The 72,089-nt window shown below is 44.0% G+C and overlaps 2 protein-coding genes across 3 annotated transcripts; both read right to left on the bottom strand.

Moving 5' to 3' along the window:
• Positions 1–22,839: 22,839 nt before the first annotated feature.
• LOC128104384 (ferritin light chain 1-like) lies at positions 22,840–23,497 on the bottom strand. The gene has a single exon (XM_052729275.1). It carries the CDS (start codon positions 23,389–23,391, stop codon positions 22,840–22,842), a length of 552 nt encoding a protein of 183 aa, XP_052585235.1. The 5' UTR covers positions 23,392–23,497.
• A 19,433-nt stretch (positions 23,498–42,930) lies between these two features.
• Positions 42,931–50,797, bottom strand: Cmtr2 (cap methyltransferase 2). 2 transcript variants are annotated; one of them, XM_052728855.1, is made up of 3 exons: positions 50,666–50,780; positions 50,357–50,516; positions 42,931–46,405 (listed from the first exon to the last, which is right to left on the bottom strand). In XM_052728855.1, exon 3 carries the CDS (start codon positions 46,384–46,386, stop codon positions 44,083–44,085), a length of 2,304 nt encoding a protein of 767 aa, XP_052584815.1. In that variant the 5' UTR covers positions 46,387–46,405; positions 50,357–50,516; positions 50,666–50,780; the 3' UTR covers positions 42,931–44,082. The 2 variants fall into 2 exon arrangements, with proteins under 2 accessions (XP_052584815.1, XP_052584814.1); XM_052728854.1 differs by lacking the exon at positions 50,357–50,516 and having other exon boundaries at positions 50,666–50,797.
• Positions 50,798–72,089: the final 21,292 nt, after the last annotated feature.

The following is a 72,089-nucleotide window of genomic DNA, read 5'->3' on the forward strand; positions in this document are numbered from 1 at the left end:
TCTCATCACAGCAATGATAACCCTTACTAAGATAGTATGTATGCATGTGGGTGTAATATACGTGTCTCTGGTGTATGAGCACACTGAGAGGGGTGTGTGCACCTAAGCTCACAGGTATGTGGACCACAAAACAATGTCATGTATCTTCTCTGTTGCTCTCTATTTTATTTCCTTGAGACAGGGTCTCTCGAGGAACCTGGAGCTAGACTGGCAGCCAGTAAGCAGAGCCACCGCTGGGGTTCCAGGCATGCACGACTACATCCAGCTTTTTACACGGGTGCTGGCATCTGAACTCAAGTCCTTACTCTTGCACAGCAAGAGCTCTTATGCGGTGAGCCAACTCCTCCTATATTTGTGTCATATATACATATATAAAGATTCTTTTCACCATCAAGGACTAACTGCCTCTTTCAAGACATTATCACCTCACATTGGGAATTTAAGTTTTAAAGAGATAAAGTGGATAGAATTTCTGCCCTCGCGAAGCTTGGATTCTAAGGTGAGCATCTGTATAATAAATAAAAAGGACAGAGAATAAATCTCTATGAAGTGGTAGCCTAGGGAAGGGGTCCAAAGCCTCTCTGAAGACACCAACGGTGAGGTCTGAATGGCAAACCAGGGGCCACCTGTACATTGATGAAGGCAAGCCTCACATCAGGGAGCCTTTTGTGAGGAGATTATTTGCTGTGGGATGTTCTGTATGTTAAATGTGTTGCTGTGATTGTTTAATAAATAAAACATTGATTGGCCAGTAGTCAGGCAGGAAGTATAGGCGGGACAAGGAGAGAGGAGAATGCTGGGAAGTGGAAGGCTGAGTCAGAGAGACACTGCCAGTCACCACCATGAGAAGATGCTAAGATACCGGTAAGCCACGAGCCATGTGGCAACTTATAGATTAATAGAAATGGGTTGATTTAAGGTATAAGAACAGTTAACAAGAAGCCTGCCATGGCCATACAGTTTGTAAGCAATATAAGTCTCTGTGTGTTTACTTGGTTGGTTTCTGAGCAGCTGCGGGACTGGTAGGTGAGAGAGATTTGTCCTGACTGTGGGCCAGGCAGGAAAACTTCAGCTACAATCATTTGCTGAACAAAATGGAGCAGAGGTAGGACATAAAGGAAGAGCCCCGCCAGCACAGGGGACATGCCACCAGAAGGCCATTTTCATGCATAGTGTATGAAAGAACACTTGGTAAACAGTAGATGACTACATATTATGAACAAGATGCTTCCTTCCTGCTCATGGGTACTATGAGTAGAAAATGACTAAGCTCTGGCCTTGGGGAAACATCTCAAGAGGCTAAATTCTGGAGCAAGTTAATACAACCGAAGATAACGGGCATCTACATAGACCTAGCAGAAAAAGAAATGTTCAAAGTGAATGATCTGTGGAATTTTCTCAAGCAATAACTAGATGTGTTTGTGCTGGGAGCTTTGTTGCTCATGGATCCTCAAACTCACAGGGTTGTTCTTTCAACTTCACAGTTGAACTGAGGTTCAGAAAGCATGAGTGACCTGCCCCAAACCACATTGCTTGTCCAGTAGCCCAATTGAGCACCTGCCTGACTATGGCTAAGATTTTAGCCGAGATGATATAAACCCAGCCCTCCCCCCACCCCACCCAACCACCCACCTTCAGAGCTCTGTCTTCCAGCCTCATCTGTCTGTCAATGAGATGGGTTCATTCAATTTGCAGAACTGGATGTCAAGCTTCAGACCGACGATTGTGGTGATATATTGTGTACCCTAATAAAATATGCCTGAAGATCAGAGAACAGAACAAGCCACTAGATTAAAACATAGAGGCCAGGCAGTGGTGGCACACACCTTTAATCCCAGCACTTGAGATCTCATGCCTTTGCTTGGGAAGCACACACACTTTTAATCCCAGGAAGTGATGGCTGGGCAGAGACAGGTATGTAAGGTGTGAGGAGACAGGAACTGGAGGCCTTTTCAGGCTGAAAAGTACTAGAGGTAAGAGATGGCTTGTTCCTTTGTCTCTCTGATCTTTCAGCATTTACCCCAATATTCTGGCTCCAGGTTTTTATTTAAAAGACCTTTAGAAATCCGTGCAACAAACGATGAGAAGAATAGTTATAAGCTTTTACAGGGTCCAAGAATAAATATCATGCATACCACATTTAACTACCTGTTGCTTTACTTGTAACCAGAAAACATGTCATACTGCATGGCCTGAGGATTATTAGTATGTCATAACACATGTCTAGGTTGTAAGAGAATGCAAACTCAGGTTTTAGGTGCATTTAAAATATGATTCTAGGGTCTTCCAACAGCACATCCCAGTGATTAGCTGTCGAGGGGAGAGACAGGAAGAAGCACCTGTTGTGAGCTACCAGGCACTAGTGAGCACTCAAAAGCCATCGAATGGCTGATGAGATAGAATCTAAGCAGCAATGGACACCCGCACCCAAGGTCAGGGACTGATTCATGATATGATGCCATCATATGAATATGTACTAGAAGCATATGAGAGATCAAAAATTAAGAAAAGGATGGAGGGCCAGCAAGATGGCTCAAGAGATAGAAGAACTTGCCACCGAGCATGACAACCCGAGTTTAATCCTCAAGACTCATACGCTTGAAGAACCGACTCCTGCAAGTTGTCCTCTGACCTCCATACAGCCCTGCCCCCTGCCCCCACAAATGCATAAGCAGATGTCTTAGCTAGGGTTTCTATTGCTGTGATAAAACAACACCATGGCCAAAAGCAACTTGGGGAACAAAGGGTTTATTTTATCTTACATTTCCAGATATTAATCCATCATGAAGAGAAGTCAGGGCAGGAACCAGAAGCAAGACTGAAGCAAAGGCCATGGAGAACTGCTACTTACTGGCTTGCTCCTTGTGGTTTGCTTGCTCAGCCTTCTTGCTTGCTTGCTCTCTCTCTTTCTTAAAGTTATTAGGCTCTTTATTTTTTATTGGAAATAAATTCCATACAATATATTCAGATCACAGTTTTTACTTCCTCATCTCCCCACAGATCCCACCTTGACCAAATTGCAGCCTTATTTAGTGGGGTATCTCAGAGTGGAATTGGGGCAATGCTATTGGAAGTCTGGCCTCCTCCACAGTCCCTTAGCTACAAATACTGCCTGTCTAGGAACCCTGATGGCCATAAGATATCTCTCACTGCCTGACTGGTGGAGTTGCTTATAACTAATTGAACACAGCTATGTCCTGCATGGTGGTATGCACTGGGTCTGCCTTTTAAGCCACAGAAATTAGGGCTTCCCTCATTAACAGGAAAAAAATGAGTTAAGAAAAGTCACTAGGGAGAGAGTGGTCAATCACCGAAGTGAGGGCTGGGGGCATTGTTCAGTAGTACAGCACTTGCTGGGGGCGTTGTTCAGTAGTACAGCGCTTGCTGGGGGCATTGTTCAATAGTACAGCGCTTGCCTAGCATGTACAAGACCTTGGGTTCAGTCCCAAATCCTGAATTTTTAAAAGAACTGAGATTAAAAGATGAACAAAGCATTCCAGAGAAAGGATAATGCACGACTCTCCTAATGACTGAATTAAGTGGACCCAACCTGTTCTGAAGGGACAAAATCATTGGTGAGGGGCAGGCTCTGCGCTCTGCCCTCACATGGTGTATTTCTCTGCAGATAAGATGCTGTGGGACCTGATCCCTTTTCAGCCTAGAAAAGGGGAGGAATCATAGTACTTGCTACAGTGCTTTATGGCTCCCCAAAGGAGGTTTCAGTAAGTTTAAAGTCTCTCTGGAACAACCAGGAGAAAGGCCTGAGTTGTCAGAAGTATCATCATTCCCTCATTCAGCTGAAGTTATTTGAGTACCAATCACTTTAAAGGGTCTTGAAAGCACAAAGAGTAGGAAGACATAGGGCCATGATGTAACAGAATAAGTCCTAGTATTTGAAACTCAGGGCTGATACTCACAAACCTAATCATTCTGAGTACATCTTGTGTCCTCTTTGGCCATCAGTACTGAAGTCTACAAAACACATCCAATCACACCTGCCTCCCCCATTCCAAAATTTTCATAGCTCATGGAGGTCATGGGCATGAAAGTGCTTCTTCACAAACTACAAAACTCTCGCTGGCAATCTTGACTCAGACTGGTGTGTCGTCGGGTCGTTACTCAGGTGTAGTGACAAGGTGCAGGAGCCAAGTCGTTAAGAGGAAGGAGGACAGAGGCCGGGGCGGGTGCCGAGTCTGTGGTCTTCCGTACCTCACTGGGCTGAACATCGACAGGAAAACAGAAAGTCAAAGTTAAAGACATCCTCATTGTCCTCAGTCTGCCATTAAACTAACTTTGAGGTTTGGGGGAGTCCTCAGGCCCCTGGGCTCATTAGAAAAGCAGATGGACACATCAGAGGGGTTAATAGAAGCCAGGAATGACCCAAACAGGACTTAGTCCTCCCACCGCCAATACTCTAGAGATGGCTATGACTTTGAGCGCAGAAGGATCGACTTTTGAAAGGGCAAGAACAGTGAGGGGAAATCTAAAATGATGTTAGGACTTGAGGAAATGGCTCTCCTTTATGGGGATATAGGAGAGGAGAAATGAAGTTAAAATAAAGTGGCAGTAACATTGCAAAGCTATGTGCTAAGTCAAGTATTATCTGCCTGGCCTAGTCAAGGCAGTCATGGCATTGAGAATAGGCAAAAAAGAAACATTTCAATTGTTTTCTTCAGTGTTCAATTAATGAGGGTAAAACTGGGCAGAGGAACGCTGTGTCTGACATGGGTGGACAGGGCAGGGTGTGTATATTGTGTGTGCATATGTGTACACCTTTGCACGTGTATATTTCCTGATAGCCACAATGAAGATGAAGACGTAAGCTCAAAGCCAGGCAGAACGACACAACAGTTCATCTGTGTTCTTCAGAGTTCTCATAGTCTTGCCCTGCCAGGCGTCTGCCTCAGCTCTTCACAAGCAAGCTTCACTCTACTGCTGGCAATTCTCACCACCAGACTCCTCCAGTGCCACGTGAGAATGAACCGCTCGACACCAGCGGGGATGAGGGATTCCTAGGCCAGTGCCAGTCCATTTGGTGGTAGCTCCTGCTTTATCCGTTGTTCTGAGGATGTTTCCCATCCTGGACTAACACTTCTTGTTCCACGCTCAGAAAACAGTTTGTAACATGGGAGCTCAAGAAATGAAAGTGTTTCTAAGTCCCTTGTAATTATTTCTACACAGTCCCCATTTTCCCTACAACTAGCAAAGTGTCACTGAGTCGCTAGTGACCCTGTATTCATAAACATGCAAAGATGGTGATTAGCTAATCCAGAGACATGTCTAAACACTTGCCCAGGTGCATACCTGGACCCATGGCTCCTGTTCTCTCTGTTATTATTCTCCACATCCATAGCCTTCTCCCCATCTAGTATTGGAGAGCACATGATAAAGGGGGTCTCTGGTTCCTGCATCCCTCAGCAAGCTACCTGAAAGCTTCTCACAAATTTCTCATGTACCTTTAAACTTTAATAATGAAGGCTGGATTTGTGTGAACAAGTGGCAGATGGAATCTGAAAGGCAATTTATTTTTGTTCATTAAAATGTAGCACGGCCCTCTCAGACCTCCAAGCACAAGGGGTGCTTTACCCATCTAATGAAACAGACAGCCGGCTATCCCAGGCAAGGAAGAATTCAACGTTACATTTAAATGCCATCCCTGGAGTGTGACTGGGGCTTTCTGTGTTATGAAAGTTTAAAGAAAGTGAGGTTTGGCTGGCAGGTCTTTGAAAGTGTGATCAAAATGAGAAAATGAATGGAGAAGTCGCCACCTGGATGAGGAAGAACCTGTGAGAAGCCCTTAGCCAGAGGAGGCAGGAAGCTGCACCAGGTTTCCTGATCCACGGAAACAGTGAGATAAAAGATGCTCTGTTCAGCCACTGAAAAGACAAGCACCCACACAGACTTCCAGACACTCTCCTGGTACCATCTTTTCCCCTGTCATCTTCTCTAATTTGATGCTGCAAGTTGGCAGGCACCAAACTAGGGCATGGGTAGTTCTTTTCCCCCACCAAAAGCCATGACCTGCAGAGACAGAGAGAGAGATTCATCTCTAGGACGGTCTGCACATGAGCATGCACCATTTTATTGACTCTACCAGAGAAAGTTTGTTCTACGAAAATGCCAATTAATGCTTGAGATAAATAGACTCCCATAAGCCACTTAACAGGAAACTAATATTGACCATAGCAAACAAGAGCATTTGGAACCAGTGCCTGAAGAGCCTTGAATCCCACACTAAGGACCTGGAACATTGCTCTGTAAGTAATGGGAACCATCCCAGAATTTCTGAAGACAGGGTTGATATTAAGAAAAAAAAATTACTTGAGGGTTTTTGGGAGAATGGAGAGGGGGCAGGGAGAATCAAGGAGACTAATTGGGAATCTATGATAATTGTTTGTGGGAAAAATAACATAGGAATCTAGGATTATCTAGAAGTAGGATGGATAAGAAAAAGGAGAAAATACCAAATTCTAGGGGCTGAGACATCTTAGAAATGGACAGCTGGTTAGATAGAAGAAAAAGAAAGTAAGTGAGATTTCTTGACATTGATTGAGACCAGGAACATGGAGGCAACATAAATTGGAGGATGTGACTGTTTAAAAGTCTGTTTATTCTGATGATCTGATGAAAATGGTGCTTTGACTCTGTGATCTCCTGCTACCAGCCCATAACCTCAGTCTAATCATGAGAAAGATGTCAGACAAATTCCAAGAGATGGTATCCCACATTCTACTTGACTAGTGTGCCTCACAACATTCAAGGCCAACATGGAAAATTTGCAATATCATGACAGCAGAAAGGAGGCTAGGGAGATGAAACCACTAAAGAATCCTGGAATATTCCTGGAAAGAAGACATGAGGAAAAGACTACAGAAGTCTGGACCAATAATGAACTGAATGTGAGAATAATAACCCACCGATAGAGGTTCACTAACGGTAACAACTCTGCCAGACACAAGCAAGAGGCTGACAGCAGGAAGGATGGGCCTCGCTGCACTGTCTGCCCCACTGCTGTTGTAAAAGGCAGCTTATTGTTTTACAAGTTGGCTTCGGAAACCAGGTGGTGGTGCACGTCTTTAATCTCAGCACTCCGGAGGCAGTGGCAGGCGGATCTCTGAGTTCGAGGCCAGCCTGGTCTACAGCAAGTTCCAGGACAGCAAGGACTAAACAGACAGACCCTGTCTTGGGGAAAAAAAAAAAAAAAAAAGCTGGCTTCTGAAAGCATTTGCTATTTATTAACCCATCAATGGAGTCAGGAGCCAGGAGAACAGACAGGCTCTTGTTCCCCACCCACAGTTCCTTCCAATCACTGGAACTCTGCCCCCTTTCCAACACCTGCCTGGAGGAGAAGGCTGAGCTGGGGCAGAGCATGTTACCATAGCATCTAGAGTTTCTGTACTGATGTTGGAATGACAAGAAGCACCTTTGGGTGAGACAGTGAATAATGGGACAACAGAGGGAAATGCGGGCCTGAGAAGAGAGTGGCTGTGTGTGTGTGTGTGTCCTCACCTTCCACTCTGATCCTGAGGCGGTCTCTCTTGCATTTGCTGCTGCGTTCAGCAGTCTAGCTGGCCCACAAGCTTCAGGGCAATTCTCCTGTTCCAACTCCCATTGCCCAGAGGAGGGTTAGGGTTACAGATACATGCTATCATATCCAGCCTTTTTTATGTGGCCTCCAGGAACCGAACTCAGATTGTGAGACTTGGACCCACTGAGCCATCTCCCTGACCCAAGCATGATTTTTCCACGGATGTGTTAGGGTTGAAAAGAACCTCAGTCACACCTTGAAGCTCTGTGCTTTTGGATTCATTCTCCAAACACCTGGAGAAGCAGGTATCAACAGATATCAGGGATGGAGGGGGATATCATAGCTCCTGCCCATGAGGAATCACAGTCTACTCTAGAGACAGGATGGAAAATATTTACAATACACTATAATACCCAGGATTCCATGGGCTAGAAGGAAGGAAAATATTCTAGGAGTACTGTGCAGGGCATAGTGAACTTCATCTAGAGAAGTGGTCAGAGGCTGTTAAGTAGGAAAGCGATGCTCGAAGCACAAGAGTCAGCATTTGCAAGGGCCTGGCAATGTTCAGCACTGTTCCGTGTTTGGGGAAGGACTCACAGCTTGGGAGCTGTGAAAAGGTCCATCAGGGAGAAGGGCTGGTACTGGTGGGGGGCTATTGTAATGACTCACACTGGAGACGACAAAGCTCTGTAATCCTGACAGAATATTAACAATGTCCCAATTCTCCTACCTTCTTGTATCTCCACCAATACCCCCAGGCCAAAGACAACTGAATCCCCACAATTGTTTGTCCCTCTCAATACAGGAAGCAGCAGCAGCCAGAGGGGGGGGGGGGGAGAGAGAGAGAGAGAGAGCTATCCCTCTCTTTCTCTAGTCCCTTCAGCAGATAGAAGGGGCCATGCTCACAGCTGGCCTGGAAGCTGTCTGGCAACTCTGGTACAGAAGCTGAAAAGCTACAGACTTTTGACTTACAGACTTTGGGGGTTTTGTTTCCAAAAAGGATGCCACCGTGACTGAGTGCATGCAGCCTTCCCCTCCTTCGACAACAGTGAGGAGAACTTACAGCAGGTAGCTTGCTCAGAAGCCAACTGACCATGTGAAATGTCGGTGGTTTAGTCTCAAGTTCTGATTGTTGTTGGCAAGGGCCATAGCTCAAAGGATGCAAAGTCTGTGACCAGGAACGTTCTGTAGCTTTGATGCTCTGACTAGAGGTGAGAAGTAAGGAGGTGGAGGGGGACAGACAGACTCCGGGCACCAGACTTGACTTTGAGTCATGGCTCCCACCACACATTAGCTGTTTGACTTTGAACAAATCCCTCTTCATTTTAGTTCTCCATTTATAAAAATGGCTCTAGGGACAGTTTCTGCAGGAATGGGCCATTGTGAAAATCAAACATTACACTCTGGGTAATGTGTCAATGCATAGAGCTTGGCATATGGAATCAAAGTTAGCTGATAGGCTCCTCCTGCAGGAGAAGCCTGCACTAGCTCCACCATGCATCCCTGGAGATGTCACGCTGAGAGATCACACATCCCAAGTGCCTGCTGCTCCTAAGGCCAGAAGCTGAGAGCAAGGACACCTAGGGGTAAGGGTGAGAACTCAACTGTCAGGGTTTGAATCTCAGCTATGGGACTTCCTACTTTCCTTGCCTTGGTCAAGTAACAACTCTTTGGGTCCAGTTTATTCCTTTGTAAAATGAAGGCAATAACAGAAACCACACTGTAGACCTCCTGGGAGGAGTCAGGGAGACTGATCCATAATGTAACATGAATAGGGTTCACTTTTATGCTGTGCACTAGTCAACATTATAGATATAATGTGCTCTGCTCGTCCATTCTTCTGTTGGTAGCAGTTTGAATTGCTTCCAGTTGGGGGCTATGAAAAGTTCTGGTAGCTTCTGGTGAATCTACATACACAATTTTTTCAAGAAGGGATACAAGACATTTTTCAAGAAGGGATACAAGACAAACTTTCTAGACGCTTTTAACTTTTTAAGCTCCTTTGGCCTGCCTGGTATCTTCCACATATACCTTTTCACCTCTTCCCTTGGCCAGTGGGCCCCATTCCTTCTAAGCCCAGACATGCTAAATGAGAGGACCGGGAAAGCAAGGGAAACTTCCAACCTCCACTGCAGAGAGCCTTCCACCTGCTCCGCTGTGTCACTTCCAAGAGACTCACGCTGCTGAGACTCTCGGCCACCCCTGGCCCCATCCTTTTGACCCCAGCTCCCCTCTTCCTTCCTGATGAATGGCTTTGACAACTTTCTCATTACTATGGCCGCTGGTCCAAATCTGACTTGAATCTTTAATGCTTTCTGTTAGGAAAGATGCATGCCTTGGTTTTTAAGATGCTCACACAATTCCCTTTGCAAAGCCTGTATCCTGAGGGGTTTGTTAATGCATCAAACCACAGACCTCTGAGGAAAATTCCATGATGTCCCCAAAACGAGAAAGCAGTTAAGCTCTTAGCAACCCCCATTCCTCTCCAGTTTAGCTCCTAATGGTGAACTCCAAGAGAATAGAAGAAAAAGCCATCGTGTAATTGATGGTAGACTTACATCTTCAGGTTCTTAGGAAAAAGAGAAAATGAAGGCAGCTTAAAAATTTCTAAACCAGGCCAAACATTTTCATGTATGTTTATATAAAAGCCTCTATTATGTAATGTGAGAGAAATAATTTATTCTCTAAGTAGTTTGGTTAAGAACTTTCAGATGAGACCCGCCGCCACTGAGTCATTTTCTTGGAATACTCACATGGACCCAAGTGTGAGACCTTCCCACCAGGAACTGTGGGAGGCAGAAATAGTCTGATGTGACCAGTGAAATCAAGTCATGCCCTCGATCTCATCAAGCCTTATCACTCTATCTAGGCTACTCCATTATGTAAAACCATGGTTTTTCAAGCCTTGAGAGATTCCATTTTATCTGGAGCTTCTGACTCCACTTTGAGAGAACCCTGGGTGGACCCACAAACTGTAGCATCTTCCAGGTACCACTCATCCAGCAAAAGTAATAAGTGACTTATTCCTAGGAGTTGAAAGGGAACCACTCTATAAATTTACTGGGGAGAATTGAGACTGCAGAAAAGGTCCCAGGGGTGTATTAAAATCGTATCAGGGAAGCCAGGCTCAGGAATGAACCATACACATCAGACCAAGGACAGGGCGTAACTCCCACACCTAACATCATGGTGGGGATTACCCCACAGCAATCTGAACCATACACATCAGACCAAGGAAAGGGCGTAACTCCCACACCTGGGTCCCAGAAAGGGACAGACGACACCTAACATCATGGTGGAATTACCCCACAGCAATCTGTCATCCCACACCTGATACAGGGGTCAAGGACCAACAAGCAGAGGATTTCCTGATTATCCCTGGGCCTTCGCTCCCACCCCAGTGCCCTGCTGCTGAGACAGCGTACTCAACTGCCTGTCCACGCACTGCTTTGTCCGCTGGACCTGAACCTCCCTTTTCCTCCTCTCAGACCCTGGTTCAGCCTTTCGCCTCACAGCTGGACTCCACAGCTTCCCGCTGGGCCACTGACTGACAACCACAGCAGTAACTCCCCCCTGGTGCTGGTCTGGTTCATCTGATCATCTGACCAACACAGACTTTCTCGACTGCTTCTCAAACCCTGCTGCAGCCAATTTAACTTGTCTTCTTCTGTAACCACATACATGGACATGGATGTACAGACAGATTTGCTGTGTGATGTGAGATGAGTCTATTTAATAATTTAAGGTTTAAATAAAATAACCTGCATTTGCCTCAGCCAGAGTAGGTGGAATTATCTAGAAAGCTGCTCCTCTTGAGAGCGCTGAACCTTGTGAAGTTACTATTATGCAGTAAATCCTGACTTGTGGAGAGACACAAACCTGGTCAACTGTTTCTGGCATAGCACAATGGTACAAATGTACAGAAACAGGGTTAAGGAGATGGCTCAGCAGGCAAAGGTGCTTGTCACCCAAGCCTGAAAACCTGAGTTCTAGTCCCAGAATCCACCACAGGGGAAAGAGAAACTGAACCAACTCCTGAAAGTTGTCTTCTGACCTCCGCATGTGCCCCCTGACACACACACTATCATCTGTCTGTCTGTCTGTCTGTCTACCTATCTATCTATTCATCTCTCTCTAACTCTATCTCCCTCCCTCCCATAAGAGTAAATACAATTAATTAGTTTAAAAGACACAAAAACAGATGTTCTGATGGTTACAGAGGCTGGAGAGGGACACGATGAGTATGCACATGTGCTAAAAACTCAACATCTGGTGGAAGGCTGCTCACTAGAATCCATGGCCCTTCAGTCTTCCGAACGGTTGCTCACTTCACTAAAAACATAGTGCAAATACGTCGGTTGCAGAAATCCAGGAAGGAATAAAGCTGGGTACACAGGGCAGCATGGGATGAAACTGAGAAAGCCTAAATAAAGAAGCCATAAGACAGAGGGCATAAAAACCAAGCTGTTCGTCGGAATTAGGAAAAAAAAAATGTGATGAGGGCTCTGGATTCAGATAGGTTCTGAGTGATCACCCTGTCAGTTAGCAGGACTTGTCCAAATGTCACTGAAAATCTCACATGCCAGGAAACCACTTTCTCCGAGGCAAACTGAGTCAAGTTGTACAATGAAGGATCTGAATTAGGTTTACCTAAATTTTCTAGGTGCATGAAGACTTCAGATGATGACACAGTTAAAATGAAAACAGCATACATCCTGTTCAACACTGGGGTCCTGAGAACTTCCTACATACAATATATAAACACAGACACACACCTTCCAGAAATACCTGCTAAGGTTCCAAGAGCTTTGTGAAAGGTTCAACAGACAGACCTCCTGGCTGAGACAACACCTCGGCTTGAGAGCTCGCTTGCTTTTGTGTGTTGTAAGAACCGAAGTGCTGCCAGTTAAACAGCTTAAACTTCCAAACTCAATGGCCTTCGCACTGGAAAGCCACCGCTCGGATCGTGACCCCTGAAAGCATGAGCATAAGCAGCAGACCAAAGGCTCTTCTTTGGGATCCTGCTACCCCCAGACCCTCATTTGCATACAGCTTGGGAGAACTGTCTAGGGAAGATGTGGGTCAAGAGTCTAGATCTATAGATCTCAGCTACAATTTAAATGTATTCAATAAATTTAACTCAGATCCTTAATTTTTGTTGTTGTTTGTTTTGGTTTGGTTTGGTTTTCTGAGACAAGGTTTCTCTGTGAAACAGTCCTGGCTGTCCTGGAACTCACTCTGTAGACCAGGCTGAACTTGAACTCACAGAGATCCACCTGTCTCTGCCTCCCGAGTGCTGGAGTTAATGGTGTGTGCCACCACCGCCCGGCGAGATCTTTAATTTTTACAGTGTTAAAAACCAGAGGAAATAAATCCTAATAGAATGTGATCTCAGTCTGTAGAGATAGCTAAGCTGGTAAAGTGTTTGCCACGCAAGTGTGAAGAGTTTGAGCTCCAGCACCTGTGTTTAAAAAAAAAAAAAGGAACACTGTAGTACATATGTGTAACTCTCCACTGCTGGGGGAGGCAGAGACAAGTAACCCTGGGCTTTCTGGCTAGCCAGCCTAATCAGAGAGCCCCAGGTTTTAGTGAGACACTGCCTCAAAAACAAGCAAACCAACATACAAAACAAAAACTAATGTTAAGCTATAAAGATGGCTCAGTGGACCCTGGCATTTCCCACCGGCCTGACAACTCTTGGAACCCACATAGTAGAGAGAGACCGACTCAAAGCAGTCCTCTGACTGTCACACACTCTGTGGGGTATGCTCTCTCTCTCTCTCTCTCTCTCTCTCTCTCTCTCTCTCTCTCTCTCTCTCTCTCACTCTCTCTCTCACACACACAAAAAATAATAATAATAATAATGATAATAATAATAAAATAAAAACAAATATTTTTAAATGCTTACAAAGGGAGCAAGGGAATTTCTGAGGTCTTTCATGCTGCTCCTGAGGAACACCACTCAAGGTTGACCTCTGGCCTCCACGTGTACATATACATGAACACACACACACACACACACACACACACACACACACACACACACGCACACACTTTTTTTTTTTCTACAGTGACATGCTGAGAGAGAGATCAAGAATTCAGTGCGGGGCGTTTTAAGGAGTTACTGGTTGCTATACTAGGTTGAAGCCGCCTGGCGTCTTTCCTCCCCAGTGTTTGCTCGATCACACCAATAAGCAGAAGGGCTGATTCTCCTGCACGAGGAGGCAGTAGGTTTAGGATAAAGAACTACAGGCTTGGAGACAAAAGACAGAACAGGGCTCAGCTCTGCCACTTCCACGCTGTGTTATTTTAGAGACATCCCTTGGTGTCAGTGAGCCTCAGTAAACTGAAAATAACATGACTTCTGGTTCTTAGTCCAGCTGGGCTATGCTCTAGTTTGCTTTCTGCTGCTGTGGGAAACACCACGACCAGAAGTAATGTAGGGGAGGAAAGGGTTGATTTGGCTTACACTTCCCAGTCACAGTTCATCTCTGAGGGAAGTCAGGGTAGAGCTGAGCAGGGCCCTGAAGCAGAAACCCTGAAGGCTGACTAGCTAGCTCGCTCTCTGGCTCACTCTCTACTAGCTTTCTTATGCTGTCCAGGGATGACACCACCCACATGGGTTGAGCGCCGCCCCCTCCCCCACTCCCCACATCCATCAGCAATCAAGATTAATTCCTTACAAACGTGGCCTTGACCAGTCTAATCTGGGAAATCTTTCAACTTTCTCAAATTTCTTGTCAAATTGACAGCTGGCAATGACTAGAACTGGCTATTATAAAAAAACTACCATGGACTGAGTGAAGACATTCATCTTCCCCAGTCTGGAGGCAGGGAGATCCAAGAGCAAAGTCCCCACAGGTTGTGTCTGGTGGGGACCTTCTTCCTGGTTCATAGATGTCTGTCTTCTTGCTTTGTCTTCACGAGGCAAGGAGGACAAGGGATCCATCTGGAGTCCCTTTCATAAGGATATTGAATGCTTACCTAATACATACCAAATCACTTCCTAACATCCCTAATTACCTTCCCCAAGGCCTCATATCTGATTCTCTCAACATGAAGACAATCAACATTTAGTTCATGGCGCTCCATTACACAATACCTGTGAGTGTTAAATGAGTGGAATAAGAACACTCTATAAACTACTTTAGACACATCACTGCCATTTATCTCCTTATAACCGCAGAAAGAGTAATTAGATATGACGTGTAGAACTGCATCCATCAATGTGCAAAATTTATCCACCATGCATCTCAATGCAGTGGTTCCAATGTTCCTGCAGATGCAGTTACTCAAGTGGAATGATGGATGGGTTATATATTTGTAATGCAAACAACAGGAAAGGATTTTGTCTTAGTCGCTGTTCTGTTACTGTGAAGAGACACCACGAACCACGACCAAGGCAACTCTTATAGGAGAGAGCACTCTACTGGGAGCTCGTTTACAGTTTCAGAGGGTTAGTTCATGACCATCATGGCAGAATAGATGAGACCTTTTACATTCTGACCCATAGGCAGAGAGAGAGAGAGAGAGAGAGAGAGAGAGAGAGAGAGAGAGAGATTGGGTCTGGTGTGGGCTTTTGAAACCTCAAAACCCACTCTCAGCAACATACTACATCCAACAGGCCACACCTCTTAATCCTTCTAATACTTCTAAAACTTCTAAAACAGCATCACCCCCTGTAACTAAGCTTTTAAATATATGAGCTTATGGGGGGTGGGGGGCATTCTCATTCAAACCTTCACATTTATTCCTTGGCCCCCATAAGCTTATAGCCATATCATAATGCAGATATGAATTTAGTCTATAGTTTTTCACAGTCTCAACTGTAAGGATTCTGTCCTTAATTATGTCACCAGCCTGCGATGGCATCCCAGCCTAAAAAGTGGGCGCCCCTCTGTGCATTCCTTTTCTCCTTTCCACACTCTCTCCTTCCGTACCCCCGCTCCGCGCGGTCTTTCTCTCTCCCTCTTCTCTCTCTCTCTCTCTCTCTCTCTCTCTCTCTCTCTCTCTCTCTCTCTCTCTCCTTCTCTCTCTCTCCCTTTCTCCCTCTCTCCTTCTCTCTCCCAATAAAGCTCTAGAAAGGTAACCATGACTTGTGATTCTTCCGATCAGCACTCTCCTCCACCGACATGGCCACCGCGGGTGGCAGCCAGCCACAAGCACTGCCACATAACCAACATCAACACTGTTTAAAAATCCAAAGCCTCTTCTGAGAGTCATGGCAATCTCTTAATTGTAACCTCCTGTAAAACCAAAATAAAAAAGCAGATCACATACTTCAAACATACGATGCACAGGATATACATTACCACTCCAAAAAGGAGGAAAGGGAGCAGAGTGAGGAAATATTGGACTAAAGCAAGACCTAAGACATGCAGGGCAAAAATTCAAATTCTGTATTTTCCTGTACGACGGCAAAGCATCCTTCAGCTCTCCAGCTCCTTTTAGCCTTGTTTGTTGACTGCAACACACTTCTCTCTCTCGGGCTGGTACCAGTCTGCAGCTCTCCTGGGCAGTTATCACACCACTCTGGCATCTTCAGCATCCTGGGGTCTCCGATGTAATTCAGGCTTGATTTTCACAGCTTCATGGAAAGGCGTCTCTGGGCCTCGTGAAGGGACTACCCTGCCACACATCTAGCCTCGGGGGCTTTCCCTACCCTAACTGAGGAGGAAGATTCTTTAAGCTCTTTCCTGTACATTCTTGACTGTGAATTCAGAACCACATGGCCAAAGCTGCCAAGTTCTTCTGCTTGCTGGGCTCTTCCTTGACTTGTATTTGCATAATCTTTCTGTTGCTGAGGGTTTCCTTTGTTGTTTATGCTTTCCTTGAGTTCCTTGCCACACATTGGAAGCTTAGCTGGGTGGGGTCTTGCCTTGAGGTCACCACTCCCTTTATTCCACTTAGCATCAGGCTTTTCTTTAAGCTTTTTATCTCCTTGAGCACAGGACTTGGCTCCAATGTTACATTTCCTGGTGCTCCTTTTCTCCTCAAACTGTACATTTTGTATTCCTTTTTTGCCCTGCTTGCTCTTTTTCACTGTAGACCTGCACTAGAGTAATTACTAATAACCACATGACAGTCAATATTAGGCTGTCCTCAAATCTCTGCCAACAACATTAATCCAAAACTCTTCTATTTAGCCTCCAGCAATTTTTTAGGACAAGGGCGGAAAGCAGCTAAAATACCACAAGAATGGCCTCTAGCCACTTCCTAACATTTTACCCTCTGAGACCTCTTGGGCTTGGACTGTGTAATCTACACTGCCCTCAGCAACACTGCCTTCCGTGTTCTTACTGCTTAAAGAGTTCAACAGCTTTTCTAGACTAAAGTCCCAAAGTCTTCTGTATTCCCCCCAAACAACAGCATGGTCGGGCCCATCACAGCAACATTCCACTCCTGGTACCAACTTCTGTCTTAGTCACTGTTCTATTGCTGTGAAGATACCATGACCAAGGCAACTTTTATAAGAAAGCATTTAATTCTGGGCTTGTTTATAGTTTCATAGGGTTAGTCCATTATCGTCATGGCAGGAAAAAAGACAGGTTCAGAACTAGAGCAGTAGTGTGAAACCAAAACAGAAAAATACACCTTCCAGATATATTAAGAGTTCTGTTTGCAGTGAAGAAGAAGTTCCTGTTTGTCCTAGGTTTATCTGAACCATCTGCAGCAGATGAGCTTGATCACATGTTGGCAGGAGGTACCTGGGCAGGAAGTATGTCAGGATATAAGCTTGCCCCTGATTGGATGTAGGCAGGAGGTATGCAGGCAGGAAGTACGTCAGGATATATGCTTGCCTCTGATTGAACCTCATGGAAATACAGTGAGTGGCCTCATGGTTTTGCCTTTTTAAGGCCCTGTAAAACAGGACTCGTGACCATTTTCTGGGAACCCAGAGATGGACATGGCCAGAGCCCATCCACTTGGCCAGTATTTAATTAAAGCTTGCTTCAAATTTGGCTTTAAATTCTGGTAGTGGTCTTATTCTCAACCAGTGGGATTAACAGTAGCTAAGAGCTTTATATCCCGACCCACAGGCAGCAAGCAGAGAGAGCCACACACTGGGCCTGGTGTGAGCTTTTGAAACCTCAAAGTCCATCCAGTGACATACTTCCTTCAACAAGGCCATGCCTGAAAGGATGATAAATGGCGCTGGTGGCAGCGCTGGTTACCGCACAGAAAGGTCACGGTCACGACAGAACCCAGTGTTAGCTTTCAGAGCTTTATTAGGAGGGAAAAAGGGGGTGAAAAAGAAAGATGGTGGGGTGGGGGAAGAGGGGAGCAGAGCAGAAAGCAGAGAGCAGAGAGAGAGGGTGAGGTCTGCATCCGGCTTTTAAGGTGCAAATTGTGTGACCACGCCGCATGTACGTAGTCACCAACGCCCTCTGATGACGTAAGATGCAAGACCCCGAGCTGCGCATGTGCAGGAGTGAGGGCAGGATCCTAACAATGCCTACTCCAATACGGCCACACCTCCTAATCCTTCTAATTTTTCTTAAACAGTGCCACTCCCTGGTGACTAAGCATTTAAATATATGAGCTTACAGAAGTCCCTCTCATTCAAACCACCACAAATGTGTGCCTGTGATAGATTAAGTAAACAGTGTTGCCCTCATACTATGGAACACCAGGTACTAAATGTATTAGGAAGCTTTATGTATGCTGATGTCTTGTTTCTCAGGATATTAAAGTAATAAGTGGGTCATTTATTGTAATTATAATTTATTGTAACATTGTAAAGTAATAGGTGAGGCATGAGAGGGCTCAGCAGGCAGAGGCACTAGCTGCCAAGCCTGGAACTCACATGGTGGAGGGAGAAAAGTGAATCCTGAAAGTTGTCCTGTGTGTGTGTGTGTGTGTGTGTGTGTGTGTGTGTGTGTATGCGCACACATGCATAGTGTGTCTGTGTCTGTGTGTATTGCTGACAGTATATATGTGTATATTTCCATTTTACATGTGCTATGTATTCTTATTACATATTTTGATACCTTCATAGCAAAAAAACTAAAAGGATCTATACCACACTGTTGAGAGTAGTCGATAGGGACACTCTGTGTAGGGACACTCAGGATCCACTCACTCCTGGGGATTACAACTGGTATTGGGACAAATGATGTCCCTTCCTCCTTTCGACTGGCATTCTTGGAAGTTTTTATAACAAAGAAAGGGTGGTTTTGTTTGTTTGTTTGTTTGTTATCACGACAAAAGATATTTTAAAGACAATGCTACACTAATCCCTGGGGCCTGAGGTCCAGGTAGAAGGTGTTCAAGTCCAAAACAGTATCTGCTGGGGTCCAACTTCATTTCGGCTATGCAAGCCACAGTGGCCTCCCCATCAACCCGTGGGGTCACAGAGTAGCAGCAGTCCGGTGGTTGGGGGGTGGGGGGACACAGACAAGACACAGAGGACCAGATGACACAGGCCTGGAAAGGAGCGCTTGAGGAAGGAAAAAGAAAATGCAAATGTGTCCTGAAAGCAGATGGTGTCTGGGAGAGAACGCCTGTTTGGCAACAAGGAGGGAAGGAAATCGCAGGGGAAGGAGGGAAGCAGCAGAAAGAAACAGCCAAAGAAGGTGGTAATTAAGTGCGAAGCTGGAGGCTTCCGAGGGGTTTTTCAGCTTTGGCGAAAGTCTGGCCCCTGGACAGTTCGGAGGCAGTGCTCAGGCACTGTTTTTCACTGCGTTTCTTTATGGAAAGGAATCACTCCAGCTCGAGCTCTGTATCTGATCCTGACACCAGATCATTAGCAATGTTGGAAGAACCTGCAGCTTTCAAATCATTTCTTCAGAGAGAAAGATTGCCTGGGGCGAGCCCTCCCGCTCCCTGGAGTTCTGGTATGCTCCCAGCATTGGTAGGGTAGGCAGGACAACCATCATGTTAATACCCCGAGAACGATCAAGACACATTTCATTCCCAGGCCCTCCATAGCATTAACCACGGCGATAGCATCTGGAATGTCCAATAACAAAGAGATTAATTGATGGATTATTTTGCACTAAATTGCTTGCTGTCGCAGCTGCTCTGGGCATTAATGAGCACCAGAAAGCTATGGCTGCTCCAGCAGTGAACAGCTGTAGAGGCTGTAGGCCAGCTCCCTATCCGGTGAGAGACAGCTGTCCCTATGTCTACACTGACCCCTCTAGCCATTCGAGCAACAGTTTAGGAAGGCAAGATTTCGTATGCGGTCCTACTTAACATTTAGATGTCACATACAATGTCACAAAAATGCATTATGATTTCTCAATACCAGCACTCAAACTGAAGGTAGGGAGACAAATCCCCCCCGCCCCCGCCCCCAGACACAATCAAAACCTTCCCAGAGCTCATAAAACAAAACCTGTGGTACAAGTCTATTTTAACAGGGAGCTTTGGGGCTAAATGGTCTCTAAACATTGCATACCAGAGATGGACAGTCTAGACACTTACATACAAAGCTCGAGTCTAGTCTCCAAAAGCAAACACACACCTGGGGCTGGAGAGACGCTTAGCTGACGAGAGCACTTGCCACTCCTGAACAGGACCCAGGTTTGGTTCCCAGCACCCACACCAGGCAACTTGCAACCAAGTACCTGTAATTCCAGCTCTGGGGAATTTAATGCTCTCTTCTGGCTTCTATAGGAACCTACACACACACACACACACACACACACACACACACACACACACACACACACACACACACGATACACACAGAAAGACACTCATACACACACATAAATAAAATAAATTATGTGTGTGTGTGTGTGTGTGCGCGCGCGCGCGCGCGCGCGCATGCATTTGTGGAATAGTAAATTAGTCTTCCCATCTATAGAGTTCATTTGTATGTTAGTTTCCTCTCTATGAAAGGATTTGCCAATATAAGTACCATGTCTTTATCCCACATAACAAATTTAGTAAGTCTTTAAAGTCGTCTAATTCTCAGCTTATATCAAATTCCCCCAATGGATTTATTCAAACCAGAACATAACAAGGTCAATATAATACATTACACACACACACACACACACACACACACACACACACACACACACACACACACCACACTTTCGTTTTCTCTAGTTCTGTACACCAAGATCACAAAGGATTGAGTGAAGTAAAACCCCAATAACAATACCTGGCCTTGGATTCTAACTCCTACTCTCTTCCAAAAGGAAACAGATCCTTGGAGAAATCATAATGCATTTTTGTGGCTGGCTCAAAGTTTGAGGTAAGAAAAAGTCCCAGATATGTTTGGAATACATTAAGCCAAAAAAGCAAGAAAGTCTTCAAAGATGAACTATGCCAAACAGACCCAGAAGCCAGACTGATTGATAGGGCACTAGGGATTCTAATTAATCTAAGATATTTGAGGATCAAAATAAATAATGATAGTAATAGGTGGTAAATAATTCATTGAATAAAATGAGAATCCATGAGTCTGGTCCATGGATTAAATAAATGAATCAAATGAATGTTTGATAAAGAACAAGACATTTAAATATTCTCAAAGTATATGCTCATAAAATACCTACTAATTAGGAAGAGAATGACTTCACCGTTGGGTCCGGGGTCACGCAATAATGGGGGATATCACCGCGGGACACCAAAGCTTATCAGCTAGCTGAGACCACAGCCAATTTTCGGGCTTCTGAGGCTGAGGCTGGAGGGGGGTTATGAGCCTCTTTTCATAATAAGGGGTAAGCATGAGGTATAGACAAAGGGATTTTTACAATTCTGAAGTTAAACTTTTAGAGACAAATTGTTTTAGGTTTTTACAGTTTTCCATGAACAAGGTTTTAGGGGGTTTTGGCTAAACAACATTTGTATAACCCTGCAGCCCTCCTTGACTCAGTTAACTGATGTTTGCTCAAAACTGCAACTTCCCCTGACATAGCTGGGCTCCCATGGCGGGGAATACCAAACAATGCAAGGCACGTTGTCACATAGAACTCATTAAAAGTTAACTTTGCTTTCACTAGTGAGTGGTAGGGGTTATCGAAGAATAGCTAACCCCAGGGCTGCCAAGGGCAATCTTTAGTAAAAGAAAACTAACATTTGGGTTGTTGACAGAGCTGCCCATTGTAAAACATGGACGGGCTCATTTAGAGGTTAATCCTTTTTGCCAGCCAAGCTGATGGCTGCCAGTTTCCATTCCTTAAGTTTATTCCTATATTATTATCTTCTTCCTACATTTCTATCTTATTCCTATATTTCTGGACCCTACATTCACAATGGAGAAGCCTGACAGACACTACCTTACCAAGTGACCGCAGTGAACATCATTAGCAACAGAGCACATCAGAATGATCTGCCCTTGACAAGACACTAACGGGAGAACACAGCTTGAATCTATGATGTTCTAATCATGAGAAAACATCAAGGGGCTGAGGAGAGGGCTCAGTGAGAAAGAGTACTTGTTAGTAAGCATGTGGACCTGAGTTGAAATCCCTAGCACCCATAAGGGGTTATAGCTCTAGTGCTGTGGTGGGATCACTGAGAATTGCTAGCAGGTCTAGCTCCAGGTTCAGTAACAGACTGTCTCAAGGGAATAAAGGGGACAGTGATAGAGCAACACTGCTGTGGATATCATTCTGTATAAACAAAACACTGATTGGCCAGTGGCCAGGCAGGAAGTATAGGCGGGACAAGGAGGAGAAGAATTCTGGGAAGTGGAAGGCTGAGGGAGACACTGCCAGCCGCCACCATGACAAACAGCATGTGAAGATGCCGGTAAGCCACGGGCCACATGGCAAGGTATAGATTTGTAGAAATGGATTAATTTAAGATATAAGAACAGTTAGCAAGAAGCCTGCCATGGCCATACAGTTTGTAAGCAATATAAGTCTCTGTGTTTACTTGGTTGGGTCTGAGGGGTTGTGGGACTGGCAGGTGAGAGAGATTTGTCCTGACTGTGGGCCAGGTAGGAAAACTCTAGCTACAGCAAGACACTTAGTATCCTCTTCTGGCCTCCATGCGCACCTGCACTTATATACAAGCATACAGTACATACCCCTCCCCCACATCAAACAAACCCAGAGTCAATTATTGTCTATGAAACAGGTGACCAGTGGCCATCAACCATGCCAAAGCCAGAGCCAGAGATTAAAAACAAAACAAAAAAAGATGAAAGAAATTTAACAATGAAATGCAACTTGTGGTGTTTTTGTTGTTGTTGTTGTTTGCTATTTCAAAATGCTTTATTTTCACTTGGTCCCAAGACTTGGGAGGGGCTCCAGAGCAGTTAACAAAGCTGCCTAGAGGTTTGGGTGAAGGTCCTGAGGCTGGCTGGTGCAGAACAGAGGAGGGAGCCCCTTGGAAGGTGATGCCTTCTAGTCATGCTTGAGAATGAGCCTCTCAAAGAGGTACTTGCCCAGAGATGGCGAGGGCACACCAGTCTGTGCTGGCTGTGGCCCAGCCACCCTGCGGAGGTTGGTCAGGTGGTTACCCATCTTCTTGATGAGCTTGACCTTCTCATCCAGGAAGTGGTTTTCCAGGAAGTCACAGAGGTGAGGATCTGTGTGAGCAGAAGCCAGGGCATGAAGATCCAAGAGGGCCTGGTCCAGGCTCTTCTCCAGGACCAAGGCAGCTTCCAAGGCCTCCTGGGATTTACCCCACTCATCTTGGGACGGCTTCTGCACATCCTGGAATAGTGCACGGCCCCTGCGTTCATTCTGCATCTTGAGCAGCCGCTCGGCGCCCTCGCGCTTCTCCTCGGCCAATTCGCGGAAGAAGTGACCTTCACCCTCCAGAGCCACGTCATCCCGGTCAAAATAGTAGCCCAAAGAAAGGCAGGTGTAGGAGGCCCGCAGGTGCAAGTTGACCAGGCGGTTCACTGCAGCCTCCACTTCGGTGGAATACTTCTGACGGACCTGGGAGCTCATGGCTGATACGCAGTGGAGCTAACCGGGGAGAGACGGTGCTGGTTGGTCCTGGGAGCCGAAGGTGGCGAGGAGATGGTCCCAGAGGCTGCAACTGGAGACACTGGGGGGCCGCTGGACGCTAACAAAGGGAGGCCCCGGGTCTGCTCCGTCCAAACCCTGTTGAAGCAAGACACAGACACGGGATCTCTGGGCGCTGCAACTTGTGGTTTTTAACAGGCTCCGGCTGGTTCATCAGTGTTAGTTTTCTGAGTTTGATCACATGTTATGGTTACTTAAGATAGTGTCTTTGTTTGTAGGGAATTCACACCAAAGTATTCAAGTATGCTGGGACCTCAGGCTGGCGACACAGCTTTCCATGCCTCCAGGTGACATGGTTCTCCACGCCTCAAGGAAATGTGCTTTCCTGTAGTTTACTACACTCGACAGACACTTTCAGGAATTTCAAGTTGTTTTAAAATGTTTTTGGTCTTTGTTTTAGAGTGGGGGAGTATGAAGGTGTGTGGATAGGGAGGGAGGTGAGAAGATCTGGGAGGCATTGAGGGAGAATATGATTAAAATACATGTAAAAAACATTTTAAATAAAAATTGTCAATGAGGAGAAAAGGTATATAATGAACAGAATAACTTCCTCATAGGCATTTCCCCTAAATATGGTTCATAAAAGGAAAGAAAAAAGCTGCTTGGTTCAGAGCCTTTATCAATTTTTTGAGTAATGCATGGGTGCGAGAGAAACACCCATGATAATTTTTAAATATTAGTATGAACTCAGATCTTTTCATGTTTGATGTGTGTAAGGATTCTGTATATGCGCAGCTTGGGAGTCTCGTCTGGCACCTTATTACGTCATCAGCAGATGACTGCCTCCCAGCCTAAAAGCCGGATGTGCACCCCCAGGCTCTCTCGGTCTCTGTCTCTGTCTCTGTCTCTCTCTGTCTCTCTCTGTCTCTCTCTGTCTCTCTCTGTCTCTGTCTCTCTGTCTCTCTGTCTCTCTGTCTCTCTGTCTCTGTCTCTCTCTCTCTCTCTCTCTGCGCCTCTCTACTCACCTCTCTTTCTGTTTCCTCTCTGCCAGGCCTGGCTTCTCCTGTCCTATCCCCTCTTCTCTCTAATAAAGCCCATTCTAACTCTGGTAACCGTGGCTCGTGACTCTTTCCGCTCAGGACCTTTCTGCTGCCAACCAAACCAGCGCCCCTGCTGCCCCACGGTAACCAGCACCGATCCAGCGCCAGCCACACCAGCGCCGTATACCCTTTCAATGTGCTTCAATCAATTTCTGTTAACTATTCTGATTCCCAAATTGTTTCTGTATCCATCTGACAAAACTCTGGTAGGCAACAGCCCTTCCTCCCTCAGTCCATCCCTCCCTCCTTCCTTCCTTCCTGCCTTCCTTCTTCCTTCCTGATTCTCTCTTTCTTCCCCCTCCCTACTTCCTTCTCTTTCTTTCTTTGTATAATAAAAGGCTTTAAGTTCATTGTTTATATTTGCTGCCTCAAGCCTCGAATAAAGTTTTAGAACTTGAAAAACTCCTGATCACTTGATTCTTTCTGAAAAATAAGAACAAAATCTTAAATGCCGTGTTTTTCAACTCCCTTGCGAAAGTTTGTTCCTTCTCCTCCGTCCCCAGCTATGGACTTCTCAGAAGAATGGATAAACAGAACAGAATAGGCTCCAGGTCCTGCTGTTGGCTTACAACCACCTGCTTCCTAGAGTGGAGACAAGACAGATGCCAGGGGATGACCTAGTCAGAACCCAAGCACACTGATTAGATTTGATGTCTACGTTCCTCACGGCAGGCACTGCGGGCCAGATCTCAGCTGGCTGGATTTACCTGCTTATTACATTTCTCAAGTAGAAACATGTACACAGTCAGTGGATCAGTTTCCAGAATCCTCTCATCTTGAAGCGGAGCTGGCTATATGTTGAATTGTTCATTTCAGCCTCTCAAATTTCAAGTTTGATCTTAATTCTTTTGATGTAAGAGTGTTACTACTTGAATATGTAGCAGTCCTGTAGGTTCATGTTTTGAATGCTGGATCCAAATCTGGTGCTGCTAATTCAGGAGTTTGTGGAACTGAGGTAGGAACTTAGTAGGGGAAGTAGATCCCTGAGGGTAGGTCCTTGAGGGAATATGATCCCCCCACCTGCCTTGCTTCCTGGCCACAGTGAGGCCCCTCTTTCACATGCCCCAGGCACCATCAAGTTCTGTCTAAAGACAGGGGGCTGAACAACCACACCCTGAACCCCCAACACTGCAACCCAAAACTCCCCTTAAGTTGATGATGCCAGTTATTTTGATTATAATGACAAAACCCTGACACAGACAACTAGTCTACAAACCACTCAATGTAGGGAGAATTGACACATTCATACACTACTCTTTTTATTGAGTACCTTCAGGGCAAACACTAGCCCTTACACTAATGATACAGCAGTGGACACAACAGGAGAACTCCTGACTTTGTGGAGTTCACTTTCTAATTGGAGAGCAGTGACCTCAACACGGCAAGTGAGTGGATCATAAAATACAAGAAAAAACAAACAGAAAAGAGCAGTGTAACTGTCATTTATTTTCATTCAAAGGTCTCTCTGGGCTGACCCCACCTAGAGAGTAACATTTGAGCAAACGCCTGAAGGAAGTGAGTAGTAACCCTGTGGTTTTTCTTGGGGCAGTGTGGTAGTTTGAATGGATTTGGCCCCCATGAACTCATAAGGAGTGGCACTATTAGGAGGTGGAGTAGATATGGCCTTGTTGGAGGAAGTGTGTCACTGTGGGGGTGGACTTTGAGGTCTCATCTATGCTCAAGCCACGCTCAGTGTTTCAGTTCACTTCCTGTAGCCTGCAAGTCAAGATGTAGGACACTTGACTCCTTCTCCAGCACCGTGTCTGCCTGAATGCCACCATGTCACACTATGATGATAATGGACTGAACCTCTAAAAGTGTAAAGTACCCCCATTACATGTTTTTCCTTTATAAGAGCTGCTGTGGCCATGGTGTCTCTTCACAGCAATGGGAACCCTAAGGCAGGCAAGGTGAGAGAGATTTCCAGGCAGAATGAAACAGCTGGCGTAAAGATCTTGAGATGCAAATGTGCCTTGAATATCTGTGAAGTAGTAAGGTAGCTACTATGGCTGATGGAAATGAGCAAGGTGAAAGATCAAATGTGTAATGGGGTGTGATATGAAAGTAGGAGACGGGATACTGGGAGTGAAAGAGGGAGAAGCAGTGATGGGAAGCAGGAGGAGCGGGAAGGGTCAACTAAGACTAAGCATGTATGAAAACGCCATAAGTAACTTGCTACTTTGTGAACGAATTAAAACAACAAAATCATAATGTGAGGGAGTGGGAGAGGAGCTCCTAGGCTTTCATTCGGAACCAATACGGGAAATAATCACCTCTGGCTTTGTTCAGAAAAATTACCTTAGCCAGCCTTTAATTCACTGGGTTCTCACTGGGCACTGTGTTTAGTCCAGAATGAAGGGGATTGCCTATAGGCTCAGAGAGACCCATCAGGAAACTACTGCAATAATCTAGACAGGAGATCGTGGCCACCTATAGGCTCAGAGAGACCCATCAGGAAACTACTACAATAATCCAGACAGGAGATGGTGGCAGTGAAGGAGCTGTAAAACCATAATGTGGTAGATATCTTCCAAAATTAGGACTTGATGAAGTTGAAAAAAGAGAGGGGACTGCCCCCTCCCCCATATATTGAGGAGTCAAGGGTAATCAGTCCCTAGAGTTTGGGCCAGAGCATCGAGAGGGTGGAGATTCCATTACCTCTGGAGGGGAATGTGAGAGAAGCAGGTTTGGGGAAAGATGCTCAGGAGCTCAGCCTTGGACAAAGCAGGTTGGAGATGTCTGTTAAATATCCAAATGGAGATGCCAAGTGCATGGCTGAATGCCCAGTTCTGGAGTTCAGGAGAACCGGAAGGGAGGAGATAGATATTTAGATATTGCAATGATAGTGACTGTGACATGCATGATAACGTTCTTCAAAGATGTCTGTGCCCCAGTCTTCAGCACCTGTGGAGATACTGTCTCAAGCGGCAAAAGGGACTTTGCAGATGTGACTGAGGGTCTGGGCCCTGAGACGGAGATATTATCCAGTCTGGTCATATGGGCCCTTAAAACCGAAGGCCTTTTCTCACTATGATTAAGAGAAGAGAGAGAAGACTCTGCAGACAAGGGGATGGGACTACCTACTAGGGAATAGAGGGAACTTCCAGAAGGTGGAAAAGGCAACGAGACAGAGTCTCACTCAGAACCCCCCAAAAGGAATGCTGCCCTTAGGCACAACCGGTTCCAGCCCCATGACACCTGTGCCATACTCCCAACCTACAGGAATGTGAGACCACAAGTCAGTATTGTCTCAAGTCACTGTTTGTAGTCATTTGTTACAGTAACGATAGAAAACAGAGAGCAGACCGTTGGCTCAGCAGTTAAAAGCATTTACTGCTCTTGCAGAGGACCCAGGTTCAGATCCCATCACCCCCACGGCAGCTCACAACCAGCATAAGTCCAGTTCCAGAGTGTCTGTCCGATGCTCTCTTCTGGCCTTTGCAGGCACATAAGCAAAACACATATACACATAAAATAAGAATAAATCTTTGGAAATGAATGTTGGTATATCATCAGTATGTAGAAAATACCTAGTATCTTTTTTTTTTAAGTCTAGTGATTGCTGACAGAAGAGATCTTGGGGAATTTGTGGAATTCTAATATTAAGTCAGCGACTTAGTTGGAGTTTCTATTGCTGCAACAAAACTCTTTGACCAGAAAGAAAGTTGGGGGGAGGTGGGGGGCTGGAGAGATGGCTCAGCAGTTAAGAGCACTGACTCCTATTCCAGAGGACCTGAGTTCAATTCCAAGCACCCACATGGCAGCTCAGGACTGTCTGTGACTCCAGTTCCAGTTCCATAAGAAAAATTTTTTAAAAAAGCAAGTTGGGGAGGAAAGGGTTTATTTGGCTTACACTTCCATATCACTGTTCATCATTGAAGGAGATCAGGACAGGAACTCAAACAGGGCAGGAACCTGGAGGCAGGAACTGATGCCGAGGCCATGGAGGGATGCTGCTTACTGGCTTGCTTACCCTGGCTTACTCAGCCTGCTTTCTTATAGAACTTAGGATGGCACCACCCACCATGACCTGGGACCTCTCCCATCAATCACTAAGTAAGAAAATGCCTTACAGCCAGATCTTATGGAGGCATTTTCTCAATTGAGGTTCCCTCCTTTCAGGTAACTCTAGCTTGTGTTAAGTTGATACAAGACCCGTCAGCACAGTCAGGGAAATGAGGCTGACCCACCGAGATGACTGAGAAGTAGACGGAACAAACCAGGAGACAGGAGCTTTTTTCAGACAAGTGAAGAACCTGTGTCACATGTAGCTTTGGGGTCAAGTAGGATGAAGACCAAATCAGGAAACAAGGCAGACAGAACCGGGAGGGAACCCACCACTCAGGCCTCAACAATTGAGAGGCCTTAAATGATGGAGCCCCACAATGTACGGGCTGTTCCATCCATAGGGACCCTGGTCACCAACAAATGTGACACATGGAACATCCCAGAATGTTTGTAATCGGATGGGCTCTGTTTCTCCCCTGAGGTGGGAGGGTGTGAGAATCAGGAGGGGAGGAGGAAGAGGAAAGAGAGACAGAAACTTCCAGCTTTGTCCAAATACCCGTGATCACCTCCTTTTACCATTCAACTCGACATCTCTGTGTGAGGCTCTAACTTGTTAAATTACACATGCCCTAAGCCCAAGAAAATTAAACAGCATTTCAAGACTAGGAAATGCCTTTGTATTCCTTAGTGAAGGCATGACCTCATCAATATTAAACTACATGACCTTGTGGTACCTGACATTTCTTGACTGCAATAGCTTCAGGAAACCTTTGCTATGCCTCCTGTGATGGCTATTCTTAGTTGTCAACTTGACTACATCTGGAATTAACTAAAACCCAAGTGGCTGGGTACACCTGTGAGGATTTTTTTTCTTAATTAAATCATTGGAAGTGGAAAGGCTCACCATTTTTTTTTAATGTGCATTTGTGTTTTGCCTACATGTATGTCTGTGTAAGGATGCCACATCCCCTGGAACTGGAGTTACAGAACTGCCATGTGGGTGCTGGGTATTGAACCTGGATCCTTTGGAAGAGGAGCCAGAGTGGCTGGTGCTCTTAACCACTGGGCCATCTCTCCAGCCTAGAAAGGCTCACCTTTAATCCAGACCTTTTGAGGTGGGAAGATCCACCTTTAATCTGGGCCACGCCTTCTGCTGGCAGCCTAGAAAAGGGACATGGAAGAAGGAAGCTTGCCCGGTGCCTGCTTGCTCTCACTCTCACTGGCAAGTCCATTCTATGCCAGCATTAAAACCTACTCCTTCTGAATGCTTGCATATCCGAACCCCAGCTGAGACATCCAGCCTCATGGACTGAACAACTACTAAACTCTTGGACCTTTTGTTGGTAGGCAGCCATTGTTGGACGGAGCTCAACCACAGCCCATAAACCACTCTAATAAATCCCCTTTCTATATATAGAAAGCACATGTCCATTCTATAAGTTTCTGTTCCTCCTGATAACCCTGACTAATACACCTCCTCATTCGAGGAGGTCTTTGTGGCCTGAGACAAATATAAGCCTTGTCATAGCTCTTTCACACTGACTCATGGTTATCTGTTTGCCTGTCCATCTCCACCACTAGACTTGGAAGTCCCCCAAGGGCTGAGAATATGTGCTTTCATCAGTGAATTATAAAAACAGCAAGTCACAAGTTTCCCATTCACTGAACCCCACGTGTGTCAGATAGCACTGTGGGCATCAGTTACTCCATTTTGCAGATAAGCAAGTTGAGGTTCAGGAAGGTTGAAATACTTAATTGATAATATTCAGCCAGAGAGCAGCAGAGCAAATCTGTGACTAGAAGCCGCCTAAAAGAACCACATCCTTATTCCTGGAATCTGTGACTTATGTGGAAAGCAGGTCTTTGAAGATTTTATTAAGGATTCTGAGGTGGGCTTAAGAATCCTTTTAAGAGGGACTAGCAGTTACAGAGGAGTCAGAGAAGAAGCAGGAACAGGAGCGATAACAAAGGGGCATGAGCCAAGGAACACAGATTGTGTCTTAAATCTGAAAAGAAGACAGATTTTTCCTTAGACCTTCCAGGAAGAAACACAGTCGGCCTGCCAACCCTGTGACCTCTGATTTCTATCTTCAGAGCAGCAAGCCAACCTCCGTTGTGTAGTTAAGCTGCTGAGCCCTGGGACTGGTTACAGCAATGACAAGAACTGACTTAGTGCTCTGCCTCTCTGCTTCTGTGGGCTGTACATTCCAGGATGTACAGCAGTGCCTGACACAGGAACACAGAGCATTTGATGGATGTTTGCCAAGTGAATTAGAGGAGGAAGAGGTGGGGGTATTTTATTCTTCTATCTGCCCCACCTGAATTCCTGACCAAGACAGAGGAGCACCCCAAGAGCAGTGTGGTGACAGGTACTTCCTTATTGCTAAGTTGGGTATATGGTCTAGTTACTACCTGAAGGTTATTCAGTGTTGGTCAGAGCACTTCTGAAGATATCAAAATACAACCTCAACTTACAGCTGTGACTTTGAGTCAGGAGAGGTGGAGGGATCAAGGAGGAGAGGAATGGGCTTTTATGTCAACAACTTAGGATCATTTTTTTTTTTCTGTTTCCTAAAGCAAGACTCAGTGAAGCATCACAAATGACCAGCAGCACTAGCGAGATGATCAGCAATCAAAATGTGATTACATCAGGGCAAGCAGAGCAAGTACCATGAGGGAACATAAGGAACGCATACACGACTCCTGCTCCCTTCCCTTGAAGTTACCACAACTCACCCTTTACTCAGTGAAGATGGTGTTTTCCGTAAGTGTATCAATAAAAGCCTTCCAAACTGATAAGGTTAGTATACACCACAACTTAACTATCTGAAATGAAGAAGAGGAAACCCCAAAGTTGTTTAGGCTTCCCAGACGGCTCATCATGCCATGAAAGCCTGTTTCTCCTTTCAGTATCCCTTTCCTCCTGCCAGTTGGAAATCCCATACTTAGAAGTTAGAAAGGCGAAGGCATGCTGGGCGGTGGTGGTGCACGCCTTTAGTCCCAGCACTCGGGAGGCAGAGGCAGGCGGATCTCTGTGAGTTTGAGGCCAGCCTGGTCTACAGAGTGAGATTCAGGACAGGCACCAAAACTACACAGAGAAATCCTGTCTTGAAAAAACCAAAAGGCGAAGGCACAGCTCAGTGGGTAGAGCACTTGCCCAGCATACATGAAGTCCTGGACTCAATCCCCAGCACTGCATAAAGTGGCTGTGGTGGTCTACCTCTAGAACCCTAACACGGGATGTGGAAGCAGGAGAATCAGAAGTTCAAGATCCTCCTCAGCTACACAGTGAGTTCAAGACCAGCCTGGGCTGCATAACAAGACCCCGTCTCAAAAGAAAGAAAAGTCAGTCAAAGCAGCATTGGCTCTTTAAGAACATGTGCCACACATGCAGAACAATGGTTAAGACTCAGCTGCAAATAACCACTTAGAATCTCATCCAAAACTCATGTCTAGGGTCCGTATCGATGTGTAGTTGATAGTGAAGGTAAAATAATTCACTGGGTAGACCTAAGCAGAGGCCAGTCACTGCCCTTCCGACTTAGGTCTTCTGGTAAGGCTGACAATTTGAAAGTTATTCTCAGCTTGCCCAGTATGGCAGCCACAGCTCCCAGTGGTCATGAAGTGCTCTAGAATCTAGATAAATCACACACACTAAGGGTCTATCAAGACCACCAGAAACTCAATTTATCTGTGACCCGAGACAGGGTTTTATTGCTTTTCAGATTAACAATTGACAGTGTTTTGCTTTTCAGCCCCAGGGGTATTGGTTTGATGTATGAGGCAGGGAGATTATTAAATCTCTGGTGCCTTCCGAAGATGTAAATTAAGCCACCGCACCTCCTTAGGCACCTTCCCGGTACAAGCTGGGATTTATTATTAACTTGTCACTCCTGCATGCTCATCAAAACAAGTGGGACTGTGATTAATTACTCCTGTTGATTTAAGACCACTTGTCACTCCACCTTTTTGTGGACAGGATATTACAAAGTCTCTTGATTTGTTTTTGCAGAAGAGTAGCAAGCAAGAGACCTTTAGAAGCCCAGAAGTTTCTATGGTGGATTGTCTGTAAATACATATGGTGCTATGACTGTAACTCTACATTGCTCTGAGTGGTTTCAGTGAAAGGAAACTTTATTCTGTGCTCCCTCCTTTCCTGGTCACATCACCTTGGCTGCTTCTGCTTATTTGGATCCCTTCCAAAGCAGTCTGAAGAGGTATGACATTAAATGAACCATAAAAGTCCTCTTCTCAATTCCATTACAATTCAGTTTAAGGAAACAGTATTTATTAGATGCCACCTATCTGACAAGCAGGAAATTTGAACATAGTTGTTCACTTACTCATGTAATATGGCCATTGCAGGAGACATTAAATAGAAAGTATATGTCTCTCTTCACCTGTTTGTATCTGAGTATTTTTAAATACACCCTTTGTTCATCTTTGCAGCTGTGATCAGATGGATCCTGGCACAACCACATAGGGGGAAGATTGGTTCTGCCAATGCAGGGTTTAGTCCACAGCATCTTTGTTCCATTCCTGGGCAAAGCATCTTGACAACAGGAGTGGGGCAGACAGGAAGCAGAGAGGGACAGGAAAGGACCAGAAACAAGACATCCCCAAGGGTACAACACTGACCAATTTCCTTCAGCTAAGGCTCAACTCCTGAAGTTCCCAGAACTTTCCAAAACAGCACCATCAGCTGGGAACAAGAGTTTATCCCAGGAGCCTTGGGGAGAGCACTTTATAGTCAAACTGAAACAACCCCAAATATATCAGAATGTCTCTTTAACAAGCAAAAAAACACAAACTATTATTATAATACCTAACAAAATAACAACCCTTTAATATCTAGCTGATGTTCAAATACCACTCATGACATAAACATTTTAACTATATATGTATATATTTAAATTAAATATATATTGGATTAAAAAAAAGCAACATTAAGTCCATACAAGGTATTTAGGATACAGCTCAGCGGCAAAGAACTGGCCAGGCATGCACGGGTTATGGGTTCAGTCCTCAGTGTGCCAATAGAAAAAAGGATGATAGAACATAACAGCAATGTTATATGGTCTCGTACTACTGGTAGGTACAACAGACTAAATACTTCATAAAAAGAGAACAAAAGTAATAGGAGTTAATGAAAATAAAGTCACTGAAAATTGATCACCACAGTCAAAACAGTTCATTTTTTTAAAGATGGGGAGACAAAAGAATACACGATACAGATACAAGACAAAAGAAACACTTAAAATACAGCAATACATTCAAGTCATGAGATGGCTCCACATAATTCTATGAACAGGGAAAAGTGAAAAATCTATATTCAATAAACATTCTAGGACCATTTGCCAAACTGACACCAAGAAGTCGACCGTTCGGAACAGATGAAGCCTCTGGAGAGGTCTAGGGGGTGAGGGAGCACTCCTGCAGAGCACAGCACACCGGGCTGTTTTCACAGCGCTACCAAACCTTCAGAGATCAGAGGATGGTAATGCTAAGCCATTTCAGAGCATGGAAGAGGGCGGAAGGTGGAAAGGGAGGGGAGGAGAAGGAAGTGGGGCAGGGGGAGCTTTCCAGAAGCTGGCACACAGGGGAAACCAGAGCAGCAGTCCTTAGTAAGACCATGGACTCTGTCAAGGTCTGTGCATCTTCATGCTAGCACTACGACATTAGATATTATTTCATCTTTCACAAGATAATGGTCCAACTTGTGTTGCAAAAGCTGGAGGAGTCTAAAGGGCTGATGTCTCAGCATTGTACTCACAGGGGTGGGCATTTTACTCAAAAATGTCCTTGACTAAATTTTTAAAAATTATGAGGTCCTGAGCTATACCCCCGGCCCCATCCTCATTAAGTTTCTACTTTAGATGGTATGTCTTTAGCATTCCTGGTGGCCAGGTTTAGAGCTCAGGCCCTAAATTCACACAGCAAGCCCTTGATGACTGAGCATCTCCTCAGCCCCAAGTCGTGCATTTTCAGAGTACAGATGAACTATCTCTCTTCAGGAAGTGCTGGGAGATGTTTCCTCAAAAATGGATAAAGTAAGCTGTCATTTCAAAGAAAGTGTCAGCACTGGTTGCCATGGTGACAATCTGAGCGTTCAAGTGAAAACAGAACCTTAGAAAATGAATGCTTGCCATTCTCAAGCACTACTTAGATTTTTCTTACGAGAACAGGGGTGACTGTTTGAAAATGGAAATCTTGATACTGTGAAATTAAATATGTCAACATTTACAATCTCTGTATCACTCAGTAAACCAGTATTTTCAAAATGACAAATTCAGTTTAAAAATAAAATCACATGGGTAAATGATCCATCCAAAGTGTGAGATAGACAAACGGATTTCAGAGTAGCAGAATGAAAAACATCCTTTACTACCAAAGATTCATGTCAACAAATACTTAAGAAGCTACCATCTGTCAAGTTTTGATGTAGCAAAGACTATCTACGATGACTTTAAAAAGTTATTAGAGCCTGGTCTATGGCGCGAGATCCAGGAAAGGCGCAAAGCTACACAGAGAAACCCTGTCTCGAAAAACCAAAAAAAAAAAAAAAAAAAAAAAAAAAAAAAGTTATTAGAATTACACTTGGTCTCCCAGCCTGATATTGCTGGGGTAAGCCTGTAATCCCAGATACTTGGGAGGCTGAGGAGGAAGATCAAAAGTTCAAGGAAACTTGGGCAACTTAGGGAGAACCTGTTTAAAGAGAGAGAGAGGTGAGGCTGGAGATGCAACTGAGTGGCAGAGTGCTTACACAGCAGGTCCTGGGTTCCATCCTCGGTAAAAAACAAAAGGACACTCCTCCCTTTCCAACTACATATATTATCTAAGGATATTTTTGATTTTATGTGTATGGATGTTTTGCCTATGTGTGTGCACCATATGCATGCCTGGTGCCCATATAGGTCAGAGAGCCGAATGGCCATTAGCTAAGCAGGAAGAGGTTAGGTGGGACTTCTGGGGCAGAGACAGCTCTGGGAAGAAGAAAGGAGGGGTCGCCAGTCAGACACAGAGGAAGCAAGATGGGCAATGCAGAGTAAAGGTAACCAAGCCACGTAAAAGATTGTAAAATATGGGTTAAGTTTTAAGAACTAGTTAGGAATGAGCCCAAGCTAAGGCCAATCTTTCATAATTAATAGTAAGTCTTTGCATCATGATTTGGGATGCAAAGACTTACTATGGTGCCAATGTCCAGCCATGTTTATCTACCACATAAGGTCTGACAAAGCTTGAAAAAAAAAAAAGTTCGGGACATGGAGTCAAACACAGCTTCCTGGTGACTGCAGTCTCTTGGAAAGGCTCAGCATACAGAGACCGCCTGTGGGCTAGAGCCAGCCGCCAGCACCATCCTCCAGTGCCATGCACTACACAGACCCACACTGAGGCTGGCATAGCTATTTAAGACTTGTCACACACAATCAGAGAATGCTGCAGGTACGCAGTAAAGACAGATCCAGATGGGAAAAAAACCTCTAAACAGGTTACACTGTGTTTAAAAAACATGTGTAGGGCCGGGCGGTGGTGGCTCACGCCTTTAATCCCAGCACTCTGTGAGTTCGAGGCTAGCCTGGACTGCCAAGTGAGTTCCAGGAAAGGCGCAAAGCTACACAGAGAAACCCTGTCTTGAAAAACCAAAAAAAAAAAAATGTGTAGGCTTAAAAAAGAAAACAGGTATAGACAGTCATAGAAAAAATAAAGTTTATTTTTTCCTCTTTTTAAAGAGAGAAATAAAGTAATATAGAAAGGATAAGCCACATAAAGATAGAAAATACACAGAGAGTCTAGATCCTATATGGTATCGTGTTGATTTTAAATGCTGATGAACAGAGAAGGACAGCTACTGAGAGACATAGGATTGTAAGAGGGACTGAAGAATTAAGCCAGCCTAGATACTTTAGGGATGCCTTAACTTTAAAATGGAAGTCAGTCTGGGTGGTGGTGGCACACACCTTTAATACCAGTACTCGGAGGCGGAGGCAGGTGGATCTCTGTGAGTTTGAGGCCAGCCTGAACTACAGAGTGAGATCCAGGAAAGGCACCAAAGCTACACAGAGAATCCCTGTCTTGAAAAACCAAAAAGAAAAAAAAATGGAAGTCAGAAAATGTATTGCTTTGGGAAAGAGGTTATGCTTTTGTTTCCACAGAAAACTATAGGCTTTAGATTCGTTCAAGGTTAAAGAGAATCAGGTTTGATTAGGGGAAGCCCCCTGAAAATCATGGGTACAGACATAAAGAAATAAATCTAAAAAAACTACAAGACAGGTGATGTATATTTTACCTGCTCAAATATAAAACAAAAAATCATCTTTGGCTGGCTTGTGTACTATGCACATCCCATACTTGTGTTAATGCAGATATATATGTTACCTTTGAAAGTTTGTGTGTTTTCAGAACAAGGGGACCAGACACCAATGAAAACAAGTGGCCCAGGTGATCCAGCCTCTCAGAGTGCCTCTGCTACAGTTTCCTCAGAGTTCTGCATTCAGAACAGGTTCAAGACCACTGGGAGATGGTCCAGCCTCACAGATTATTCTAGCCTGGACCAGAGATAAGCCTTGTACTTTCCCATTGCACAGAGATTGGACAATAAATGTTCTGGATAGCTCTCCCAGGACTTTGCCATTATACTAATTTTCTCAGGATCCCTAAAGATGCCATCACCCCCAGACAGCAGGAAGTAGTCTAGATAACACAGATGTCTACATTCCCAGAGGTGGAGTGGGTGGTTTTTAGTTGTTCAGTGGGTTATGGATGTTTGTCATCATTTAGGGGGGTTGGTTACAAATTGTTACTGGTCATGGTCAGAAAGAAAGCTGAACAAAGGAGATTAGATTCAGGGATCTCTTTCTAAAGGGAAAAGGGGAACATAGAAATGATGGGATAAAGGGGTGGATTGTTGAATCTACTTTTGAACTACTAGTCTCAAATATTTTACATTGGTACAGAATTGTGTATATTGATACAAGTTTAATTTTACTTTTGTTATACTGTATTATATGTTTCTATTTCTTGTTTAAGGTATTGTACCTATGCAGCCCATTTAAAAATGTAAAGTTTTAGTCCTTGAAAGCCATTTAAGATAATAAAGAAATGTGGGTTTAATAGTCATCTATAACAATCAAACATATAGTCAAGTTAGGTATGTTTTCAAGGCCATACAGGCATAGATAGATAGATCTTCAAAGCCCCCAGAAACCAACAGAATATGGCATTCTAATGTTTTAATAAAATAGGGCTTTTCATGACATTGAGACACATCTGCTCCTGTCAGCACTAATTTACTTTATAAAAGGATGATGGGAATCAAAGAACCTCCATATGGAGTTTGCTTTCTTTGTGGCAAAAGCTAGTCGTTTGGGCAAGAAACTGTCCTTGCCTTGACTGCTGACAGTATGATAATTGGACAAGCAGGACACAAAGGAAAGCATCTGCCAAAACTTTGCCAAGACAAGGTAGGACAGTCTTTCAAAGATTCCTGCTTCACAGAAAAGTCTGTCAGATATTCTAGGCCCCAAGTCTGAAAATGCTGCAACATTACAAAGGAACTCTGGGGTGAATATTCAGGCAGCCAGATGTCTCTGTCATTTCATAGTTTTGGAAGTTGCTTGCTCTTCACTAACTGTTTACTCAAGTAATATTATATTCTTCTTGGGTCTCTGATGCAGTTGGAGACTAGATAGTTATAGTTACAGTTTCCCTTAGTCATGACAGAAAGTAAATTAGGTATAAAACTTTGGACTCATCAAGATAGGATAAGTAATGGAGTATCTTCTCTACATTTGCCAAATACTAATGGACTAGACACTGTAAATTGTTATTTATTGTTCTTATTGTATATATGTTTTGCATTGTTAGGAGTTAAAACTTTTCCTTTTTATTTAGACAAACAGGGGGAAATGTTGTGGAAAAGATGTGTCATTGTGACTGGTTTAATAAAGAGCTAAATAGTCATTAACTAGGCAGAAGAGGTTAGGTGGGAATTCTGGGGACAGAGAGCTCTCTGGGAAGAAAGGTGGGGTTGCCAGCCAGACACAGAGGAAGCAAGATGGGAAGGAGAGTAAAGGTAACTGAGCTATGTGAAAGAACATAGATTTAAAAATATGGGTTAATTTAAGTTATAAGAACTAGTTAGGAACAAGCCTAAGCTAAGGTCGACCTTTCATAATTAATGTCTCCATGTCATGATTTGGGGGCTGGCAGTCCTAAAAAGCCTGTTACACTCTGGACCAGGCATTTTACGTGAGTTCTGAAGATCAAATTAAAGTCCTCATGACTGCGTACCAAGTGAGCCATCCTCCCAACCCCAGGGATAGTTTTCATACGTATTTCACCCAAAACAATGTGTTGTAACAGATGTGATGTGATGTCAGATGAAAGGCTAGCTGTCTCCTATCACAGTGGAAAGGATCTGCCAAGTTAATAATGCTATCTTAGTATTTCATTTCGAAAGTAGAGAAGCCCTTCCTTTACACCCTAAACCAAAATCAGACTATCTGGGCATCAAAAAATTATAGAGGTTGGTGAGATAGCTCAGCAGTTAAAAGCACTGCTGCTCTTGCAGAGGCCCTGGGTTCAGTTCCCAACACCTGCCATAGCGGTTCATAACCATCCCTAACTCCAGTTCCAGGAGATCTGATGCCTTCTTCTGGCCTCCTTGGGCACCAGGCATGCACATGGTGCACATACATGCATGCATCCAAACACTCATATGCATAGAGAAAAATAAATCTTTTAAAAAAGAGTAATAATGCAATTGATTTAAAATGGACCACTTAAACATCAAGAGTAATAGTTGTAATTGATAAAAATAAACCTAATATATAATTGTCCATAAGTCCCTAGATAACTTAAAAACACAACCACAATGATAATAAACTGTTTTCTTGAAATCACAGAAAATTTAAGCCATAAATTTAAAATATTACTATAACATTGAATATTAAATAATACTAAATATTCACTAAGAGTGTTGCACTTGGCCTAAATGAACCAAGTATTATACTTCATTGATCTGTTAATACTCTCTGGGAAAAGGCAATGATCAAGACTTCAAGAAAGTTGCCGTAACATCATGGGTACATTTTATGACAGTATAATCGGCAGGTGAAAGGCAGCAGATGTACTTTAACATTTGCAGTTGAGTACAATAAAACATTTACCATGCTGTCTTCACATACAGCTTGTAGACTTTCTTTTGAACATTACTGAGGTCAAGCTTCTTTAGTTTCCTTCCCAGGGGCCCAGAAGAGACACTACTAACGGCAAGAATAATCTGAGGGAAAGGAATCTAAGTACACTGAGCTCTTACATCTGTCTACTTTATTCCTCTGAGATTAAATTCCATGTACACAGCTTCAATTCCATACTTACACTTAGCTCCTCTCTGTCCCTTCTCCTCCTGTCCTCTCATAACTCTAACTCTTTTCTGTCTCCATCCTCATTCTTCCCCATTGTGCTTCCTTCCTGTTCCTGTCCAGGAATCATCTCTCCCTTACCAGCACCTGACTCTTACCATACAATGCAAAGCTTCCAAGGTCCCTACAAGAGCTGTGATAGCCAGTTTCATTTGCAACCCAAAAGGGGAGTGAATAGAGGAGGTAGGGTCAGATAAGGCCTAGAATAAGTCAGAAAGGGAATTTATGTGCTCAAAATATATTCTTCTAAGTGATTAAGTGAAACATGAGTTGTGAGTCTATCATAAATGTGCTCAAAATACAATCTTATAGGTGGTTAGGTAAAAGAGTCTATAAGTCACTAAAATAAAACTGCCCCTATTTTCCTATGCCTCCATATGCTGGCAGGGCTGGGTGACTCTGCTGGGAGCTAGGAAACCTGCCTCTTAGCTACACTTCACCTGGTATGCAAAACAAAACAAAACAAAAAAACCCTTTTGTTCTGAGTCAAATGCTCTGGAACACCATTTGGGCTGTGAGAGAAAGGAGGGTCTGAGTTTCATTTACACAAGAAACAAAGCTATGCACCTAAGTTTGCCTAGGCCTAGGATGCTTGAGAAGAATTTTAGGTAAAATACACTGTTAAAAGTTCTTGGGGAAGTTATGAGCGCACATGAAATTCATAGCAGGAAACAGTTGATATATTAAAAGACAAATAACACCAAATACTCCTTGAGATTTGGCTTAATCCTCTGGAAAAATGCCTTGATTTTTCAGGTACAGCTTTACCGTATTCAGCTGAATTCTTACCACAATCCTGCAGCCTGTAACAACTTCCTCAATCTTCTACCTGATAAAGAACACTGCATCCTCATATGCCCATAGTCTATAGAGGCACAGCTCTAAATTATGGAGGTGCAATTATCACTTTCTGTATTGGCTCAAGATAAAAATAAATGTTAAAGAGATTTAATAACAAGAGGATGAAAAACACACATTAGAAGCTCAAAATGCAAAGTAATTCATTTCGTGTTAGGTTATTTGAATCATGTCTTAAGACAAAACTATTATTACATAATATTAGTTATCTGCATGTAGTATCAGGCTTTTTTTAAAAAATTAAAAAATATTTACTATCCCAATAGAAATTTCTTTTCAATTTGGAATGGCTTTGAAATATTTTTGTTTTGCTTTATTAAAACAATGTTTTCCACCAGGCGGTAGTGGTGCGCACCTTTATTCCCAGCACACGGGAAGCAGAGGCAGATGGATCTGTGAATTCAAGGCCAGCCTGGTCTACAGTATGAGTTCCAGGTCAGCCAGGACTACATAGAAAAACCCTGTCTTCAAAAACAAAAACAAACAAAACAAACCAAAAAAAGTGTCTTTCTCTGTAGACCAGCCTGGCATCAAATTTGTGGTAGTGTTCTGCCTCAGTCTCCCATACTTAACTCTTACCTCAGTATTGAATTTTTTTTAAATATACTTAGTTGTATAGTTAAAATCAGTTGAAAGAAATAGGCAAAGGAAGTCTATTATTAAAATTGAGTCTTTAAGTTAACTACATAGGAAAAAACAAATATGGATTTCTTCAAACACCAGTGTGTACACACTGGTGATTATTATACGGGCCAGACAATTTCAAATGTCCTTTCTTAGGAGCTGTTCGCCTTATTCTTTTTGAAACCAGGTCTCTCAGTGGCCTGGGAGCTCACCCAGTAGGCTAGGCTGACTGACTAGCAAGCCGCAGAGATCCACCGGACTCTACCTCTCCAGTGCTAGGATTACAAGCACATGCCACACGTCCATCTTTTAGTATGGGTTCTGGGAATCAAACCTGTCACTCTGGCAAAACAAGCACTTCACCCACACAGCTATCCCCTCAGTCGCTCTCTCCCACCCAACCCCAAATTTAAAGATGATTGTCAGGGAGTTTATTTGAGCTTACATTTCCAGAAGGGTAAGAGTCCATCACCATCACAGCAGGAAGTGGGCCAGCAGGCAAGCATGGCAGTCGGAGTCTTAGGCTGAGAGCTCACATCTACAGCAAGCAGGAAGCAGCAAAGTGGGAATTGCTCATTGAAACCTAAAAGCCACCCCTAAAAGGGACAACCTTTCTCTAGCAAGGCCACATCTCCTAGACCTCCCCAAACAGCACCATCTGGGAATTAAGTATTGCCAGAGCCTATGGGAGACATTCTCCTTCAACCCCCCAACACCATGCTAAAAAATATATAGACTATGTTAACACATTCAAATGTTCTGTATTCCAACACAGATTAATATTTTAAAATATTCACTCTTTGAGGGTCTTAAAAAGCAAGTTTTAGGGACTCAGAAGTTAAGAACACTTGCTGTTCTTGCAGAAGACTGGAGTTTTTTTCCCAGCACCCACATCAGGTGGCTAACTACCGCCTGCAACTCTGGCTCCAGGGGATCGACACACTCTTCTGGCCTCCTGGCACTCACAGGCACCTGTACAAACATGCACATACTAACACTAACACACAAGCACACACATACAAACATACGCGCATGCGCACATACACACACACACACTTAAAATAATAAAAAAGCAAGTTTTACTATTAGTATCTAAACTCAAACTTCTGACTATATCCTAATTAAATGGTTTAAAAAGTAAAATAAACGCCATTTTTACTAACAAGGCAGCAAAACAGTTCCCAAGAGTAGTTTCTCTCCTGGTAACCTATTTGCTATTAGACTGCAACTAACCAGAACCACTCTCATCAAGTCACGAGTAGGAAGTGAGGTTCCTGGAGAAACAACCTCACACTCTCACTGCCAGGCTGTGCTCCCCTCTCCCCCAGCACCTACAGTGAACACAGTCTCTCCTGAAGATCTCCCATAAATACTGAAGGAATAAGTCTTCATGAATGCAAATGAAAGGAAATGAAACATTAACTTCCAGTCAAACCTTCCTTTAAAAGCTTCCAACTTTTATTTTTAACTTTCCTTATTATCTTTTAATAAAATGAACACAAAATATGTCTGCTTAACACTTTATTTGTGAATTATAATGGAACTCAAAAATAGCAAAGAGCATGAAAAAATTAACCAAATAAATCACAGAATACTTCTATTTTTAAGTAATAAAAAATACCTAAAAATTCACACAAGATGTAATTATTTACCTCATAGAATTCAAACTAATGAAGAATTAACAGGTTGCTAGAAAAGTTCACTATATTATTAAATATATATAACTCAAAGAAATCAATTGTAATTGACAAAATAACCATTTCATGGATATTAGTAAAGCGCTATTTTCATACTAAAGAAAATTAGTAAAAATTAAAAATTTGTTGAGCCATCATTCTGAAAGTGTTACACTTTCCCTCAGTGTTCACTATGATTACCACACTCCTATGTAACTCACAAGAGACAACTATACACAAAGTCTTAAAACTCAATCATCCATTCATTATTTATTGGACATTAAAAATGCCAAGATTGCTGAAAGCTTTTCATGATAAAATACCAGACATAATTTTCCACTATACAATGACCTTCGGGCTTTGGCTTAAAGCTGTCCTCTCATTGGTTGAATAGTTACAGCTAGTGAAACAGTCACTCAAGAGCACACTAGTTTCGCTCCAATCAAAAGAAAATCGAGCCACTGATCTAAAGGCAATGAATGGCACATACCAAGAAATCTGGTATAAAGATCCCTGAAATCAATAATGGCACGTCAGTCAAGTGCTCCCAAGTAAATAGTGGTGCAAGGAGGTGATGTCACTCACCTCCTCTTATGAATGACTTCTGACAATCATTAACAGCATTAGCCAATGAGTGGAACTGGTTGGGGGAAGTCTGAATGAAGGCACAGAAGTGCAAATCTTCAGCAGATAAATGAGACCAACTCAGCTGCACATGAAAGCAGGTGTGTTGTCACCCCAAGCACATACTGATGTCACATGATTAGAGGCTGAATACCATCAGTGCATGGTTCCTACCAAAGAATTCTGTGCCTATGAGTACATATATCCTTCAGATCAGAACAAGCTATGACTTTCCAGAATGTCTTTGATACAAAAATTGGCATTTCTCCAAAATGACAGGCATTAAATAGAGAGGGCAGGTGAAATGAAAGCAGAAACTGTAAGTCACACAACCGAATCTCAACAATGACATGTTCAATCTTATAACTCAAGGCTGCTGATGACTTTGTCTCTCTCTCCTTGAATAATCAAATGCAAATGCCTTTTAGCAATGGCAGCATTCAAATCCCACAAAAAGTTAAGCAGTGTCCCCTGAAGGAGCACCTCCATCGGCACAAACTGCAAAACCTGCTGGGGTGCGTTAGAACGGAGCAAGGTGCTCAACAACTCGTTAACATTCTGCAGATACTCAAACACTGGATTTGGAAGGTTCTGGTAACCAATGCAGAGCAGGACTGCACAGGTCCTGAGGGGCTCAGAGGACGTGGGACAAGAAAACGTGACAAATCTAAAACAGCTATGGAGAACAAAGATCAAGCCAGCCATAAATCTTGTTAAGCAAGAGAGTACAGGCAAAACCATTACATCTCCTGTATGAAGCTGCTTCAGCGAGTGTAGAAGGCAATCCAAAAACAGATGCTGATATGTCGGGTCACCATCGTGAAGCAACGAACAGCTGAAGGTTATGAGGTCGATGGATTCCAACAGGTGGACTTCCAGCGGCGTGTGCATTGTGAAATCACAGACAGCCGGGGAACCCACAAGCAGGCACTTTACTGGGTTGCTGGGTTCCACAACCTGCTCAGCCTGAAGGCACTTGGTAAGGCTAAACAGCTCGGATAATATCGATTCTTCTGAAAAAACGTGGCAGCAGAGGCACTGCTGTGGGGACCTGCACTTGGAATCCAGGCTCAAAGCTTCCCCTGAGGACTTCTCAACAGCTTCATTAAGAGTCTTTAAAATTTCACCATCACAGAAAGGAGAACACTTCACCTTCGGCAGTTTCTTTCCTTCTAAAATATGCCATGAGTGGCATTCAAGATTAGAAGTAGCCCCTTCTAAGAGGGAATTTTGCCCAGGATGATACACGGCATGTTCCTCCGCCCAACTATTGAAGTATCCTTTGGCTACTTTATCTTTCCATGAAAGGGTTTCCAGCATCTTCCGTTCATTATAGGTTTTAAAATACTTGCTCCTCTGTCCAAACCATTTTGTGTTTGTACTACAACCAATATTAGATTTTTTAACAAGCCAGTGACTTCTAGAAAGAGGCTTCAGTTGAAATTTTTGCATAAAATATTGTACAGCACAATCCCTTAAATTATTCAGTTTCTCTTGTTCCCCCTTCCCCATTAACTCAAACAGACGAATGTTCTCAGAAATAGTCTCTAACTGGTATCTATGAAAGAATGTACAGCACTCTTCATGTCGCTCCAGAAAAGATTTGGGGATCACATGATGAGGGAAGAGCGCTTTCCTGGTCATCTCAGTCCCAAAATTCAACACCATCCTAGATAACATAGGACGGACAGCCTCTCTTCCCTTATAGCAGAGACACACCACATAGACCTCTGAGTTTCCCGCCTTGCTAGTAGCAGGTTTGAAGACATGGACTTGCTCAAAGGAACAATTCAGCAGGTACATGAGGTTTACAGAACAATGTTCAAACAATGTAAACATCTTTAGAACAAAAGAGCCGCCATTTCCAAGAGTGGTCAGAGCAGTGACAACCTCACAATAATGCAAAGGAGAGACCAAAGCTTCCTGTTCACCTGGGTTTCCCTGGCAATCAAAACTCCCATCCGCAGTGACCAAGTGCACAGTAGACATGCCGCTGAGGACATCCTCAAGTCCAGTCAGGTATTTCAGGCTCATGATATCACCAGTGTTATCTGGGCCAAAGTACCAACAGGGCAGGGTATTTGCAATTAGCCGGTCGTCCATGATCATCCTAAGATTGTCGTTTGCCTCATGGTATGGATTCAGGGTATTAGCTACCCAACTCCATTCACAGGGGAACCGGTGGGATTTTAAGTAATGATTGAGACTAGCTATGAAAGCTCCTGGAGCTTCACAGAGGTGCAGAGAATTAAGTTTTCCGTTCTGAAAAGCTTCCTGAGGAATAAGTGGAAAACTGCACAAAATCTCCTGGAATTTGCACCAGGCTTGAGTGCAAAGTTCTGCATTCACAGCCTTTTTCACATGAGAAATGATTTTCCCTGCCTTGTTGGTGAAAGCAGTGTGCTGGTGCCACTCATCCAGTTTCTTGTCACTCAGGAGGTTTTTCACTTCGTTTAGGGAGTTCTTCAAGTCAAGAAAAGCACTGAACTCTGTGTGGTCACAGGTGAACGCCTCAGTGGGAGCTGGTAACTGCCACTCATTATTAAGGGGCTTACAGTATGAAAAGTTCTTGGCAAAGAGCTCAAAAACATCAGCGAGCACATCTGGGCTGAAGGTCTCAGAACTTGGGGATTGCTGAACTGGTAGCTTTCTGCGCTTACTCATTTTCAAACCAAGTTAAAATCTGGGAAGAGAAAACAAAGTTATGTGACTCAACTTTACAGTGGATGAAACAGCATCAGAGAGTAAATCCAACCGCGCTTCAACAAACCCAGGACAATGTGAAGGCCAATGTCAGCAGTTATAAAGCAAAGCAATGGAAAACAAAGGGGAAAGGCCTAGACAACAACAATCCTGGCTCAAATTCCAGCTCTTCTCTTTCCAGTTTAAACAATGTCCTGGAAATTGACTTTTATTCTGGAATCAATTTTTTTTTCTTATTTTAAAACACTAGCCTCTTTTTTTTTTTTTTTAAGAGGCGGCAGGCACATAACAGAATATTTAGCAGTGAGTGGCAGCTCTTGCCATAGCAACTCACCCAGCTCCTCCCTCTCCAAAGCTCTCTGTCCTCGGATTAGACACCACACACACGGCTCTAAACAGTATACACATTTCAGCTTCATCCTCCAACATGACCTCAAATCAAGCTCTAACACACTGCAGCCTTTTAGCACTTTAAATTCCCTTCATAACCCACCTTCCTTCCAGGAGGGTCTCCTACACCTGAGTTTGGCCTGGTCAAGCCTCTCTGCTGTCAGCAACTTACCTCCGAGGGTTGCTATACACACTTCTGTCCACATGTCACTGAGACTGGTACCTTGGTGGTACCAATCATCAACGTAAGCCATCAACCACAATTCCTAGTTACAGTCTGGATCTGAAACGTTGCCCACAGACCCTACTGAGAAAGATTTGGTTCCCAGTTTGTGTTGCTACTTGGCAGTGGGAGAAACTTTAAGAGGCGGAACTAATGGAAGGAAGCTAGGCTAATGAGCAGCTATTGGGACCCTGGCCCCTTCCTCTTTGCTTCCTGACTGCCAGGAGGTGAACAGCCCTTTGCCTCTATGCACTCTCCACCATGTCATACCTCATCACAGGGCCAAAGGCAATGAGCCAACTGACCACCAACTGAAACTTCTGGAACTGTAAGCCAAATAAACCTTTTTCCCTAGTAAAGTGTTTGTCCCAGGTGTTTCCTCACAGCAATGTAAAGCTAACCAATGCATTCATTATACTGTTTGCAAACTAAATTGTACTGGCTGGCCTTCTTGACGATGCTAAAACTGTTCAATAGTTTCCTGGTAGAATTCTCAGATTCCTGCCTCCCATATGCTTTGCCAGACAGCCCCTGGCCTGCACTCTAAAATCTGATGATTTCTCCTCTCACTAAAACTTAACACACGTCAAAAATGGAATTTTAAACTGAAAGAAAAACATGTACTAAACTTAGCTGCAGCCACTCTGAATTGGGGATCGAAGTGCTGCCAGGCTGGGTGAGGAGCTGGCTCAGCAGGTACAGAAGTGTGCCACCAGGCCTCTGACTCCCAGTGCAATCCCGCAAACTCACGTGGACTGTTTTCACATACACACACATAATAAGTAAGTGTGTGTTTTGTTTTTTTAATCTAATCAAAAATCCTACTGCCCAGGAACCCAGAAACATCTATCTTGTTGGGAGGAAAAGGCTAAGAGAAAGAAAATGCATGCCTTGATGACATTGTTGGGAACGCTCTTAAATTCCAGCAAATAGAGCACTGCATGTTACCCTTGACACTGGTCAGTGAACTGAGCAGGTGCTTCCGTTCATCCATTATACTTGCACTCGATTTTTTTTTTTAATTTGTTAGACATAAAAATTTGACAACTAAATCACCATCCTGCAAAAAAGCAAACATTTGAGGATGAAAATTATGAGTCAAGCCCAGTTCTTGGTGTGCTAAGCGAAATGAATTTAAGAGAAGTCTAAAATGAGAAATAAAGATTAGCTATGACTACACACGTGCCTTCATGATATTGGAGTTTCCTCAGTCCTGTCCTTTAGCAAACCTTTCAATCCCCATTCACCCCGGATTTTATCCTGTACTCCTTGTATCTACCAGTCTGTAAGCTCCTCAGGGCAACAGGTATCTTTTTAGCCATCTTGTCTGCCACAACTATTTACAAGTCACATGTACGTCGAGATGAACAGTCAACAAACATTCAACATCATTTAACAGTTAGAAACTGCATTTAGAAAAGCTTGCAGTGGCTCCCAACCTTCCTAAGGCTTCAACCCCTTAATACAGGTGACCCCCAGCCATAAAATTGTCCCGTTGCTACTTCATAACTGTAATTTTGCTGTTATGAGTCATTAACATAAACATCTGATATGGAGGGTATGTAGCAGGAATCTTAAAAGTTCTTATTAATAAAATCAAACCTGGCCAGGCATTGGGGTGAATGCTGGAAGATCAGAGAAGCAGAACAAGCCACAGCTACCTCACCTTGCCAATTCCTCAGCTGGTCCTGTTTCCTCAGACTGGAAGCCTCTGAGTCCTCATCCAAATGAATCTCAGCTGAACTGCTGCTCGAAAGCCTGAAAGCTTAACCAGCCAAATGCAAATGCTTCTAGTTTCTGGTCTTCACGACTTATATACCTTTCTGTTTTTGCCATCACTCCCTGGGATTAAAGGCTCACTTCTTGGGATTAAAGGCATGAGTCACCATGCCTGGCTGTTTCCAATGTGGCCTTGAACTCACAGAGATCCAGAGGGATTTCTACCTCTGGAATTCTAGGATTAAAGGTGTGAGTGCCACCATTTTCTAGCCTCTATATTTAGTGGCTGTTCTGTCTCTGACCCCAGATAAATTTATTAGGGTGCACAATATTTTGGGGAACACAATACCACCACAAGGGTATGTGATGTGTATCGTGACCCACAGGTTGAGAACCCCTTTAGAATCTAAAGGTAGACAAAAAACAGGGTAATTCTGCATGCACAAAAACTCTAAGTAAGCCAGGCGGTAGTGTCGCACGCCTTTAATCCCAGCACTCAGGAGGCAGAGCCAGGTGAATCTCGGTGAGTTCAAGGCCAGCCTGGGCTACGGAGTGAGTTCCAGGAAAGGCGCAAAGCTACACAGAGAAACCCTGTCTCGAAAAACCAAAAATAAGTAAATAAATAAAAATAAAAAAAACCTAAGTAAGAGCAAATAAAAATTTACTACAATAAGCTCATCTGTCTTGATTCATGACGTGCTTGCTGGGAACTGCAGCTACATTTAGATCTCAAATATATTCTACTTTGGAAAAAGTCTACTCTCAAGTCATTAACTTCGCATCCTAATTAGTGGCTGTGGTTAAGCTGTGAAATCTTACCGAAATTAAGTAGATAATTATCCCCACTTGCAAACAACTAAGGGATTCAAATACTCCAATGTTCCTGACTGTACTCCGGCCTTACTGTCAGCTAGTTCTAAACATCACTTCCCCTTATCCACTCCACTCCACTCACTCAAGCCACTGCTCTTCACTGAAGACCCAGGCACATTCCACCCTGAAACACTTGACCCAATACTAAGAAGCTATCTCTAGCTGGGCTTTACTTCCCCAAGTATCCATACAGGTAACTCCCTCAGCTCCTCCTATTATTTGCTGAAAGGCAATTTACTCTGTGAAGCCTATCCTAACATACTTTTTAAAATTGTATCTTGGGCTCCCAATGTCCCTTACCTTGCTTTCTTCCATGGCGTTCTAATTTATCACTAATTTATTCCATGTTTTCTGTGATTTGTCTTCCCCAAACCAGAATATAAGCTCCGTGGACAGGAATCTTTATTTTGTTTACTTACACATCACCCCCAAGAGGTTCCACCAGTGGGTAGTGGACAGTGAGTCACACAAGTATTTACTAGATAAACGAACGAATATTACACTTAGCCCAGAAGACACAGCTCTGCACAGAATAGTGCATTTCAATTTCACTCCTGCACTTCAATGCACGACTTTTTAAAAAATTATTTCTCAATTAAAAGCATGCCGTTTCCAACGTGCACATGTAGATTTCCCTGTATGTGAACCTCGGTGCCTTTCACTAAGCACTCCGTGGAGTGGCATCTGTGTCACCGTAATTCTGTGAGGTTGATCAGTATCACTTACATTGCAGGTTCCATAAAGAAGTCAGGTAGCCTCCTGTCCAAAGCCACAAAGGAAATGCTTGTAAAACTCGTGAGCCCAACACCAAAGTCCTTCATTTCTCAACAGCTGTTAGCTCCAAATGAGCATCAGACGTTGTTTTCAGGGTTCCCGCCAACTCTTGCTAGGAAGTAAAAACACCGGGGCGTGTCCCGTGCTCACCTCGGGCACGGGGCAGCCACCATCACTCGCCCTCGTGGAAGGGGTTCCCAGACCCCGACTCCAGCGGCCCCGCGCCGGGGCCGCGGCGAACCACCCCCGGTTGTCACTCACCGAGAAGCCGGGTCCGCATCACCTCAGCTCACGCCCACCAGAGCGCCATGGGCTGCAGCGGCGGCGGCACTTCACGCGCGGTCCTCACTTCCCTAAGCCATCCTCCACTTCCGCTCCCGGAAACCGCTTCCGGGGGTGGTGTCTCCTCTACGTCAGCCATAACCCGGGTCACGGACCAGGGAGAGGGCGAGACAGGAACGCGGCCCGCACTCGCGCATGCGCAGCTGGAACCAGAGCCTCCCCCCCCCCCCCCCCCAGGCCGTGCCCCCGCCTGCTGCAACCACACTGCGCAGGCGTTCTCTAGGAGGGGTGGAGTCATGCAAATCGGAGTCACTCGGGAGGACAACTCTTGAGCAACAGAGCTCCGGTGCTGAGAAACACGTCCCTCTCCGCGGGTTGCCATGGCAACGGAACTGGGCTGTGGAACGCTAAGGTTCATCCTGTGCTATGGGCCACATGCTAGTTCCTAGTAGGGGCTGCATTAAAATTGGAGCTCAAAAGATGAGTTCAAAGCCACAATAAACGAAACGGCGAGACCCTTAAATAATGTGTCTGCATATTGATAAGTGGGTTAAACAACAACAACAACAAAAAAGAACAAGCTCTCCTGAGCCAGAGGCAGGCAGATCTCTGAGTTCGTTCGAGGCCATCGGGGTCTACATAGAGAGTTCCCAACCTTACCAAAGGAGGATCTCACAGGCCTGGGACTCCCCAATTAGGCTAGACTATCCAGCCAGTCCCGGGTAACCACCTGTCTCCACCTCCCCAGCTATGGAATTACATTTATAGACCACCATGGCACCAAGCCTGTTTTTTTTTTTTAACTGGAGCAGGGGCGGGAGGGGTGTGTACATAAGGGCAGAACGGAGACATTCCTGCTTACAGGGCAAACACTACCAATTGAACCATCCCCCCCAGCCTTATTCCAGCACTTTAATAGCAAACGGAACAAGTTTTTCTTTGTATTTCTATTTTTTGAGATATGGTGAAATTTTCAGTCATGAATGTTCTTCAACTTTTAAAAAATGGTATTGATAATTTTGATTTTTTTAAAACATTTTATACATGTATACATTATATCTTTATCATACTCATCCCTTATTCCCCCCTTCAATTCTCCTCAGGATCCTCCATCACATCTTCCAACTTCATATCCTCTTTTTGCAATTGTTCAATTTTTTAACCCACTGAGTCCAGTTAATGGTGACCATATGAGCATGAGCATGGGTCATTCGCTGGCACATATGAAACCTGCCAGTGGCTACATACCCAAAGAACAGTGACTCACCTTTCCCCAGCAGCCATCAACTGCCAATAGTTCCTCAGGTAGGGATGGGGCCTGGGAAGTCCCACCCCTACCCCCCTACCCTGCTCCATGTTGGAACTTTTAACTGGCTTGATCTTGTGTGGATAACCTCAGCTGGCATGAGTTCATAGTGTAACAGCCCTGCCATGTCTGAAGGACATGACACTCTTCACAGCACCGTTCCCCACGCTCCAGCTCTTACAATCTCTTCACCCCATCCTAGCCGGGCAGTGGTGGCACATGCCTTTAATCTCAGCACTTGGGAGGCAGAGGCAGGCGGATCTCTGTGAGTTCAAGGCCAGCCTGCTCTACAGAGCGAGATCAAGGACAGGCACCAAAACTACGCAGAGAAGCCTGGTCTTGAAAAAAAAAAAGCAGCTATTAATGTATTTTCTGTCACCATAGTTTAGTTCTGCCTATTTAATATTTAAAATGTATTCATCTATGTTGTCTTGCCACTGGTATTTGTATTGCAAAGTGGTTTGTCATCCCATGGGTTGACTTTATCAATTTCCCCACTTAAGGGTATCTATTTAGTTTCCAGATTGGTGATATTATAAATGAACCTGTTGTGAACATTCTAGCATGTCACTGTAAGCATAAGTTCTCATTAGTCTTGAATAAATGGTGAAGGTGTGGAGGAACTGGGCCATCCAGTATCAGCTTCTCAAGAGCTGCACTACCAACAGGGGAGAATCATGGCAGCTGTTGAATGTGTAACTTTTTAAAACTGCCCCAAACAGCTTTCTGAAGTGTTGCACCATTTTGTACCCCTACCCATAATGCAACTTTAGGTACTATCTCTTCATTTAGCCATTGGTGGGAATCAGCTGCTTCTTAAATGTGGCTCTTTTTAGATTTAATTTATTCTTTAAGAATTTCAAACATGTGTACAATATATCCATCCTCATCCTGTTTCCACTCCCCTCCCAATTTTATATCCTCTTCTTTATTTTCTTTTTTATACAACACTCATTCCATAGAGCTGTCAGTGTGTGCATAGGGATAGGATCATCCATTAGACCATGGGTGACCTACAAGATGCCACATCCCTGATAATAAGTATTAAAGTATCAATACATGAATAGTGTTCTTTTGTGACCAAATAGTATATGAAGGATTTGTAAACTGTTAAAATTACTATGTTTATAAACAGTGTCATGAACATTCTAAAGAGCAAAGCCCCGAATAAAATAGTCACAATGCTAATATTGAACATAAAACGTGCTGAAGAACTGTTCTGCTTTAGAATGTTTAATTATCTTAATTCCATGACATAAATACATTTAATGTTTCCATTTTGTAAACAGAATTCAGACTGAAAATAATTAGACAATTTTCTGAAGTCTTGTAGTTAGTAAGCAGCAAGGTCAGGGTTTGAACTTGGATCTGCCTGAATTCAAACTGCTGCCAGTGATGTCCACTCAACTCTATCATTCCTACTCATAGTCAGAAAGGTGCAGAGTTGGCCAATAGTTTTAAAAGAAGATGAACTGCGTTCATGTTATCATAAAAGCAAAACAATAGATTGTTGAAAAGGTTTTAGAAAAAAATGAAGCTACCTGGATGTGTGAAGCTAATGTCTAACACTTTTTAAAGAAAACTAACATTTATAATATCTATAGTAACAAATTTTGGGGGAAATGCCGTTAGGAGAGCACCTTTGATGTATATCTAATATATTATTGGTTACATAATGAATTCCGGGTCAGTCTGGACTACACGAGACTCTGTCGCCAGAAGTAAAATAATCAAAACAAACAAAAGACAAGTTACAGAGTTGATAAGGAATTTAAACCTGAACTAAACTTTCCAGTTTCCCCAAGGGCTTCACTAGATCTTCAAGCAGAATTCAGATCTAAATTCTCACGTAGTGCCTTCTGATGTCAAAACACAACGTAGGGTCAGTAAAGTCCTTAGCAAAAAAGCATGAGGACCTAAGTTCAATTTCCCCTGTAACCACATAAAAAGGCAGGCATGGTGGCATGTACTGGTACCTCCTAGCACTAGGGAGGCAGAGACAGGAGGCTCCCTGGGGCTCGATGGCCAGTCTAGCAGAATTGCCAAGTTCCGGGTTCAGTGAGAGACCCTGTCTCAAAAATAAGGTGGGAAAATGATTGGGGAAAGTTCCTGACATTGATCTCTGACTTCCACACACATGTATACATGTGGGTCTGAATACATGTATACAAACACAAACAAAGAAAGAAAACTAGAGTAAAAATAATAACCAACTTGGCGTCTTTAACATTGGGCAGAATATTTACATTGTAATATTTAGTGCAGTTTTAATAGGATCTTGAAGTTTTTTGCATACTGTTTAGAAACAAATATTATGAAAATTAATTTTAAGTCTAAATTTAAGAATTCCACATATTGGGTAATAAAAGGAGTTTTGTTATTTTATTACTATAACATATAATTAAACTTTACCCCACAGTTTAATATATATTCAAGACTAACACTCAATATGAACTGTCTTTAAAAAATATTTCACAGTAATTCATGCTTTTTCTGACTAAATGGTGTTGAATCACTTACCAAGTGAAGAAAAGTTGAGATGTATCTTATAAGTTATGAATATCATTAAATTATTTTAAATTAACCTTAAGAGTTTAATATCATCAATAATGTGCTAACCTAAAATATGTTTTTAACTAAAATGACTTTGTAGTTCAATCTCAAGCACAGCAAAAAGATAAAAGTAAAAAAATGAAAAACAAAAAGTACAATTACATTATTACAGATTGGGTTGTGTCCCCTTCCCACGGATTTGTATGTTAAAGTCTTCACCCTTGATGTGACTGCCTTTGGAGACAGGGATTAAGGTGGAATAAGACCATAAGGGAGGGGCAATAATCTAATAGAGCTGGTGTTATTTTTAGTGTGTGTGTGTGTGTGTGTGTGTGTGTGTGTGTAAGGCGGATCACCTAGGCCATGCAGAATAGATGGGAGGAATATTTATCCCTCCAGCACAGTGGTTGCCAACCTCCCTAATGCCATGACCCTTTAATACATTTCCTCATGTGGTGGTGACCCCCCTCAACCATGAAATTATTTTGTTGCTACTTCATAACTGTAATTTTGCTACTGTTATGAATTGTAACATAAATACCTGATATGTGACCCTAAGGAGTCGTGACCCAGAGGTTGAGAACCACTGCTCTAGTGAGAGACTGTACTTTTCCTTCTCAGAATTCTCGTTCTCTGTGCAGTTGTTCACTGAGTTGTAGCTAACTAGCTTCATTAAGTCTGCCTGCCTTTCTGAACCACTCAGAAGTATGCCTTTCCCTCCTTTTTATCTAAGTGTGCTACCTTCTTTTCCTAAAGCCCGCCTCCCTGCCACTCGGCTGCCTGTCTGCAATGTGTCCGACCTCCCGGCAGGCTTAACTCAACAGCATGGCTCTTTTTCTCCCTCTTCTCCAGTTCTTTCCCTGGCAGCTCAAGATTTACAGCGTGCCCACCCTGGGGTTTTTCTTTTCAGCTCTAATAAAATTGTCCTGGGACTTCGTTTTGAATCCTTTCTTAATTCTTTCATAACAAAACTAAGAAACCCAAAAGGGACCCTGATTTCCCTCTTAATGAGGGGACAGTGAGGAGGTAGCTGTCTGCAAGCCAGGAACAAAGGCCTCACCAGGAAATAAGCCAGACAGCACTTCCATCTTGGACTTCTTAGCAACCAGAACTCTGAGAAAATAAAAGTCTGTTTTAAGCTGCCCAACCTTAGTACTTTGTCATGGCCACATGGACAGAACAATATGTGCTTCTTCATCATCTTCCATGTAGAAAGTACCAACATGACTTAAAAATTGCAAGTGTTTAAGAGACAATGATATTGGTATGAGATGAGCTCAGGAGCTAAAAAAGCTAAAAAAGTGGGAAGGTTGATGTATCTTGTGGATAAAACACAGTCCATCCTGAAATTTAATCTTGCCATACTGTAGCAGGAATATTAACAGGTCTTATTAATAAAAACAAACCCAGAGCCAGATATTGGGGTGAATGGTAGAAGATCAGAGAAGCAGAATAAGCCACAGCTTCCTCACCTTGCCAGTTCCTCAGCTGATCCTATTTCCTCAGACTGGAAGACTCTGAGTCCTCATCCAGAATGAATCTCAGGTGAACTGTTGCTCAAAAGCCTAAAAGCTTAATCAGGCTCTAGTTCCTGGTCCTCATGCCTTATATACCTTTCTGCTTCCTGTCATCACTTCCTGAGATTAAAGGCGTGAGTCACCATGCCTGGCTATTTCCAGTGTGGCTTTAAACGCACAGAGATATAGGAGGATCTCTGCCTCTGGAATGCTAGGATTAAAGGCGTGTGCTACCACTGCCTAACCTCTATGTTTAATATTGTAGCTGTTCTGTTCTCTGACCCCAGATAAGTTTATTAGGGTGCACAATATTTTGGGGAACACCACATCACCACACCATACTTAAAGTGTTTAAAATAAATCATGTTGTAGGAGTTCAAGGAAGATAAAATCAGTAGGAAAAAATATGGAGAAAGATTAAAACAGAAATGATCTTGATTTTTTGGCTTTTGTTTGTTTAGTTTTTGCTTTTGTTTTTTTTCTTTTTTTGGAGGCAGAGTCTCTCTACATAGCCCTGGCTTTGAAATCACAGAGATGCACCTGCCTCTGCCTCCAGAGTGCTGGGATTAAAGTTGTGTGCCACCACTGACAGCCCTGATTTTTCACCTTAAATTTTTGCTATTAACTGAGAAGGGTTTACCAGTCAATCTTAGGAAAAATTATATGAGTGAAAGAACAGACCTGAGGAAGGGTGATATGGATTGCAAGGAGGGATGGAAAGTAAGGTCAAACTGTTGCACAGGTAATATCTTATCTTGGGATTCTATGGCAAAATAGTGCAATAAACTGTAGAAGTCAACTTTCTCACAGTCCAGTGGCTAGGAAGTCCAAATTCCTGGCTCTCTTCCTGGCTTTTAAGATGCTCATCTTGCTCTGTCTTTGCATGACAGAGAAAAGAAATGAGCTCTCTGGTCTCTTCTAAGGAACCAACCTTCCTCTGAGGCCTCCTTTAGTCTGACCACACCCAAGTCCACTTACCTTCTGTGAAATTCATCTTGTCCACTTGATGCGACTTAGAAGTACCACAGAAGTAAACCTCTTGGTGTTTCTGTGAAGGATTTTCTCCATTAGGTTAGTTGAAGTGGAAAGACCTACATTAACTGGGTGGCCCCATTCCATAGGCTGGGGATACAGCCTGAAGAAAAAGCAGAAGTAAGCTGAGCATCAGCATTCATCACTACAACACTTTTCAAGAGTGTGGCCGCAGTGAGTCCAGGAGTGTGATGTGAGGGTTCTTCTTGGTTGTCAACTTGACACACCCCAGAATGAGAGGAGGTGCCGCCATCATTTTTCTACAGGAATGTCTGTGAGACATTTTCTCAGTTACTCGAAGGTCCTCAGGAGGAGGGCCTAGCCCAGGGTGAGTGTTGCCACCCCTGGGCAAGCGGTCCTGGGTTGTATAAGGAAGCCAGCTGAGCAGAACCAGGAAGCAAGCCAGTAAACAGTGTTCCTTCATGCTCTCCGCTTCAGTTCCTGTCTCCGTGTTTCTACCTTGAACTCTTGCTTTGGCTACCCTCCATGATGGACCATTCCTCCATGGTGGACTATAGCCTGTCACCTAAATAAACCCTTTCCTCCCAACATTGCTGTTGGCTATTGTGTTTATGCAACACCAGAAACCAAGCTAGAACCAGCTGGCTCACAATCCTGCCATCATAAGTCCCTCACCAATGTATGCCCCAAAACAGAGTCAAAATAAACCCTTTCTGCCTTGAGTTGTGCTTTTTGGGTGTTTTGTTATAGCAACAAATAACAGACACCCCTTCCAAAAGCTTCAACCCCAAATATTATCACACGGTGGGTTAGGTCTTCAGCATATGGATTTGGCAGTGGGAGAAATTCAGTCCAGGGAAAATAATGAGGAGCCAGGATACAGAAGACCATGGAAATTAGATTTCCACTCCTGCTCTGCCTCAACAGGAAATCCTCAAGAGAGAAAGAAGTAGTCGTTTTTGTTCTTAAAGAATTAGGGCCCATTGTGAGACAGTCAAACAAATTTCCCAGAGGAAGCTGTAAATGAAATGGTTGTTAAATATCAAGTGAGAAAACTGAACTAACTCACCACCCTGCGTCATTACTATTCATTATTAGGCATCATCACAGCACTTTATTTTTAACTGGAATCAATATCCAACTTGTTAAAGTGCCAGCCCCGGGGAGTTGTAGTATTAAGAGCTCACTTAACACTGTGGCTCACTGGGATCAGTGTGGCTCCTCTTGGTGAGTAGTGAAACACATCGGCTCTCAAAGCTGAGTGCCTAGGCTCTCCACAGCCTAGCTTTGTAACCTTGGGCAAGGAAGAGCCATGAGGCGGTGTTAAGATGACCAAACAAACATCAAGTGCCAACTTGGTATGTGCTTGCTATGGCTAGAAAGATGCCAAAATGCCGAGGTGGGGTTTTTTTGTTTTTTGTTTTTTTTTTTGAGTTGGAGTGCTCAACATAGACCTCCCTCTCAGGGGTTTCCTCTCTGCCTCTGTTCCTTTATATATTCAAAATCATCAATAGAGCAGGAAGGGAAGAAAGGTGGGGGGGCAGAGAAGGAAGAGAAGGAATGGAGATGGAGGAGGGTTAGATGTTTGAGGCCAAATGATTTCATATCTGCCACCGAGACTCTGTCTGCTCTATCTGCTGGCTGCCTGCAGCAATCTGGACTGATTTCAAGAGAAGCTAGACAGGCTGTAAAATGCCACATCTATCACCGTGGATGCATTCACAAACTGAGAGATGATGAAGGCTGGTCGCAAAACAGTTTTTGCTTTGTACTATCTATCATTTATGTAATGTTTAAAAACGCAGGAAGTAATTCTGTTTAGTGCATTTTGGTACAAACAGAAAAGGACTATTATCCAAATATGGGTGAGGGAGACTGAGGTAAGAGTGTCCTTTGGGAAAGTTGAAGGAATCAGGCATATGAAAGGGGTAAAAGGGATGTCAGTTGGGTCTGTAATGTTTTGTTCTCTTTATTAAGCCCCGAAGGAATGGCAAATGTTAGTACTTTAAAAATCTGGGTAATGGGTACACCACTGTTATATTTTTCTCTTTACTCTGTACATGGAATACTTCCTAAAACTTTAAAATGTCACTAGGAAGACTATTTCCCCCATTCCTAAATTCATCCAAACTCCAATCCATTGTAGAAATGGCTTTTTTGTTCAGCTAAACCATACACACAAATGATTTTCAGGAATGTGCAGCCATCTCAGATTCAATTTGAAAAGAGATTTTATGTCTATTAAAATGGATTTTGTAACCAGGTGTGGTGGCACATGCCTTTAATCCCAGTACTCAGGAAGCATAGGCAGGCCAATCTCTGAATTTGAAGCCAGCCTGGTCTACAGAGTGAATTCCAGATCAGCCAGGGCTACAGAGAGAAACCCTGTCTTTAAATATATATATATTTATTTATATGTCCATATAAATAAATTTTGAAAATGGATTATATATTTGTGTATATTTACCAAAATACACCTCCAATTCTGAACTATCTGTATTGAACTGGGTTTGTATTTCACGTCATTAATGAGCCTCACTAAAACCACATTGCATTTGGAGAAAGTGTTTTGTAGTTAGCAAATTGCTGGTATATATGCTGGCAGTAGACAAGCAATTGGTTTCATCTCAGAGGCCAAGTCTAACTCAGATGGGTGGTGGGTGCCTATGAAAATTTGGGGGCTAGCCTGTGAAGTCAAATCTGGACCTGGCAAGTGGCAGAGGTTGGCTATGGAGTTGTGTCAAAGGCAGAGTGATGGAGTGGTGTGCTAGGTGTCTTGCATAGTCCCAGACAATTTCTGATTCTCTTTCTACCCCTCTCTGTGCTCCCATTCTGTCTCTCTTCACCTCTTCCTCTTATCTTGTGCTTTCCAAGATTTTACTCTCAACCATGGTGAGTCCATGTGCTGAGGAGACATTCCCAGCCATATCCAGTCAGGAGATGTGACTCCTCCCTCTCCCTCCAGCAGGCACCTGACATTGATCTCTAACTATTCCAATTATTTGTTTCCCATCAATTCGACTGCTGTTAGACGGTGAGCCTTGAAAGGACAGGCAGATATTGATCTCTGCACTTCTGGCTTTGGGCACACAGAGAGCAATCAATAACTGTTAAATGAAGGAACGATTTAACGAACAATGTCCTTGTCTCGCAGACAAGAAAACAGGCTTAGAAGTCGAGACTTTTCTCAAGGTTACCTTTCTTCCAGAACAAGGATTGGCAGACATGTTCTCCACCTCAGGGTTTCAGGCAGCTACCATCCCCTTCCTTGCTCATTTGCAACAAAACCTCTTGGAAATTCTCTCTCTCCATGCTGTTCCAATTCCTCTCCAGCTATTTCTCTGAAGGCCCTTCCAATCAGCTCCACAACTCTACTGCCTACTGGCAGCCTGGTGTCTGCACAGGTAAGGACAGCGGACAAGCCTTGAGACTCAGCTTGCTTTGATTCTTCAGCTGTATCTGATACAGTCGATCTCTTGCTTGTCATAGATAACAGTGCCTTAGAGTCCCAAACACTAGCTCCCTGGCTCTCCTCCTTCTGACTGACTCTCTAGTCCAGTGTCCTTACCTCCCTGAACTTTTTCCTATGCAGCCCAGAAACCTAAATCTTGCTATGTGGCCCCGGCTTGCCTCAAACTCATGGTCCTTCTGCCTGAGCCTCCTGAGTGTTGGGAATATAGGCATTTACCATATGCCTGTCTCTGATTTCTTGATATTAGAGTGAACAAGTACACATTCCTTGGCCCTTGTCTTAGTTAGGACTTCTATTACTGTGATAAAATAGTATGACCAAAATCAACTTGGGTAGGAAAGGGTTTATTTCAGTTTATCACCATCTATCACTGAAGGAAGTCAGGACAGGAATCTGGAGGCAGAAACCAATGCAGAGCCATGACCATAGGCGAATATTCCTCACAGGCTTGCTCCCCATTGCTTGCTCAGCTTTTTTAGGGCACTCAGGACCACCAGCCCAGGGGTAGTACCACCCATGGTGAGCTGGTGCCTCCTACATAATTCATCTTATCAATAAGAGTCCCTCTTACAAAATGACTCAAGCTTGTGTCAGGTTAACATAAAACTAGCCAGCCAGCATAGACCTCTTCTCTGTACTCACTTCCTGAGAGACCTCATCTGTTCTCAAGTCTTAAATACCATCTACACATCAGTGACCTCGAGTGTGTGTCTTTAGACTGGATCTGCCTTTCAGCCTCTAGTGTCTTCTAGTATCCAACTTCCTACTCAGTATCTTCATTAGGATGCTTCTTGTTCTGTTTTGTGTTGCTATAACAAAACAGTTGGAACTATAGTCTAAGAGCATGGCAATGGCACCTATTTGGCTTTTGGTGAGGGTCTCATACTGCCTCAACTCATGGTAGAAAGCAGAAGGGCAAGTGGGGGCGTGTAAGAGAATATGAGGGATGAATTTTCCTTATCACAGCCCTGCAGTAATTCATGCAAGTCCACAATAATAAGAAATCATTCATGTGAGAAAGGCACAGGTCCATTCATAAGACTCCATACCCACGGCCCAGGTGTGTTCCACCAGGTATGTGGTAGCTTGAATGAGTTGTCCCCCATATTCTCTGGCATTTGGAAACTTGGTCCACAGTTGGTGATGATGTCTGAGGAGGCTTAGGATGTGTGTGTGGCCTTGCTGGAGGAAGTACATCACTGAGAGTGTGCTTTGAGGTTTCAAACCTCCTGCCATCTCCAGTTCATTCAGCTTTCTGTTGTAATTCACGATGAGATCCCCCAGCTTCGGCTTCTGCCACATGCTTCATCATGCTTCCCTGCCATGAGGATGCTGGGCTCTTCTCTGTCTGGAAGTGTAAGCCCAGAATAAGCTGTTCCTTCTCTAAGCTGCTTTGGTCATGGTGCTTTATCACAGCAGTAGAAAAAAAATTAATTCAAGGCCATGTTTCTCTATTTCCATGGAGGAATCAAGGCTCAATATAAGTTTGGGTGGTAACAAACCACCCCAATCATAGCAGCTGCTTCACCAGCATCTTAAACTGAACTGATGCTGCACGTGGTGGTATATGCCTGTAACCCTAGCACTAAAGAAGTTGAGACAGGAACATTACAAGTTTGAGGCCAGTGTAGGCCACATAGAGAATTAATTGAAGGTCAGCCTAAGTGCAATACTAAGATCTTGTCTTAAAAGTTCAAAAGCCAGGAGTGTAGCTCAGAGGTACAGCACTTGCAAGATCCTGTTTGCTCCCAGACATACACACAAACACACAAACTGAGATGGATCCAAATGCACATCCCTCTCCCACCTACAGCCTCCTATGTATCAACTACTAGAGTCTCGAATGAAACAGATGCTCTCTCTCCCAGTTGGGCAAACACAAACTTTGCTGTCGTTATACATGCTGATGCATTTGGAATACTTTTACTGTGGCTTTCCCACTAATGCTTTTTCTTTTCGGTTTTTCAAGACAGGGTTTCTCTGTGTATCCCTGACTGTCCTGGAACTCGCTCTGTAGACCAGGCTGGCCTCAAACTCACACAGATTCACCTGCCTCTGCCTCCCGAGTGCTGGGATTAAAGGCATGCACCACCACCTGGCACTAATACATGATTTTAAGATTTTTATTTTGTTTCTAAAGAGTTCCGAGGTGCTAAGTTTGCAAAAAGCTTTAAATGTTGGTTTGTTCAGTGCACACTTGCATGCACGTGCTGAAACATACTGAGCCTCATTAATATGGACAACTAACATGTTAATAAAAATTAGAAAGAAGAGTAACACAGCATTAGTTCTTGGCCTGGCATTTTAATTCACCTTTTGGTTCATCAGATTCATCACGGAAGTGTTTTGCTTTTGGTTTTGTCTCACTGACTTCGTGTTCTTGGTAATTTCCCCTATAGCTGGAAGTGGTGAAGTCTTGCGAGGCTCCCGGGTTGCTTTTCCTCACAGTCCTCCATCTCTTTTGGTCTGCTCTGCTCATTTCGTCGGCCACTTCATTTGGTCCCCCTGCAGAAGGCTTGCTTGAGCACCTCGCTGTTCTGTTCATTTGGCTCGTGTTTCACCCCAACAGCTCTGCTCTGTCTCTTCCGCTCCGGCAAGGCAAAAAAGGGAATTCTTGTTGACCCCTTCCAGCCTTTGTCTAAGACCTTTGCTCCTTTCCAGGGACTATCTTGTTGCCTAGAGATTACTTTCCACCTCCTTCTTGTAGCCCAAGGGCAGCAACTTGGAAAGAGCTCAGCAAACACCAAGAAGCCTTTGGCGTAATTTAGCCTCCCTCCCTCCTCTAAGATGTTAGAAATGTCTAGTTTGAGATGTCCCCTTGTCCTGGTGTTGACTTGACACAGCTCATTATCATGAGAGCAGGGCATCTTAATCGATGGATTGCCCAGATAAGATTGGCCAGTGGGCCTGTGAGCACAGCTATGAAGAACTGTCTTGATTGTTAACTGATGGAGCCCAGCCCACTGTGGGAGGCACTAATCCCTGGGCAAGTGGTCTTCCGTGGTATAAGAAAGCTAGCTAAACATAAGCCTGCAAGTGAACCAGCAAGCAGTGTTTTTTGCATGGTTTCTGCTTCAGGTTCCTACCCTGACATCCTGTAATCATAAACCAAACAAGCCCTTTCTCCCTTAAGTTGATTTCTGTCAGAGTATGTTGTCACAGCCACAGAAATGAAGCTAGAATGCCTAGCGACGTTGTCGGTGTCTTAGCTTATGTAAGTGTATTTTATGATATTCACACAAGGATGCCGTCACTTAAGGATGAGTTTTTTAGAATGTATCATTTTACGTATGACTGCTATATATACATTGATAGATACATATGCATAAATACATACACATACTTACACACACACACACACACACACACACACACACACACACACACACACACACAGTTTCCTCCAGCATTCTTAGGGACATGAGAGGGCAATGGGGAGATGAATTGTGGTGACCCCAAATGACCCCAAACGACCCCTGCTACACAGAGCAGCAGGCCCTGCTCAGCAAACTTGGGAGTTTTTGGACAGAGGGCAAGATATCTCACCAATGCTTTCCTCACTTACTCTTTCTCCATCGTTTTCTCAGCAAACAGAACCAGCATCTCAAACAGAGAAAGGCTTCTGTTGGGCTTGGCTTCAGGACAGCGAAAGTTGAGTGCTCAGGAAGCTGTCCTCGGTCTGCAGCCAGGAAGGAGAAAGCTCAATTGGAGGAGTGAACCAAAGAGAGGAGTAGGTAGGCTGAGACACAGGGGGAGGGGTGTTCATAATAGAGTCATGGCTTTGGGAAGTAAGAAATGTGGGCTTGAGCAGTGGCTTTGGGATGGAGGGCAGAAAAGACAGACATGAGGTAAGGTGGAGAAATCTGCGAACGTCTCTCCACTGTGGAGACTTGCAGCTCCTGGCAGGAGAAAAATAATGTCCCAGGGAAGACTACAAACGTAGTCACTGTGTGTCTGTGTTTGGAATTAATAAGCAAATCCCATGGAACTGCTGACATCATGGGCTTTGCCCTCAGAAGGCAGAAACCTTTTAAGCATTGATGATTACCCTCGTGAGCTTCATCTTCAGGATCCGTCTTTGTGATGGATTGCCACCTGCGTGGTGCCCTGGCATTGCAACCCACAAAATAATTGGCTGTGGACAGTTGTCTGATGCCTTTCTGTGGAAGGGAACTGCAAAAACAAGTTCAATTCCATCAACTCAAATATATTTTGAGGTTTGGAATCTGAAAGCACTGGCTCTGCTTTTAGTCAGCATCTCCGTGATACAAAACTGTGCTTTACTATAATATCTAAAATGAAAATAGCTCACTGTTGTGTAGTTCAGTAGCTATTTACCTCATGGAGATTGCTTGGTATTTTATGTTCTTTTCTAGATCATTTCTGTAAGAGGCATAGAATTCTCTAGATTTCTCTAAGAGGAAGCCAAGGTAACAATGGCCCATGTGAGCAGGATTAACAGACATGTGAAAACTCTTTAAGATTTCTTTAAGTCTTTAAGTACTTATTTTTTTTAAGTATAAGTATTTTATTTTTTAATGATATGTTTGTGTGTATGTCTGTGTGCATATGTACACCTGTATGCAGGTACCCAAGGAGGCCAGAAAAGGTCATTGGATATCCTGGAACTGGAGTTACAGAGGTTGTGAGCTGCACAATAGGGTGCTGGAAACTGAACTTGGGTCTTCTGCAAGATCAGCACACATTCTTAATCACTGAGCCAGCCCTCCAGCTCCTGAAAATTCAGGCATCTAGGCAAACCTCATGATACTGTAAATATTAATTAATAATTGCTAATTAATTAATATTCATCTGTTGATTTGTTTTGTATAGCTTCACCTACTGCATTAACTGGGCTTGCATTATCTCATTTAGCCTTACAACAACTGTATGAGTTACTATTATCTACCTTACAGATGAGAGTGTAACTTGCAGAGGTTCTGTAACTCATGCAAACACTCACAAGCTGCTGTGTTGTACAGTGAGGACAAGATGCCAGCTCTGATCCCAGAGCCTCTGCAACCATGAACATCCTGTGTTAGCCATCTTGGGCTGCATACTTAGCCACCCTAAATCTTAGTAGTCTAGGGGTAGACTTGTAGAAGGATGAAGCCAAGGTGGCCTAAAACAGCATGTGCTGTCCGGTCGTTTCTGTGGCTCAGGGATCTGTGTAAGGCTTAGCAGGGTGCCTCTGTTTCAAGGAACCTCCAAGGACTGCAATCAGAGAGCAAGCCAGGACTGCAGACATCTCTTGGCACGAGCGGGAAGATCTTTCCACGGGATGTTGGCAGGATCTGAGTTGGCAGAGGCCATCCTCAGTTCTTTGCCTCATAGACTTTGCCAGGGGCCACATGTGGTAGCTTGCTTTATCAGAGCGAGCAGAGGTGAACCAGGAAGAATTTGAGTGAGATGGAGGCCCTAGTCTTGTAACCCAGTTATAGAGATGGCATCTCAGCCATTGAGACTATCCATACACTAGAAGCCAGTCTCTAAATCCAACCCTTACTTGAGGAGAGAGGCTGGCATAGATGTGTGTCACCAGGGATAAGTCATTGCAGAAGGCACCTACAACAGTGCCCTTCTCAAATAACTGCCCACCTCTTGTCACTTACAGGGCCATGTTAAATGTGCTTGTGCTTACGCAATGTGCCTATAACCCCTATAAATACAGCTGGCTGGGCCAGAGATGGACTCTGCTCTTTACTAGTTCATGAAACTTTCCCTTGCAAGAGCTCTACATCATAGTTCAGAGACTTGGGTTGTGCTTGGCTGCAGGCTTGAAATGAAATTAATTGGGAGCTATGGGGAAACCACCATCTTTTGCTGTGGATTGCTGAGTAGAGATGGTTAGATGAGAAAGAGAAAATAAGAGACTGGAACACACAGAAAAACTGGCTGCCGTTCCTCCCCTGGGTTTGGAGAAATTCAATAAAAACATTATGATTCTGTCACTTTTCAGCCAGGGTTGAAATCCATAATATTTAACAACCAATAATGTCCAAATACCAACCAATCCAGGAGAACTCTGCCTGCACAACTGGGGCACAGTCAGACGTGGTACCCACCAGCCCAAGGGAAATATAAACCACTAAACCACAGTGTTACTCTCAGGGGGTTGCACTGGGGGAAAGGTGAAACCTAGAGATCTCAAATCACCAGGAGTGAGTGAGAAATACTGATACTCACTCAGTAACCTTGGTGCGATCTCAGCTCTTCTCTCTAGCCCTTTGGGAGCCAGGAGAGCTGCAGACCACCCACAGGGGAGGCTTCTGCATGGATGTCCAGTGCTATCTGGCTGGTTCCCTGAGACACCACCCACAGGGGAGGCTTCTGTGTGGATGTCCAGTGCTATCTGGCTCATTCCCTGAGACTGTTAGAGGGGCACATACAAGTGCCCTAGTCAGGAACACAAGGCCAGTGTCTGAGCTGTGTGAGAGGAGGTGGGAACAACCCACACCCGGATAACGGGATTTGGGAAACATACTACTTCTCTGAAATAGAACCCACAGTATGGACCCACGTGGAACTTCCTGGTGGATCCAGGGACTGTGAATCCCTCCATACTGTGTGCAGAGTTTCATGGACGTTTACAGGTATGAAGCATTTACCACATATTCCCATAGTATGACCAAAGGAAACAAAAAAGAAAGCCATCAGTTTGGGGAAAAGGAAAAAAATATATATATATATATATATATATATATATATATAAAAATGTTTTTAATTAACATACATGATAGTAGATATCATCATGACATTTTTGTCAAGTATATTTTTATTTTTAACTAAATCAGCTAAGAGTCGGGAAAATTAGTGGGTGCTCACACAGACTAAATCTGCCCAGAGACATCGACAGAGCGCTTGTCTCAGACAGAATCTCTCGCAGAACCTGGAGGGCAACAGTTCAGTTAGCCTGGCTGACCAACCCTTCAGCTCATCCTGTCCCTCCCCTCCAGCGTGGGCTACTGTGCCTGGCTTTTTAACATGGGTCCTAGGGATCAAACTCAGGCATTCATGCTTTTACAAGCCCCTTATCAACAGAGCCACTCCCCAGCCCCTTCACCGTGGTTTTTCTTCTTTGTCCAGAATAAACACCGATGAGTGTAGTCCAAGAACTGGCAAGGAAGTGGATCCTGAAGTTTCACCCTGAACTTTAACCTGAGGCTGGTTTTCTTTTGAGGATTTCTGTTTGGTTAAACCTTTTCAGAGAGGACGCAGCAGGTGGTTATTTTTTTTCACCTTGGCTCTGGTGGACAACTGTCTTGCTTCCTAGTTCTCAACAAAAGACAAAGTGAGTTATTACACTCAGAAAAAGATTTATGCCCCTGTCTACAATACCAGTTTCCCTTTTAGAAAATACAGTCAATTTTAGTTCAGTACTCACAATTATAAGTTATAACTTGTAATCCAAAAGATTCTTTAATCAAGAATTTATCCTAGGAGGTACTTTGAGTTACAATGCATTGTAAATGTTACTTAAAAAAAAATCATGTGGGCGCAACCCTGTAATTCTAGCTACTTGAGAGTCTGAAGCTAGTCTAAGGCAGGAGGATCACATGATGAAAGCTTCCTTGGGATACATAGTAAGTTCAAGGCCAGCGTGGGAATTTAGCAAGATTTTATCTCAAAATAAAACAAAAAAGGCCTGAGCCTGAAGATGTGGTTCAGTACTAGAATGGTTGTTTAATATATGCGAGGCACTGAGTTTGAGCCCCAGCATAACAAAAAAAAAATATGTGTGTGTGTGTGTGTTATAATTCTACTTTCAAACTCTTAACTGAATTGTGACACTCTGTCCTAGAGTGCCAGTTCAACCTATGACAATCACAGGGTCATATAGATAGATAGCCTTTGGATAGTTAATCATCACTACAGTGTTTGTTGGAATGAGAATGACCCCCATAGTTTCATGTTCGAATACTTGGTCTCCAGTTGGTGGAACTGTTTGTGAAGGATGCAGAGGTGTGGCCTTGTTGGAAGAGGTGTGTCACTGGGGGCAGGCTAACAGGTTTCAAAAGACTCGCTCTGTTCCCAGTGTGCCTCTTCCTCTCTGCCTCTTGCCTGTGGATCAAGATGTGAGCTCTCAGTTATTCTTGTTGCCATGCCTTTGCTCTGCCATCACAGACTTTAACTCTCTGAACCATCAGCCCAATTAAACACTTATTTATTTTTTGTAAGCTGCCTTGGCCATGGTGTTTTGTCACAGCAATAGAAAAGTAACTAAGATAACTATTAACAATGCTTAGTGTTTAAATTGCCTGCTCATCATGTACCAGGTACCAGACGAGACACCCCACATTTATTAACCCACTATATGCCAATTGTTATCCCCATCTTACAGAAAAGGGTATGAGGGCATAGATAGATTTAGAAATCCCATCCGAGGTGGAATAAGAGTTTGGAACTGATCTGTCTTACTCCAGTGTCTTCTCTGAACCACTATGTGTCAGCTGCTAGATTTAAGAGTCTTAAAGTTACCACTGTTACTTTAAGTATTTGGCAATATAGTTAGTAACTTTTGTGAAATCATCCTACCAGGCTTGTGCTTCATCCTTCAATCAGTCTGTGTTTAAGTGGTTAGCTACTAGCCAAGGACGACAAAGTGCCCCTCCCAAGCATCATTAACTAATAAGTGTGACTGCTCATGCATCTCTAAGGGTCAGCCAGGCAATCCTTCTGGCCTAACATGGGCATTCTTGTGGTCCTGAGGTCAGTAGTGGGTTAGGGATGGGGTTCTGTTGATCTTAGTTGGGTTCTCTCACTTGTTCTGGAATCTGTTGGCTAAGCCTGGTCTGAAAACTGAGCTCACACCACGTGATTCTCACCCCGCCCCCCCAGCAGCCTAGCCTGAACTTCCCCTGAGGATGGATGCAGCATGTCAAAGGTATATGAGAGCTGGGCATGGAGGGCGCACGCCTTTAAGCCCAGCATTTGTGAAGCAGAGACAGGTGGATCCCTGTGAGTTCCAGGCCAGCCAGAGTTACAGGTCTCCAAATAGAAAAAGCATACAGAGAGCAAAAGAGATCAAGGCTCTGAAGGCCAGGTTGAAACCAACCCAGAGCCACGTCAGCAGCCAGGTGGGTACTTGTACTATTTATTCTGAGACATCAGTACCACAGTCAGCCCTTCCATGAGGGGACACTGGGGTTTAAAGAGAAGGGACTTTCTCACAGCCGCACACTTCAACACTGCCTACAGTATTTGCTTAGTGTTTGCTAGCACAGTCCAGCCAACTGGCCCTGAGGCAGGAATGCTGGTGGCCTCTTTCCTTAAAAATGGCAGACACATCTGTTCCCTCCTGGTCCTAAGTGTATGCAGAGCCCTTAGAGTCCAAGGCTTGAACTTTTCATCCTTTCAGCCCGGGGCCTCATAAAATGCATAGGACCCTTGAGGCCATGCTTCCGAAGAAGCCCCTTCCCTGTTTATTGCTTTGGAAGCTTTTGCTATGACTCAAAAAGGTGTGTGCTACCCTGGGGTTTGGAGAGACATCTTTGCAGTGATAAACACTGTAAGCCTTTGCAGTCAGCCTGTAAGGACACGGGAACAAAGGCTGCGGACTGAGGGACCGGGAACTTCTCTAGACCTGTTTCTTGGTCTGCACAACAGTCAGTGTTTAGCTTGACCTGTCTCTCAGAAAATATTTCTAAGATCCAAGGAGGCAGGGGGTGTTGGCGTGCTTTTCAGAGGTAAAAGGCAAGGAATGTGGACCAGAGACAGAGCAGAGCATGCAAGGAAGGAGAAAGCTCTGGAGGCACGGAGAAGAGATAGGACTCCAAAGAAAAGGGAAGAGGTGGGGTATCCTCAGAACCTGCACAAACGGTTGCAGTTTCAGGCATCATAAACTCTTTCCAGGACCCTCGGCTGAAAAGCAGACAGCCCCTCACTCACAGTGATACGTTGGCTACGCTGCCCCCTGCTGACCATCATGTGACAGCGCAGACGCCGAGGAGCCATTGAAAAGAATGAACATGTGGTTTTCTGAGTTAGGACTTCTATCCAGTTGAGCAGCATCCCCCGCCCCGCCCCCGGCCCCGCCCCGCCCCCTCCCCTCGCCCCTCAACACACACATACTTCTTTTCTTCCAGAGATCTGGAAAATCTGCATTGTTTCCTTTCTCTCGGACACTGCTGCTGTCTGTTCTATAAAACAGGATTGTAGGGCTGGAGAGGTGGCCCAGTGGCTAAGAGCAATTGCTGCAATTCCAGAAGACCCAGGTTCAAATCCCCAAATGTCAGGTGATTCCAGCTCCAGGGGATCTCCTTTCCATGTTCTCACTCTGTTTTCATTCCTGGGCTCTCCCTCATTTGACGGGGGTGGGGGGGTGGGAGGGTGGGAGGGGGTGGGTTGGGGTGGGGGAGGGACGACACCTCTACTAACTACCCCAGCCCATCAGACTCTTACCCCACTTTTTAAGAACTCACTTATGTTATGGCCCTTCCCCTACGGCCTGTCACGCTGCAGCAATGGAAAGTACTCAGTGGTCTTCTGGTTACACCAGACCTTCCTAGGGAGATGCATGGATGCTCTGGGCACTTTGGGAGAGAAGGGTCACATGGGGGCTCCAAGCTCATTTGGAATAAGAATGAACAAGACTCATCTGGTTTTGAGTGAAATATAATGCCCAGCAAACCTCTTTTGAATCTCTGCTCCAGGCTAAGCTTATCAAACCCACAGAAGGGGGAGGAGAGCCCGCTGTCTTTGTGGTATCATCCAAAGTGTGGTTCCCATTCTCACGGTGATAATAATGATATTTACTGAATGCTTCCTGTGACAAGCACGGTTCTAAACTGCATATGTGAAACCAGTAACTCTGGGAACTAAAATCTATTGCTATTATTCTCTATTTACAGAGCAGAGTCAGAGGCAATGAGAAGTGGATGAGGCCACTTGCCCAAGGTCATAGAATTCTAAAGCAAAAGAACCAGACTGGGAACCAAATCTTCCTGGGCTCAGCACCCACCTGTATAACCACTGAGCTTCCCTGCTCCTTGCTACCGGCAACAGGACTGATCTAGTGCCTTGCGGTCTCTTGGAGTTAGACTAGTCTGAGTGTTAAGCTCCACCCTGGCCCTCTGCTGCTCGCTATGCGTGGATATGAGCAATACTATCTGATTTTTACAGCAACGGCTTCCTCATCTGCCAAGTGCAATGAAGGATGATGGACTCTACTTCAGGTGATTATGACAGAATAAAATGGCACAACGAAGGAGGTGGGATAGAGCCTGGAAAAATACGAACCACGTTATAAACCACAACTGCTCGTTTCTTTTTATACTTTTCAATTGTACTTAATCCATTTGCTGTTGGAATGAAACTGAAATCGTTGCTCCAGGACCTGCCACAAACTCACTACCTGAATGAGAATCTATCTTCCACTTGGGTCATTGCAAGCCCTCTTTCTGAGCCACACCCCCTCCTCCTCCCTCACCATCCATCCTACGGTTTTCCTCAGACCGGTGAACTGTGTCTTTAAAACTAAATGTGTCACTTTATTTCCCTGCTTCGATCTTCTCAGTGGTTTTTCTGCTGCACAAAAAATATGAAATCTAAGTGTCGGTGAGA

The sequence above is a fragment of the Peromyscus californicus genome, unplaced genomic scaffold (assembly GCF_007827085.1).
Source record: "Peromyscus californicus insignis strain IS unplaced genomic scaffold, ASM782708v3 Scaffold_8__1_contigs__length_139910024, whole genome shotgun sequence".
NCBI lineage: Eukaryota > Metazoa > Chordata > Mammalia > Rodentia > Cricetidae > Peromyscus > Peromyscus californicus.

What these genes read in the sequence shown, in the direction of transcription:
- LOC128104384 (XM_052729275.1), bottom strand. Translation starts at nt 23,391, where the DNA reads ATGAGCTCCCAGGTCCGTCAGAAGTATTCCACCGAAGTGGAGGCTGCA.
- Cmtr2 (XM_052728854.1), bottom strand. Translation starts at nt 46,386, where the DNA reads ATGAGTAAGCGCAGAAAGCTACCAGTTCAGCAATCCCCAAGTTCTGAG.